This window comes from Gymnoscopelus microlampas (assembly GCF_963454915.1).
Source record: "Gymnoscopelus microlampas genome assembly, chromosome: 8".
NCBI lineage: Eukaryota > Metazoa > Chordata > Actinopteri > Myctophiformes > Myctophidae > Gymnoscopelus > Gymnoscopelus microlampas.
The window spans coordinates 56,327,952-56,400,040 of record NC_139945.1 but is presented as its reverse complement, the minus strand read 5'-3'; the positions used below and the strand labels follow the sequence as shown (position 1 = coordinate 56,400,040).

At 42.2% G+C, this 72,089-nt stretch overlaps 1 protein-coding gene across 1 annotated transcript; it reads right to left on the bottom strand.

The window, feature by feature from the left end:
* Positions 1-14,098: 14,098 nt before the first annotated feature.
* On the bottom strand, positions 14,099-28,987 carry LOC311050052 (uncharacterized protein; the record flags this gene model as incomplete). Its single annotated transcript, XM_084064018.1, has 10 exons — positions 14,099-14,425; positions 15,160-15,216; positions 15,642-15,755; positions 16,608-16,675; positions 17,132-17,348; positions 20,366-20,592; positions 24,515-26,123; positions 26,606-26,755; positions 27,127-27,198; positions 28,690-28,987. 9 exons carry the CDS (start codon positions 28,985-28,987, stop codon positions 15,179-15,181), a joined length of 2,793 nt encoding a protein of 930 aa, XP_083920144.1. The 3' UTR covers positions 14,099-14,425; positions 15,160-15,178.
* Positions 28,988-72,089: the final 43,102 nt, after the last annotated feature.

Here is a 72,089-nt window from a genome sequence, read left to right as displayed (position 1 = left end):
GTACAGATTGTGTTTTTGAGAACCCAGGGAGAGTGAATAGTACGATGGTGGAAGGGGTGTGGCCAGCCGTAGGACCCGCCCACAGAGGATATCTGACCTGCTTGATTCATCTATACAGGTAAGACCCTGAGTAGCAGTTCTCCACCTCCACCTCTGTCCTAGTAGTAGGACGTTTGTCTCTGTCAAAATGGCCGCTAGTCCAACTTACATTTGGAACCAAACACTGTAGAAGAAACATTGAACTTATTATTTCCAACTAAATTGGGGGATGCCCTTTCATTTGGTGATACTTTTGAGATCACCAGAATTCATGAACATGCGTTTAGATCAAGGTCAAAGTACACATTCACCCACAAATGAGCAATCAGTTGAACTTTGCAATTGAACGCTTGGGTGGGTTGTGTCCCTGAGGTGAATTGACTTATTTAATTTGAGCTTGTCAGTGTGTTTGTCCTTGTGACAGATGTAGTGCCAGTTATGTGTTGTTTGTGATGGTCAGACTACTGGGAAGGTCAGCCTGGAGCTGTTTGATTGGACTGTAGAGAAACAGATCCACACCACCAGACTGATAAACCAACTTGTGACGGTGGCCAGGTTGTCACATGTAACTTGCCACTTCTTTTTAGAATGCTGACACTCTTTACTTTGTCTCAATAATAAATAAATAACAATACACATTAAACTCACAACAATAAAATATCAGTTGCACGGTAAAGTGCGGGGTGCGTAATTACTGTGAGAATAATACTGTTTGTTAGGTACTGCAAGACTACGCCACCTTTTTATTTAAGAGGTAGGGTCCTCTGTAACACTCTTTCTTAGGCTATTCACAGGTTCGAGTTTACCCAGGTAAGTACAATACTTTTAAATGAGAACAACACTTCAACACATATCCCTTGGAGAAAGCTGGACGGAAACAGGTTTGTATAAAAAGGTAATCTATTTTATTAAGCTAATACAGTGGCGTCTATAAGCCATAAAATATTGAAGCATAAACAAAATATAACACTAATTCTAAAACCTCAACCTCCTAATGCGCCCACTAACTAACTAAAATACAGGAATACAGACAATCACCAAACACTAAAAACAGACAGGGCTTGTGCAAACTATAGCAAATAAATAATGAATTTAGCGTTAAAGTGCCAACTATTTACTGAAGCAGTAAAGTGCCAAGTGCCAATTCAATTGCTATATGTCATATACTCATCACGGTTCAATGCAAAAGGTGGGAATGTCCTTATATGGGGTTTAACTGGAGCGGGGGTTTAGGCCAGGAATCACTGTCTCTTCTTGTCTTCGTGCGTATTGCCTGCAATCATAGAAACTAGAACCAGTTCATCTGTTCAGGTATATTTCACATATGAGGTTTAGGACCGTGGGTTTATAAAGGTAACGTTGCATAGAAGGACACTTACTCGCCCGCCAGACTGTACGTCTGGCTTTGAGGGTGTGAAGCGCGCAACGTTATCGCCACTGGACCTCTCCTCCGTTCCTTGGTTCGTCTGTCTGTCCTCCCCGTCTCTGCTGCTACTGCGCCGTCTGCTCACCGTCCGCTGCTGGTGGCTTGGTACGTGCCGCGATCACTGTATTCCCCACCTCTGCTCCGTGGTATGTCTGCTCCTCCTGTGCACAACCGTCCCTTCTGGCTGTCACTTCCACACTGCCCTGTATGCCTGTCTCTCTGCTGTCCAAGTGGCTCGCGCTCACTTTTGAATAAGGTGGGCCACACCCTCCTCCGCCCTCATTCGCTCTGCCACCAGCGTGACCTGGGGACATTGGCCGTCCGCTGTCACAAGGCCAATGTCACACAGCCTATAGGGGAGTCCAATGTCAAGTGGCTCGGGGACCGGGGGGAAATACATTGTCAACCATAAAACATGCAGTGCAGAAATATAGTTAAGAGAATGATGTTTTTAAGTGCGTAATACAGGTTTTTCATCATCAATAAAAAATGTTACAATTTGGTTTCACCCCCCTGCTTTGACCCTGTCACATCCCCCCCCACTTTTCCGTTGCCAGTCCCTGCAACTGTCCCTAATCATGTCCATACCTCTGGGGTGGCTGGCCTATATTTGCTCTTCCCGAGCGCCGTGGCTCATCTGGTGCTCTCGGGACGGAGAGAAACCCATAATACTGCGGCGTTGTTGCTTCTACGTGCTCGGGCTGCACTACAGCTGGGGGGTCCTCGTGGGGCGACCTGGGGGCTACACACACTTTCAACGCATTTCTATGTATGGTCTTTTCTCGCCCCCCCTTCTCGGGTCTGACTCGGTACACCAACCCCGTAGCTCCCACCTGTTCCATCACTGCGTAAGGCCCGGGGTCCCACCACGTACTCAATTTCCCCTGGCCATCTCTCTTCCTATTTCGAATCCACACTCTCTCTCCTGGTAATAGGGGTGTAATACCGGCCCTACGGTCATAAACCTGCTTTCTCCTCTTGGCCGTTTCTCCCATCCTCTCCCCTGCGGTCCTATAAGCTGTCGCCATTCTCTGTTGGTGGTCCTGTACCCAGCCACCCACTCCCATGCGCTCTTGCGCTGACTGCACTCCTAACTGGACATCTATAGGGCGCCTCAAATGTCGGCCAAACATTAAGTAGGCGGGGGCATAACCCGTAGCACTATGGATCGTGTTGTTATAAGCATGAACTAACTCGGGTAAGTGCTCATTCCATCTTCCTTGTTTATCAGTGTCTAGTGATCGCAACATGTTCAGTAATGTCTGATTAAATCGTTCCACTCCACCGTTCCCAGCCGGGTGGTACGGAGTGGTGCGACTTTTTGCAATACCATAAGTCTGACATAAATGGTGCATTAACTCGGACTCGAAGTTGGGGCCTCGATCTGAGTGGAACCGGGCCGGACAGCCGAACGGCTGGATAATATGCGTCCATAACGCACGGACAGTGGTGTGCGCAGTCTGGTCTCGGGTGGCAATAGCCCAACTATAACGGGTGAATAAGTCAGTAGCTACCAGAATGTTTTGCCACGCATCAGCAGGCCTACCTAATGTGAGGAAATCAATGGCTATTACTTCTAGTGGATATGAGACTTCAAAGGGTTGTAAGGGGGCCCGAGGCTCTGACCTGTTCCTCTGCAGGCTGCAGGCGACACAACCCTGTTGTAACTGACGCACCGCTCCCTCCATGCCTGGCCAATAGAACCGACGTCGCAGCTGGGCCAAGGTCCTCTCCAACCCAGCATGCGCCGCGGCCGTGTGGATTCCTCTCCATACCTCCTCTCTGCGTGAACCTGGACAAATGATCTGTGAGTATTGTTCTTTGGTATAAGGATCGGTCACCTTCCTATATAACACATGATTTCGTATAATCAGTTTGTTCCACTGGCGTAACAGTTGCCGCGCTCCCCGAGTCCAATTCTTCCTCTCCACCATATTAGGGGCTCTCCCCCGTTCCACGCACCTCTTCACCACCTGCACATCTGGATCCCGATCCTGCGTCTCTCTCCACTCATCCTCCCGGGCTGCTGGCGTCGATTGTACAGCCGCCACATCTACAGGCTGCACTGGGAACCGCGATAGGGCATCAGCGTTGGCGTTGTTTTTGCCCGGTCGATACTTGATGTCGAAAGTAAACGACGCAAGTTGAGCAGCCCACCGTTGTTCCACAGCTCCCAATCTAGCCGTTTGGAGATGCGCAACAGGGTTATTGTCCGTGAATATTGTGAATCGAGCGCCAGTGAGATAATCTTTAAACTTCTCGGTCACGGCCCATTTAAGGGCCAAAAGCTCCAATTTGAACGAGCTATAATTTGCGTCATTCTGCTCGGTCGGGTGGAGACTGCGGCTTGCATAAGCTATTACACGTTCGTGACCGTCTTGGACCTGGGCTAGAACCGCTCCCAACCCACGGCCACTCGCATCAGTGTAAACCACAAAAGGCTGTGTATAATCCGCATACGCTAACACCGGGGCTTGTGTGAGGGCACTCTTTAACGCATCAAACGCCCGCTGGCACTCCGAAGTCCACTCGACTTTACACTGGTGGGATTTTACGTCATTTGGGATTCCTATCAATAAGTTGTTTAAGGGTCGTGCTATAGCAGCAAAAGAGGACACGAAACGCCTATAGTAACCCGCTAGACCTAGAAACGCGCGGACCTCGCGGACCGTTGAGGGTGGTGTCCAGTCCCGCACTGCCACCACTTTCTCCGGATCGGGCCGCACTCCCTCTTTGTCCACGACATGGCCCAGAAATTGCACTTCCCTCCGCAGAAGTTTGCATTTGTCTAACCGCAGCTTCAGTCCATGTCTCCACAGGCGTTGGAAGACGAGCTCGAGGTGCTGTAGATGAGAGGAGAAGTCAGGTGAATATACTATAATGTCATCAAGATATACCAGCAAGGATTCTGTCACCTGACCACTCAGACACTGCTGCATCAGCCTCTGGAACGTCGCGGGCGCATTACAAAGCCCGAACGGCATGCGTTGAAACTCGAACAGGCCCAGCGGGGTCGTAAAGGCGGTCTTCTCCCGGTCCCGGGGATCCATTCCTACTTGCCAATACCCGCTGGCCAGGTCTAACGTGGAGAACCATTGCGCCTTCGTCAGGCTGGTGAGCGTCTCTTCTATCCTGGGTAGGGGGAAGGCGTCCTTGTGCGTCACGGCGTTAAGTTTCCTGTAGTCGACGCAGAACCTCCAGCTGCCATCTTTCTTCTTGACCAGTACGATAGGTGCCGCCCACGGACTGCAACTCTCCTTGATGACTCCCTTCTCCAGCATCTCATTCAGGAGGGTCTTCATCTCCCGGTACATGGAGGGCGGCAACGGCCGGTGTCGCTCTCGTATGGGTGCCGCGTCTCCGGTCGGTATCTGGTGTTGCACGACGTCCGTCCGTCCGAAATCCTCGTCATGGATGGCGAACACCTTCTTCCACCGACACAACATCTCGTGTAACTCTCTCTTCTGCGCCTCCGGCAGGTCATCACGCTCCGTCAACACTTCCATCTCTTCGGGCAGGGTCTTCAGTGGTCCATCATCTTCCACACTGATTACGGCCACTTCCACCTCTCCGTCGGTCCCCAGGGACAGGCTCAGGTCCCTGCCGCCTCGGACATCCGCTTCTTCCACCGGGTACAGCCTCCCCAGCTTCTGGTGGCGGTCCAGGACCAGACTATATGCGTGTGGGTTGCACACTCGTATGGGAACACGTCCGTGGCGCACCGTGACGAGGGCACGGGCCACTCCCAAATCTTTTCCATCCGGCAAGGCTTCCATCAAGGCCTCGTAGTCCGCTCCATTTGGTCCTCTCCAAGCGCGGCCCCAGATCATCACTTCACTCTGCGCGGGGATTCGAATCTTCCGCCGGCCGACCGGCCACACATAACCGATGGACCCATCTTCGTTCGTCACTGCCTCCACCCTCCTACAGGTGGCGAATGCGTCCTTCCACAGCGTCCTTCCCTGCTGACATGGAAACACAGGCCTCCCAGGCCATTTAAAGAGGGCATGCCATACAGCGTTCACGACATTCATCCCAATAATCAGCGGTTGAGTACAATGTTCATCTTTCACGATTACAACTCCTCTCCCTGGGATCTTCATTCCCTCCAGCTCTAGGTCCAATATGGCATAGCCAGTGTACGGTAAGTCAAGACCATTAGCGGCGCGTAATTTAAAAACAAGGGGCCCATTTCCCAACGTTAGGTGTGAGAATTTTTCCTCAAATAAGCTTTGCTGCATTAATGTGACTTGTGACCCAGTATCCAGTAACCCCCTTAAGTGGACTCCTCCCATAGTGATCCCAATAGTCGGACAGTCCCCAATAAACACTTCATTAGCCCTTGATCTGGCGAGTGCGCGCTGCACCCCTGTCTCCCGGACCTCGGCGACAGGGCGTACTAGTTTAAATGATTGGGGTCAGATTTACAAAAGCGAGCAATGTGCCCAGACTGCCTACAGCTCCTACAGATCGGCCTACCTCCCTCATCCCACTCGTTGCGTTGGTACGGCTCCCGGCGTCGTTCAGATGGAGGCGAACCGCGAGGTCGTGTATCGGTGGTGTTGGGTCGAAGGAGCGGTCTGATCTCTTTCATGAGCTCCTGCGTAAACCCCTGCATTTGCGATTTGACGTCTTCCATAATCTCCTGTTTCAGTTTCTCTCTCCATTCAGATTCCTGTGAGGGTGTTGGGATAGAGACAGGTTTAACAGCATGGCACAAGATTTCAGCAGTCCCTTCTCTTCTATGTTCAGTGTCTAGTAGGAAGGCCTCATTTTTTAGGGCGGCGAAGTCTTCTGTGGGGTTTCGACGGGCATATATTCTTAAGGCTTGACCCAGAGGGCCTTCAGACAGTCCTACAAGTAACTGCTCTCGCAGAATGGCATCGGAGGGAGCGGTGTCTGGGTCGAGCCGCCGCAGCCCGCAGAACAACTCTCTAAGCCTCAAAATATAAGCCTGCACACTTTCGCCTGCGCGTTGCGCACAGCCATAGAACAAGGCACGAGCTTGGGAAGCAGAAACAGATGTTTTATACAACGTGTCTAAACATTTAAAGACTTTGGCCACTGTATTGCGATCTTCCTTGTCAATTACACTAATTTGTCGCTTAGCTTCCTCAGTAAGGGTCTGTACTACAAAAGCAACTTTTTTCTCCTCTGTTAAATCCTGAGTGCCCAATAATCCTTTAATCTGTTCTCTCCATTCCCTGTATTTCTCCTCACCTTCTATGCCCGAAAACTTAGGTAGCCACGGTGCCCCTGGATACACTGGCATCATCATCATTACTTTCTTGATTCAACCAAACAAAACAAAACAAAAAGCAGCAAAACAGCAAAATTTCAATACAGTTTCTCTTAGGGATTTTGTGTTGTTCTCTACCCAGTCCTGCCGCGCTACGCCAAATATGTGACGGTGGCCAGGTTGTCACATGTAACTTGCCACTTCTTTTTAGAATGCTGACACTCTTTACTTTGTCTCAATAATAAATAAATAACAATACACATTAAACTCACAACAATAAAATATCAGTTGCACGGTAAAGTGCGGGGTGCGTAATTACTGTGAGAATAATACTGTTTGTTAGGTACTGCAAGACTACGCCACCTTTTTATTTAAGAGGTAGGGTCCTCTGTAACACTCTTTCTTAGGCTATTCACAGGTTCGAGTTTACCCAGGTAAGTACAATACTTTTAAATGAGAACAACACTTCAACACATATCCCTTGGAGAAAGCTGGACGGAAACAGGTTTGTATAAAAAGGTAATCTATTTTATTAAGCTAATACAGTGGCGTCTATAAGCCATAAAATATTGAAGCATAAACAAAATATAACACTAATTCTAAAACCTCAACCTCCTAATGCGCCCACTAACTAACTAAAATACAGGAATACAGACAATCACCAAACACTAAAAACAGACAGGGCTTGTGCAAACTATAGCAAATAAATAATGAATTTAGCGTTAAAGTGCCAACTATTTACTGAAGCAGTAAAGTGCCAAGTGCCAATTCAATTGCTATATGTCATATACTCATCACGGTTCAATGCAAAAGGTGGGAATGTCCTTATATGGGGTTTAACTGGAGCGGGGGTTTAGGCCAGGAATCACTGTCTCTTCTTGTCTTCGTGCGTATTGCCTGCAATCATAGAAACTAGAACCAGTTCATCTGTTCAGGTATATTTCACATATGAGGTTTAGGACCGTGGGTTTATAAAGGTAACGTTGCATAGAAGGACACTTACTCGCCCGCCAGACTGTACGTCTGGCTTTGAGGGTGTGAAGCGCGCAACGTTATCGCCACTGGACCTCTCCTCCGTTCCTTGGTTCGTCTGTCTGTCCTCCCCGTCTCTGCTGCTACTGCGCCGTCTGCTCACCGTCCGCTGCTGGTGGCTTGGTACGTGCCGCGATCACTGTATTCCCCACCTCTGCTCCGTGGTATGTCTGCTCCTCCTGTGCACAACCGTCCCTTCTGGCTGTCACTTCCACACTGCCCTGTATGCCTGTCTCTCTGCTGTCCAAGTGGCTCGCGCTCACTTTTGAATAAGGTGGGCCACACCCTCCTCCGCCCTCATTCGCTCTGCCACCAGCGTGACCTGGGGACATTGGCCGTCCGCTGTCACAAGGCCAATGTCACACAGCCTATAGGGGAGTCCAATGTCAAGTGGCTCGGGGACCGGGGGGAAATACATTGTCAACCATAAAACATGCAGTGCAGAAATATAGTTAAGAGAATGATGTTTTTAAGTGCGTAATACAGGTTTTTCATCATCAATAAAAAATGTTACAATTTGGTTTCACCCCCCTGCTTTGACCCTGTCACAAACTGCTTTCCAGTGGTGGAAAAAGTACTCCATTTGTTTTACTTAAGTAAAAGTATCAATACTGCAATGGAGAAATACTCGGTTACAAGTACAAGTCCGTAATTCAAAACTGAGTTAAGTAAAAGTACAAAAGCATAGGCTTCAAAATATACTTAAAGTACCAAAAGTAAAAGTATTTTTTTTTGTGTGGAAAATAGCAGATCTACAAGCTCAAAACGTTATAAAATAGCCTAGGTATAACATAGGGCTAAAGTGGTTAATGTGTTCTACTTTGGGTCATTCCGGGTAAAGTGACAGCAGAAGGCTTCCCATACCCAGCTATGTGTTGTGTCCTCTGTTGGCAGCACTCAGCTGGGTGAAGCTGGAAAACACATGGATGAAATAGGTCTAAATCATTGGTTCTCAAAGTGGGGCCCGGGGACCCCCAGGGGTCCTTGGGGGGGTACCAGGGGGTCCCCAGCAAAATGAATTAATATATACTAGACCATACCCGGTGAAGGGCGCCCTTCACCATACCCGGTGAAGGGCGCGCGTCCCCTCGTATATATATAAAAAATTGCTATATAAAAGAGCAAAATAGGCTTGCTATTTTCTGTTGCCCTGCAGCAGGCTTGAGTATATTTTTGATGGCATTTTACACCACTAACAACATTAATCAGAGAATCACACGTCTTTGTCACAACTCGTGTTTTGTCTTTTTTAACCAACACAGTACAAAGTACTGGACACACAGATGACACACAGGTCATAGATGACTCAGGTCATAAACCTGGAAATACAGGAAAATAAACATTGTATTACCATATATTCATAGCATATATGATTCACAATTAAACAGCAGGTAATGTAGCACAGTCTATCACAGTAGAACCGACATAGCAGAAAATGACTACAATACCCATGAGGCATTCTGAACCATGAGCCAACAACGCGTCGCCCCAGCTACCATTAAGTTACAGTGTCCAAGTTACAATACACAAAATACACCAAAATAATACTTTTCAATGGACTACTTGGGTAGCACTGATAATATTAACCACAGTAAGGTTCATAAAGTGTGTTGATGAAACGTTTACATTGTTGATTAAGTCACGATGACGACGTTAGCATTAGCGTTAGCCGCATGCTAGCGCCAAACGTCCGTTAGCTTAGCATCACGCTAACGGCTCATAGTAACTTGGTTTGGCTAATAAACATTAATCCCAACTAACGCCAACACAGTAATGGATGTAAACATACACAGACATGCTTTGGACATTATTATCAGGTTGCATGTTGGTGGTATGGGGTTCGTTTGGTTTGGCCTCGTTTTCATAGACCTCGTTGCTTGTTTCTCTCGCGAAACCTGTGGCCATGTTTCCCATTGAACCCGGAAAAAAAACCTACGTCCGCTGCCACTACTGCTCCCGGTTTGGCTACAATGGGAAACATGGCCACAGGCTGACTAAATAAGCGATTTAAACGGGTAGTTTCGCTGGCGACCTAAAATATTATGCAGCCGACCAAACCTTAAACATCCGTGCGGTTTAGAATCTACCATTAGTTTTGGGATACGATGTATACAAAAGGGTAAACAGCGGAGCCTTGGCGGACGTTTGCCCGATCCTGGAAGAGAACGACATAGAACCGTTCTTTATGGAGCTAATGTGCATCGTGTGTGGGGAAACAAATCTGGAGTGTTTACTTTCCACAGCAGAGAGTGGGCGGGGTCTATGGTGTAGCGTCGGCGTCGGTGTTGCCATGTCCGCCGATTGTAAGCGCTTTAGGGCCAATGTTGGTGTTATAGGGTTCGTTTGATTTGGCCTCGTTTTCATAGACCTCGTTGCTTGTTTCTCTCGCGAAACCTGGCAACGACGCATGCGCAGTTTGATCGGAGACCCAAGACCCCATCCACCCACCCACCCACTGTCAGCTTACTAGAATTATAGTAGGATAGCGTCACAATATTTTTAACCTCTTTAACCTTTTATACTTTAGCTATTCAAAAAATAGCCCATAGGGTGCATCCACACATAAGATACAAGTTGAAAAATGGCTGGCAGTGGGTGATTTATGTATTTACTCTGGCAGTGAATGAGTGTACGGAGGAAAAAAAAACATAAAATGTGTAAATGATGGAGATATCAGGGTTTCTTCTGGACAGTGACGATATGCAGTGAAGACTTTGAAGGAATCTAATGAACGTGTTTTATGAGGTCACAGTGAAATTGACCTTTGCTTTGACCACGTGCTTTAACTTCAGTTCATCATTTTAGTCCAAGAAGTGGATATTTGTGCCCAAAGTCATCATGGAATTCCTTTAACCCATTAAGACCGGGAACGCATCTGTGTCATTTTAAGATTTCTTTGGCTATACAAAAACAGCAGATCTACAAGCTCGTATCGTGGCACCGAGTGCCGCGCTACGAGCTTGTACATCTGCTATGTTTTTGTTGTTGAAAAATCGTGAAAATCTTTAGTTTGAATATATATATATACTTTTTTAAATCTAATGTTTTTTATTAAAATCTTTGCTTCTGGGGAATGTCTTCTAAATCCTAACAGTTTTTCATTCCCAAAGTTTGTTTTAATTTTATTTTTGACTTATGTTGCTATATTATCAATGGTTTTCAAACTTTTTTCATGTCAAGGACCCCCAAAATAATATGTATTTGTCCGCGGACCCCCTCCCATCTAAAACCTTTTTTTTCCCAGGGACCCCCAGAAGCAAAGATTTGAGCAAAAAATGTATATAAAAGATTTGCACAAATGTTCAAGATTGTTCTAAAAAATAGCAGATCTACAAGCTCATAGCGCGGCACTCGGTGCCGCGCTATGAGCTTGTATATCTGCTATTTTTGGTCTATCACTCTAGAGAGAGTAAAGGATGTGATTACTATCTGCTCTGTCTGGATTACACATGTCTCCTGAGAGCTGATGAGTGGAGGAGGCTGCCTGTTGCCAGGCTGTATATTCACTGATAAGTGGTGGGAAAAGTACTCACATTTTTTACTTAAGTAAAAGTACCAATACTGCAATGTAGAAACACTCTGTTACAAGTAACAGTCTGGTCATCAAAATTGCTTTCATATACAAAAGTAAATGTAGTCATTATGCAGAATGTCCCATTTCACAAGCTTTCAAATGTATACATTGTATACAAATCTTTTGAAAATAGCAGATCTACAAGCTCACAATGCGTCGCACCATGACACGTGAGCTTGTAGATCGGCTATTTTCAAATAGTCTACGTATATGGCTGAAGAGGTTAATGTATGTTTATGTTAATAATTATTTTTGTGGAGTAAAAGTACAAGTATTTAAAACCGGAAATACTCCAGTAAAGTAAAAAATACCTCGAAAGGGTGCTTAAGTACAGTAATTGAGTACAGGTAATTGGTTACTTTCCACCTCATGTCACTGATTACTGGTTCAGCAGAGCATGACTCTGATGCCCTCTGCTGGCAGTCCCAGGTAAGGTCAACATGGAGGCTCATAATCACACTAGACATATCAGTGACTTTTCTGTCAGAATAATAATTATTCCACAGACTCAGACCCATAAACTATATTATTTAAATCTCTGTTAAAAACAATCATGATCTTCATCTTTGTAAATTCATGAGTTCCAAGCTGTGTCTAACACCGGCCTCATGTAGGGGTCAAAGGTTAATGGAATGAATCGGCTGAATGGATAAAAAAGAAGAGGAAATAAAATCTATAATTTAATGAAACAATCACTTAATAATCAATCCATGAGTGAAAAGTCTCAAAAAATGATGACTGGTTCCCAAACAGTGGGTCAGGACCCGTGTTTGGGTCGCAGACACATTTTTAAGGGTCGCAAGTAAATATCGCCTTTTTTCTGTTTCCTACATTAAACAATATATGTTATTATTTCAAAAGATCTAAAAAGAATTCACTGAAAAAGTCACAACTTTTCATCAAACAATTCAAATATATAATAATAAAATCAAAAAATCTAATAATATCCATAAATGATTAAAAAAAACGTATATGAAGTAATGAAAAAAGCAGATCCACATGCTCTCAATGCGGCGCGAAGCAACGCGTTGGTGAGCTTGTAGATCTGCTATTTTCACTATGTTTGGGTCCCGGACTCCTGGGAAAACGTCTACATTTCTCTCCTTTGGGTCTTGAGCTAAAAAGGTTTGGTAACCGCTGTGTTAGATCATTGATGGTCATTTAAACTCTTTTTATACACTTTATATCAGTTGAAGGTCTTTGTGCTCCAGAGGTCAACAGCTCTTCAGTTTAAAGATTTACGTATGAACACTATGGAGCTTCTGCTTCAAAGAGAAATGACCCTCAAACTCTTCCTTTGATGTTCTGAAGCAAAGGACCAGCCTGTGTGTGTGTGTGTGTGTGTGTGTGTGTGTGTGTGTGTGTGTGTGTGTGTGTGTGTGTGTGTGTGTGTGTGTGTGTGTGTGTGTGTGTGTGTGTGTGTGTGCCTGTGCCTGCGTGCGTTAGTGCATGTGTGTGTGTGATGGAGGGTGAGGAGGTCAAACCATCAATAGTTAAAGCCATGTTTGAGGAAGTAATCATTCGGTGAAGAAGAACTTTCTGGATTTTCCAAAGTCATACTGTAGCTGTTTTCAACTTGGTGTCCCTATTTATGGCATGTTACTATAGGCTAAAATGTCCCAAAAAATGTCCAAAAACGTTTAACAAATTATCGGAAAAGAAACACTACTTCACAATTAAAAAATAAATAGCTATACAGTACATGCTCACAATCGTATCACATCGCAACAGCCAAACTGAGGGACTTTATGTAAAAAAGCTAGCCATGGTTCACATGACGCTTGTCTGTCACGAGCCTCATGGCGGAATTTCTGGTTTTGGCACTTTCTCCATTTACAACCCGTACATGTATAGAGTGTTTGTTCAGTAACAGTGTTAAATAGCTCTATATTGTGATAGTAATCATTACTATAGAGTGTTTGTTCACTAACAGTGTTAAATAGCTCTATATTGTGATAGTAATCATTACTATAGAGTGTTTATTCAGTAACAGTGTTAAATAGCTCTATATTGTGATAGTAATCATTACTATAGAGTGTTGTTCAGTAACAGTGTTAAATAGCTCTATATTGTGAATGGGCACTCTCTCTTGATTGGCTGAAATTGGCAACCCACCTGCAGTGAAATGTAAGAGAACATGAGGCACAATTATGTTTTCTCATTCCTTTATTGATATTAAGACATTCCATTCAAACCAAGCAAATTAAAGCCAAAATCTAACATCTGAACTTCAAACCATTCATGATCAGGGGCCCAGATCCCAGGGGAGAAGGAACGGATAGATACACAACAGTGGAGCTGAAAAACGGAAAGATAAATAATCACCTCAAGACCACCCTAGAGGACCAGGTCCACCCATCACCTCAGACCACCCTAGAGGGTTTAGGTCCACCCATCACCTCAGACCACCCTAGAGGGTTTAGGTCCACCCATCACCTCAGACCACCCTAGAGGATCAGGTCCACCCATCACAAGGAAACAGTGATATCATGATGATCGTAACACATTAATTATCACACATTATAAATGATTACATAATAATGAATGACTTATGGTCAATTATAAAATAATAAAACCTCTTTCACAAACATGGTTGACTGACTTCCATTCAGATGGATATTAATATTAATGTTTCAATATAGTGTAGAACTGAAATATTATGTTTGTGTTTTCTGACGACAGAAACTATACAAAGTAATTTGATGAACCGCCCACACTAATTGGGACTCCCTCTTCCTTTGGTGTGTCGCCCAGGTGGCGCCTAAATCCTGACCTTTAACCTCACAAACACTATGTCTATACACTTAACCTTAACTCTAAACCCTGACCTTTAACCTCACATAAACTATGTCTATAAACCTAACCATAAAATCACCTCAAAACCACGTCAACCTTTGCGTAACACTGGGAAAAGACAGTAATTATCGTTAGCCTTCGCTAGCCATTTAGCATTTTGAATTGTTTAAAGGACACATTAGTGAAAAAGGTTGATGATGTCATCATTGTGCGGCTGCTATGAGTATTTAAAAGCTGAATGGACACACAGATATTTCCTCCTTTCTCCACTAGGGAGCAGCAATGACTCTCTGCTTCTCTGAAAACACACCCAGGTGTTCTGTGAAAAGACAAAAAAACAATAAGAATCAGAATGTATTAAGTGTGTGAACATGTTAACAGAATAACCTTCCCTTATAATAGTACATAATCATTCCCAAATGATTATTAATGTGTCATTAATAACTTGTTAAATGTTTGTTAATGGTTAATGATTTAATTATTTAAAACTATGAAAGGATAATAGATCATGAACAAGTTATTAATAAACTACTTGAAAACCTAACCTCCCAGCACCCTCCCTGCAACTACAGTAACAATCAAAGTAGAAACAACTCAGTCAATTCAACATTTGACTAATACTTTGTCAATAGTGTATCTTAGTAGGAAAGGCAGCTCAGTTGGTAGAACACTCTCCTTTGGACCACAAGGTTCTGTCTTTGATCCTGCTAGTGATGGAATGATTAGTGTTTTAAATGAACTGAATCATTGGGTACAGATCATTGAAATGTTTATTTCAACCAAGAGGACCCCCCCCCCCCCCCATCTGATCACATTGTCATCAGTGATACAACAAATCATTTGATTATTAAATGTGATTATTAGATTCATTATTATAATAGATTAAGCAGAAGACACATGATAATGTGAATTCACACGACCGGCATGGTTCACCAGGCTAGTTGTTTCACTTCTACACAAGCATGTTGTTTTGTGTATTTTTTTGTAGTTTTATACACTTTTATACATAAACAAAAATAATAAAAGTTCAGTAAAAAGAAAGAGGAAGTGAACCTGGGTGTGTGGGAGGAGTCTAAAGATCATCATTGGTTGTCGGCACCAGAATACGACCTGATAGAAGAAGAAGAGAGACAGTTAAAACACACAAACAAATGCATTTGATGTACTGTATTGTGTGTATTTCTCCATAAAATGCATAAATGTACACACAACATTCAGTCATCAGAACTAATGTGAACATTTGACTCATATTTAGGACTAAATGTAACACTGATGTATTAAAGCTAAATGTGACAACATAGAACACACTTTGACCTCTAACTAGGTCGTCTAAACTGGTCTAAACCGGTTAAGGTTCAATACCAATATAAACCAGTGTAGGTTGTGGCTTTACATGTTTGTTTGTTTGTTTGCATTTCTCTGAGGGTTCCACATGTCATGTGATCCTCTGTTGATCTGACCTCATTTCTTCCACTGATAGTAGATTAATTAATGAAACATGTTAATTAAACATGTTAATTAAACATGCTAATCACCTCGTTTCTTCCACTGGAAGTAGATGAATCCAGACAGGAACAAGACCAGACCCAGAACCAGACCTGATGCTCCCATGGCCACCTTGTTCTTCACTGACTCTGGCATGGAGAAATCTGACAATACAAATATTATATCTCATATCATATCATATCATATTATTACAGTAGATTAAAACAACTTGTTCTTCACTGACTCAGACATGGAGTCATCTGACAATAAGCTACAACAACCAAACACAATAAACAATAAACAGACGACACAGTCATTGTGAGTCTGTTCGGTAATAATGAGTCCAACCCTATTGGTCCAGTCCTTGAGGAGTTTGTCACCTGATGTGACATGTCCTTCTTAGAGCTAAATACATCCAAAACAAAGGATATGATGATAGATTTTAGAAGACATGAATCAACCTTTTACTATGATGATTATAAACCAGGCTGTGTAATGTGCAGAAAGTATCTTGGGACAGAGTCATAGACTCAGAACTGTGAGGCAGTTTGTAAAAAAGAACATCAGCGCTTGTTCTGTCTTATAAAACGGTCTTGTTTTCACATTGATGAAACCATGATGACTCTTTGATCTGCTTTTATCAAATCTAGCTGGTCTTTAATCTGCTTTTATCAAATCAATAAGCTCATAGCGACACTTGAATATTTGTGCAAATATTTGAATATATTTTATATATATTTTTTTTTTTTGGGGGGGTCCTTGACAAGAAAAAGTTTGAACACGACTGATATAGCAACAAATAGGTTTTTTTTCAGATAAATTAAGACATATGTTGAGACATTTGACAGTTAAAAAAATTCGCTTTAAAAATATATATATTCAAAGATTTGCACAAATGTACACGATTTAAAAAAAATAGCAGATCTACAAGCTCATAGTGCGGCACTCGGTGCCACGCTATGAGCTTGTTTATCTGCTATTTAGACAGTAGATTACACTAGTTTAGAGTAACTGACCCCAGTCCATCTTGATAGGCGCGGTCAGGCTGGGATGTTCCACCATGCATGTGATCTTCTCTCCTGATCTGTAACACACACACACACGCACAGACACGCACAGACACACACACACACACACACACACACACACACACACACACACACACACACACACACACACACACACACACAGTAGTAGTAGTAGTCGATCTACACGCTGAAACTTGCCGGGATTCGACACATTGATCCGTTGACCTTTGTTACCCTTGTTATTCTGTGTGTGTGTGTGTGTGTGTGTGTGTGTGTGTGTGTGTGTGTGTGTGTGTGTGTGCGTGCGTGCGTGCGTGCGTGCGTGCGTGCGTGCGTGCGTGCGTGCGTGCGTGCGTGCGTGCGTGCGTGCGTGCGTGCGTGCGTGCGTGCGTGCGACTTAATATTAGCCTACCAATTAATGGGCCATTTTTTTTATTCTTAAAGAATGTATGTACTGTATACGTGTCTATTAGGTGTGTATTTCTATGTATAGGTGTCTGTTAGGTGTGTACCTGGGTGTGTACTCCAGGTAGGAGTGGTACTGGTAGTACCAGTCTCCATCAGACAGCGCAGCGGTAGAGGAGAGACCAGAGGTCAAAGGTTCTTGACCTATCCACCAGGTCACCAGGATCACTTTAGGATAGAAGTCGTAGCTGCTGCAACTCAGCATGTGAGTGTGTTCACCACGACGAGGGGGAGTCTCTGACTTCAGTCTCACTTTGGGCTCCACTGGATAAATAAGATTATTATTATTATTATTATTATTATTATTATTATTATTATTATTATTGTCTCCGCCAGGCCGAAAGGCATGGCGAGAGAGTATGTTTTACCCCCTGTCCGTCCGTCCGTGTGTCCGTGTGTCCGTCCGTGTGTCCGTCCGTCATTCGATCTGTCTGTGTACAGCTAATCTCCGGCACCGTTGGCTTGCTCGCAGCCAAACTGTGCACACACAGTCCCTGGATACCAGAGCACAACCTCTGCCCCAAATTTTTCACAGGGGCCTGTTATAGCGCCACCAGGAGGCCGATTTGTGCAAAACACATTTTTTGACAGTACTCCTACAGATTTTGTCCAAAAATCCCACAAATCGGTACACAGTATCTCTACAGTCATTAAACGAAACGGGTCTTTCAGATTTCTCATATTCCATCCTGATTGGCTAAAAATGTCTTCCAAAGTTTGCAGGAGTGCTCCGTTTTGAACAAAATGCCTCAAATCATGAACACAGCATGCACTTTCCGAGAAATTTTGCAAGCACATTCCCATTAGGCCGAGGAAGAACTACCATTTGAACATTTTTAAATCAGCCTCATGGTGGCGCTATAACAGGCCGATTCGTGTTTTTACCTATAATTGCACCGATCTGTGTAAAACTTTGTATGCACACTCCCTATAGGTCAAGGAAAAACCTTTGCCCTGCATTTTTCACATCTGCCTTTTATAGCGCCACCAGGAGGCCGACTTGTGTAAAACACATTTTTTTATACTACTCCTTCCAATTGTATCCAAATTTCACGCAAATCGGTACACATGATCTCTATAGTCATGTGATCACGACGGATGTGTTTGATTTTTCATACTCCATACTGATTGGCTAAGATTGACATCTAAAGTTTGCATTATTGGCTTGTTTTGAACAAAATTCTGCAAATCATGAACGCACCGTCCAATTGCGCTCAAACTTTGCACGCACATTCACACTATGCTGAGGAACAAATGCCACCCTTTTAACATTGGCCTGTTATAGCGCCACCAACAGGTCTAATTCAGCAAAACACATGTTTTTGACAAAATGCCTCAAATCATGAATGCAGTCAGTGTCCGATTGTCGTGCAAGGCCTAAGAAGAAATGGCACCCTTTTCACGTTGGCCTATTATAGCGCCACCAGGAGGCCACAGTAGCCTACCTGACCTGGCGGAGACCTGTGCTCCGAGGAGCACTTTTTCTAGTTATTATTACTATTACTAGTCATGGGAACATGTCATTATCATTAATAATTGTATATCATCCAAATGAGATCCAAATTATCCAGAAAGTCGCAAAACGTTTGGTCTTCAACCAGCCAAAATGTTCACGTTTCCCGGCTCTCCCCCGTTCTCCTCTCCCTCCATTGGCTCCCAGTTGCTGCCTCACAGAGTACAAAACACTGATGTTGGCCTACAAAGCAACCAAAAGTATGGTACCCCACATCTTCAAGCCTGATCCAACCCTACAACACCTCCCGCTCACTCAGATGAGCTAACACAGGGAAGCTGTCTGAATCTTCTCTAAAACACCCTGGACAATGCTCCACACATCCTAGACTCTTCTCCCTTCTCTAAATCACCCTGGACAACGCTTAACACGTCCTAGACTCTTCTCCCTTCTCTAAAACACCCTGGACAACGCTCCACACATCCTTGACCTACTCTTCTCCTTTATCTAAAACACCCTGGACAACGCTCCACACGTCCTAGACTCTTCTCCTTTCTCTAAAATACCCTGGACAATGCTCCACACGTCCTAGACTCTTCTCCTTTCTCTAAAACACCCTGGCCAACGCTCCACACGTCCTAGACTCTTCTCCCTTCTCTAAAACACCCTGGAGAACACTCCAAACCACGTCCTAGACTCCTTCTGGCTGTGGAATAACAACCCCCATTGCAGTCAGAACTGCAGACTCACTCCCAATATTCCGCTGTAATCTGAAGAATCACCTCTTCAGACTCCACCTCAGCCTGTAGCACTAGCCTTGATGACCTTGCAGGCTTACGCAAAGGTTAAAATGTAATTTAGATATCATGTTATGCAGACAGATGCCAGGTCATGTGTAGACCTGGCATCCTATAGTGTGAATAGTTGCAATGTACAGATTATTTATTTGTTTGATATTATACTGTTTAGATTCTTGGTTTACCTATGACCTTAGATTACTATTTCTATGCATTTGATGTATTACCTTGTGTTTTCCTTGCTTACTGTAAATAGCTCTGGATTAAGAGTGTCTGATAAATGCCTACATTGTAAATTGTAACTGTAAGTGTCAGTGGTTGGCCACCAGATGGCACCAGAGAACAACGTTTCATAGAATACTGTAGATTCTACAATAGTCTACAGTTTTCTACAACATAGAATGCCATATAATATAATTTAAACATATTAAATAATTCAGTTACACAGTGCTTTACATAAACAAAAATAAAACAAGCAATATCATGTAATCAAAATAGTTTGAATTAACAAGAGTAGAAACAAACAAAACAATACAATACACACAATCCTGTAAAATATTGTGATTAAAAACATACAAAACAAACTCGTTAAGACAATAATCAAAATATAAAATCAGGTGGTGAAATGAAGTGTATAGAGGTGTGTTTTAGCCTGCATGGTTCTTTTTAAAGTTAATTTAAAAACATTAATCCTGGCGTCTCTATCTTAGGCAGGTATGTAGGTGAACACACTCAGAAATAGATCTATATGTTTCATTTATACTCAGTGTACGATGGTGACACCACATGTTGTGAGCTTGTAGATCTGCTATTTCCACTGTGTGACAGCGTGTTAGGAGGATACAGTATAAATCAGGCTTTAATGTTTAGGAGGATCTGAAATGTTTCTCAGCAGATTAAGGCATGTTTTATAATCATTATCAGATCAATATCAACACCATTAATCATCTCTGAATGGAATGCTTTATTATGATGTCGTGTTATAGTTTATGAGGTGATGAGTGTTGAGTGCTGCTCTGAGATCAGCTCACCTCTCTTGTTCAGAAGATTGCGGTAGTAGATCTCAATGTTGTGTTTGCAGAATGCCTCTCGCTGGGCTCTCGCCGTAGCCAGTACTCCAGGATTTGTATTGAGGCGCTCTGCGTTCTCCACACCAAACTCAGTGTATCCAACAAACTGATCTACTCTGCTGTCCCACCTGATGAACTCATCACCATCGAAATTCAATGAGTATATGAGCTGTATGTCCTTCAGCTCACTGGAGTTAAACACACAGCGTTGAGCCACATAGAATACATATCCATCTGGAAATAGACAAAAGGTCATCAATGTTCAGTTTCATTAACATCTGTATAATATCAACTGTAGGCTTACTGCCCCCCCCCCCCCCCCCATATCACTACATAAAGTCAAAAATAGATTCAAGCATGTGAAATCTGGCATTCAAATGTTTTGAATGTATGTTGAATATCTTAAATACAATGAGATTGAGCTACCAGTTAAGTTTTGTTTCTCTATGTGTCCAGTTGTCTAGCGTGGCTGAGTAAACCAGGACTCTGTCTGTCTGTCTGTCTGTCTGTCTGTCTGTCTGTCTGTCTGTCTGTCTGTCTGTCTCAGTCACAGAGTAATAGGAGGCAGGTGGGGCAACTAGCAGCCAGTGGTGGAAAAAGTACTCAAATGTTTTACTTAAGTAAAATTATCAATACTGCAATATAGAAATACTCTGTTACAAGTAAAAGTCCAGAATTCAAAATGTTCTTGAGTAAAATAACAAAAGTATTGGTATGAAAATACACTACTACTAAAAGTAAAAGTACTCATTGTGCAGAAATGTCCCATTTCAAGTTTTCAAATGTATGAAAATCTTTTGAAAATAAGCTCACAATGTGTCACATCACGACACATTGTGACATTGTAGATCAGCTATTTTCAAATGGCCGAAATGTATATCGGGCTGAAGTGGTTAATGTATGTTTTGTAATAATAATCAAAATCTACAAAGTAACTAGTATAAAGTTTTAAAATACATGTAGTGGAGTAAAAGTACAATATTTGGATCAGAGATGTAGTGGAGTAGAAGTGAAAGTATTGAAAACTGGAAATACTCAAGTAAAGTACAAATACCTCAAAATGTACTTCAGTACAGTACTTAAGTACATCTGCTCAGTTACTTTCCACCACTGCTAGCAGCCCACACACTGAGTCACTGTGAGAGACGAGGGAGTGTCTTCAGGTGAATGGGACAAGTGATTAAGAACCATTGGAAACTAATTAAATAACATTATTACACGGCTTGGTTGAATGCTTGATTCTGATTGGTCAGTCATCGGTCATTATTTCTGGATAATGACCGATGATAATGACCGGTGAGACCGACGAGGAAACTGTGTAATCAGAGACTCAGAACACCTGCTCATATCAACCTGCTTGGTTTTATGCTTTATCCAACATGACAGCCATGTAAACAAACAAACAATGTCATTCACAACTAAACGTTGCTCTCAAGAATGTTTTTGAAAACATTTGAAGTGAGAAATAGACGATGCAATAACCGAAAAGTCATTCTATTTGATCCTCTACACTTCCTTGTTTATCGTGGCGCAACAACGGGGGAATACCAAAACGCTCGCCCCAAAACATAGTCGCCCCGGGGCAAATCCGGCGGTATTACAGGCAAATCGGCAGTAAATAGAATGGGGGGCGAGTGTGTTTTGGGGCGAGTTTTTTTCCATTTCGTAATTTGTTTTTGCGAGGCGAACTTGTCCGCCCAGCCCAATACTTATGGAATACTTTCATTGCCGTAAGCAAGGAAATACTTCGTTTTGTTGTTACTTTTGGGTAAATGTATTTATGTATTTATTAATAGTGGTTAATCGCCCCTTCAGGGCGATTAACCACCTCGGCTGCGCCTCGGTGGTTAATCGCCCTGTCGGGCTTTAAATTTCAATAATGACTACCTCCCCATGCATTATCCCTTGCATAGAAGCCACATGGGAGCTTCACAGAACTAATTCAGTTGTGTGTGCTCATATATGAAAAACATACTATATAGCCTATGTTAGTGTGTGTGTCTCATTTCCCCCCCGCCTAGCGTTAATAATGCGAAACTCAGAGGTCACTCATTATCACATGAAAAAGGCTATGGAAGTCCACATTCTTGCTGGTATTACTAATGCATATGTGTAAATTAAAAAATAAAGCACCTTGAGCACATATTCATGTTTACCTAAAATTAAATATTATTTAAAAAATATTTCACCATAAAAAACATAAATGCTTAACACATTGGGTGCCAGAGGTTTTCTAAAGGAGTCTATAGCTGGTGCCAGCATTTTTAAGCTTTCTGACTAATCTTTCATGGACCACAGAATATGCTGTGCTATCACTATGTAAACACCAAATATCTCAAAAGAAAGATCAGAATCTCTACTTTAACCAGGGGAAAAAGTGAGTTGATAGCATGTTCCGTTTCTGAGATATTGGCCGTTGAATAAAACTTGATTTCACCAAAAAACAGCACTATTTATTTAGAATTAGAGTTATGGCCATTTTAGTAAAACTTTTTCTTTTTTTTCAAACATTATTTGAAAAATGATTTGACATTTATGTTTGCCTTCAGTGACAGTAGTCATCTCAATAGTAGTTACTTTAGAGAAAAGGAAAAAAAAAACGCTTTTCGTTTTCACTCCTATGGGTAATAACAATAGCATAATGATAGAAAGCATAAAGGCTTACTGTCACTCCAATCTCTTTGAAGTGCTTCTTAGTTCAGCTTATTTCAAAGTTATCAAAATAATAAATCAAAGTTAGTTCACAGTGTGTGTGTGTGTGTGTGTGTGTGTGTGTGTGTGTGTGTGTGTGTGTGTGTGTGTGTGTGTGTGTGTGTGTGTGTGTGTGTGTGTGTGTGTGTGTCTCAATACATTAGTTCACAGTCTCTCTCTCTCTCTCCCCCCATTACACATTAGTATTACTCGAATGTAGTTGGAGGTTCAAAGTTGTACTTCACAGTATATTCTATACAAGAGGAAAACTTTGGTTTCCTACAGACACAGGCAGCATAGGTAATGATAGAAAACATAAAGGCCACTTTTCAATCTCTTTGAAATGCATCTTAGTTCAGCTTATTTCAAAGTTAGTTCACAGTGTGTGTCTCTCTCCCTCCCTCTCTCTCTCTCTCTCTCAACACATTAGTTCACAGTGTGTGTGTGTGTGTGTGTGTGTGTGTGTGTGTGTGTGTGTGTGTGTGTGTCTCTCTCTCTCTCTCTCTCTCAACACATTAGTTCACAGTGTGTGTGTGTGTGTCTCTCTCTCTCTCTCAATACATTACTCCAATGTAGTTGGAGGTTCAAAGTTGTACTTCACAGTATATTCTATACAAGAGGAAAACTTTGGTTTCCTACAGACACAGGCAGCATAGGTAATAATAGTAGAATAATGATAGAAAACAATAAAGGCTCGTTGTAACTCCAATCTCTTTGAAGTGCATCTTAGTTCAGCTTATATCAAAGTTAGTTCACTGTGTGTGTGTGTGTGTGTGTGTGTGTGTGTGTGTGTGTGTGTGTGTGTGTGTGTGTGTGTGTGTGTGTGTCTCTCTCTCTCTCTCTCTCTCTCTCTCTCTCAATACATTAGTTCACAGTGTGTGTCTCTCTCGCTCTCTCTCTCTCAATACATTACTCCAATGTAGTTGGAGGTTCAAAGTATATATTCTATACAAGAGGAAAACTTTGGTTTCCTACAGACACAGGCAGCATAGGTAAACAGTAGAATAATGATAGAAAACATTTCAAAGGTTCAAGGTTGTACTTTATTGTGTACAGGTTGGATTCCAACCACACACAACAGCAGCATATGTAACAACAATAGGCTTGTTTTCACTCCAAGTGCAAAAGTAAAAAATAGAAAAATAGAGGTTCACGGTTGTAATTCACAGTATAAAATAAATACAAACAATAACAGGGTCTGTAACCACATGAACGCTAGGCATCCCTATTCTGGGGGCGAACAGGTACAATACAACAATTACAATCACAAAACAATAAGGAGGGGGGGACCAAACAGGAGTTTCACTCCAATGTCTTTCAAATAATTATTACCTTTTAGTTATGTAGTCCTTCTTTGAGTGGTACAGTGTTGTGCATCTGATTTTACACAAGGGGACCAAACAGGACTTGCACATGTACCTTGTGTCTACTCTCTTGCCATCTCTTCTTCTGCAAACCCGGCATGCCCTACCTGGGCTCTTTTTTGTGGTTCGGGGGACTGGGATCAGTTCATGTTCAGCCACCTTCTGATTCAGCCTGCTCTTAGGGTCCTTGCGTGGTGCTCTTGTCCGCGGGTTGTGTACAGGTGGGTTAGCAGGTGGGGCAATGTGTGGTGCGCTGCGTCTTGCCCTCCCCCGCGGGTTGTGAACAGGTGGTTCAACAGGTGGGACAATGTGTTCCTCCCCAACCCCCACTTCCTCAACCCTCCCATCAGGGTGTCCGAAGGTGGCCCACGATTTCACCACGCTGAGGATGAAGGACTTCAGGGTTGGACAGCTGGGCAGAGGATTGTTGGCCTTGTACAGGACAAAGGCGTTGAACAGGCCAATTTGGAATAGATAGGCGACAAACTTTTTTGGCCACTTGGTGGTCTTCCTCACAAACAGGTAGTATGCTAGGTTTTGGTCCATTTTGTCAACACCATTCATGTGCTTGTTGTAGTCAATAATGCATGATGGCTTCTGTACTGGAACCTGCTGGGCGGGGCGTTTATCTGTGGCCTTCTGCCACACAGGAACTGTTATCATCTCATCAGGGTGGTGTGTGGAGATCATCTTGACGATTCTCTTGTCTCTCCATGCCAACACCATCACATCGCCTGTGTGACGCACTACTGTTGACCCAATTCCCAGCTTAGAATTGGTCACGTCCCTGATGACTGGTGGCTCCCCTCTGTTCGTTCGCAGGGTCCCGCACACATGGGTCTGGAGACTAAGGAGGTGGTAAGACAGCTTCACTGAGTTGTAGTAGTTGTCCATCCACAATCTAAAACCGTAACCTTTTAGGTCACCTAGCAGAAAGGTCACGGTTTCCTGCAGGGGGACCTTCTCGCCACAGAATGGCTTCATGGCATACAGGTACCCTGTGGCCGAATCACACAATATGTATGATTTAATGCCATATTTTATGGGCTTTGCTGGGTTGTATGTCTTCCAAGAGAGACGCCCACGCCAACACAACATTCCCTCATCTAGGCTAATGTTCTTGCCTGGCTGGAACATTTCCTTGAAATTGGAGAGTATGGTGTCCAGGACTATGCGGACTTTGCACAGCGGGTCAACATTGTTGTGAAGGGTCTCATTGTCCACGAAATGGAGACTACTCAGGATCAGTTGGAACCGGTTCCTGGACATGCACTTGTGGAAGTAGGGTGTTGTTAGTGCCTCATCCGTTGACCAATAGTCTTCAAGCTTTGGCTTCTGGATAATTCCGGTGAGGAAGAACAGCCCCAGAAAGTTTTTCAGTTCCCCAACTGTCAGCTTCTTCCATGCACGATCTCTGGCATACTTCAGCTCGCTCTGTACGCGGCGTTTTGCATACAGGTTGGTTTGCTCAACAATGTGAGCAAGCAGCTCATCTGTGATGAGCAGCTCCAGGAAGTCAACTGGTTGGTCAGTAAGTAGTTCAGCAGCCCTGCCCCTAGGACCCGGATTCCCAGCAGTGAATGGGATGTCCTTCGGGTGCCACTCTGGCCAGTCTGCTGACTCAGACCACTCATACTCTGGAGCTGTACGAGGCCTCCCACCACCTGGAAATTAGAAATGCATAAGTTACCATAAAATCAGGAGTCATCGCCATGCTGGCTTGTGGTGGACATTTGACAAAATTCTATTTTTGCCATGGACATACAATATAGACAAACACATAAAGAGCTAGCCCTAAATTACTATTACAGGTCTGTAACTCTGAGTGTGTACAAATGGAACCAAATGGACCCGTAGGGTCCATTTGGTTCCATTTGTACACACTCAAGTTATGGGGGTCCTTGAAAATAAAATGTTCAATACATAGTGTCATAGCAAATCAGTGTCATACATATTCTGAAGAAAACCTGGAGACTGACATTCAGTAATTAGGTGTTATGATCAAAATAAGAACATTATAATGGTGTGTAAAAACAAAAAAACAAACACTTGTGTACGGACATATTGATGACCCCTGCATAAATTACATATTTTGTCATTTGTGTGGTAAAAGAGAGCTCAGTGTGACAACAGACAAAGTTCTTACCTCGTTTACGGCTGACAGGTGGTACTCCAGGTGTGTCCTCCTCCTCCTCCTCCTCCTCGTCGTCCTCCTCCTCCTCCTCCTCCTCCTCCTGCTCCCCCTGCTCCCCCTGCTCCCCCTGCTCCTCCTGCTGCTCCCCCCTCGACTGCGTGTCTGTGATCACAGTAAAATATGAAATAGTTTGGTAAATATGATTTACACAAAATGAAATAAATTATTTTCACCCCTGTGGACGATTGTACAATCCTTCTGCCAGGAGCACAGGTAATCAGAACATAGCTATACTGTCATGTTACAAGGACAAGCTGTACTATAAACAATAGCCATCAGACCTAGGAGAGACATATTGGCTCTACGTCATGTAAACTAAAATGTATCATAGTACACAAAGATGACTAGAATAAGATAAACAACATAATGTACTGATAACAAGGTTACATATAAGCAATCATGATAACATAATATGATTTCGTCCACACCTTAGAATGAATAATTTGTATTCCTGTTGTAATGTCTTTACTTACCACGCTGATGATACACAGACGCCCCAACAGACGCCCCAACAGCATCTTCCAGCTCCTCCTCCGTGTCGGAGCCTAAGATAAAATATACTTGGTCAATATAAGTACATCATATCTATTTAGGCATAAACAATCTTACTATGACATGCCACACTGTCTGCTACACTGTCTCTCTGTATGCTATGATCCTATAGTTTACCGAGTGTCTCGGTAAACTATAGGATCATAGAATACAGAGACAGTGTAGTTTCTCAGTAAACTATAGGATCATAGAATACAGAGACAGTGTAGTGTCTCAGTATGCTATAGGATCATAGAATGTGTAGTGTAGTACATCAAATCTATTTAGCCATAAACACTCTTATCCAGAGGGATGACAGATGCATATGTTCTTAGGTCAAGGCACCCCATAGTAAGATTACATCAAAGGAAGAAGAGCATCAAAGCTGTATTGTTTTTTTTTGTTTAGACAATTTGACCTTCTAGCTCTTTGAAGCTAGTTAGAAGGGGGGCTCGCTCACCCCCCCAAAAAAAGCAGAATAGGCCATTTTGTTTACATGAACTTGTGACCGGGGAACAGGATCAAAGGTGTTGTTGTGTTTTGTTTACATGACCTGACATTATCTCTTTGAGGGAGCTTTGCACCTGCTAAAACAAAAAAAAAAGCAGATCTACAAGCTCACAACTAGATTCTGGTAGTCACTAGTAGATCTGCTATTTTTTATGATTGCCACACACAATACATAGTTTAGCCTACTGCATCTGTCATTCTGTCATTGTACATAGGCTAAATTGTCAAAATTGTCAAAATCACAGATCAGAAGCATATGTATACTACAGTATACAGAATACATCATTTTCATCTCATCAGTAGCAGGCTATAGTAAAGTAAATGAACCTATAACTTAGAGTTAGAATGGGAGGGTCTAGTACACAGTGAGTGTAACGGTAAGAATAGACACACTTTGCTTGCCAGGCAGACACCTCTTTTCGTATAACAGTGGCCTCTTATTCGGACCATGGCTGCTGATTCGGGTTGCCAGGTCTTGGGATAGGAATAAGCAACCAGGTCTATGAAAACAAGCTCAAAAGCAGCGACTACATGCCAAAAGCAGTGACTATATAATATTGTCACGGCTATTTTCAACTAGGTTTCAAGTTCCATCTGGCCTATAGTTATTTGGCCACAAGAAGGCTTCAAAACTGGACAATAGCCGTGAAAATCACATTCACAATAATACAATTCAAGCTGCAGATCGTCGGATTTCCCGACGTTCTCTTTCTAAACTCCAACCATGGATTGCCTTTCAATAAAACTATATTTGATAGACATACGATTCACCTACATTGTAGCCTAACAACAAGCTCACAATCGCAAGTTCGCAACCATTTTACAAGCAGCTTTTACAGAAAAAACAAGCCTATAGTGGCTTACAATAAGCAGACCTGGCAACTATTACCGTAGTCCACGATTCCATGGAAACTTTATGATAAGTTTTCTCCGTAATATCAACTAGATAACCCATCAAATACGACACAAACACGATAAAATGTATGTATTCTTACCACTGGCTGGTGGTTCCCACTCATCAGAGGCATAGCAGTCTAATGAGTGAATACGTTTCCTTAAACCCTTACGACGAAGAGGGGGGTCGCCGTGTTGATCACCGGCGTCCTTCGGGGCCACAGACCCACCAGGGCCCACCGTTGGCTCTGGTGGTGGTGGTGGTGGTGGTGGTGGTGGTGCTGTTCCTCTCGTACTGGGAGCGAAGTATGAATGAATTGTTCTCTGCTGTAGCAGCGAGCCTCCGGAGAGCTGACCGCCTCCGCGATGTTTAGAGCCTCTCCCTCGCTGACCTGACATACCAACTCTACTCTATAGTCTATATCTCTCACAAATAGACTATATACTCCTACTAAATATCCTCCTTCACCTGTCTAAATCTAAACCTTACCTACTCCACACTAAATCTTCCTCCACGCCCTTTCTAACACAATATAGCTCACTTGGCACAATACAATATAACAAACTAATAATCTATCTATCTATCTAACTATAATAATCTAATCTATCTCTATATAATCACTCTCTCACTCACTCAAATTTAAATCTAACACAACTATATCTAACTATATAAATGGCGAGCAACTTCCGCACCCTCGGTGGCGACACCCCACAGCTCTGTTATCGAATAAACAACGCACCGCCAGACCACATGTCGCCTACTGACTCGCCACGGCGGCCGCGCTGAATTTACGCCTCGCGTAGGGGACATCTCACTGTTCACTACACCTTTTCCACCGCGCAACATAATTAATTCTACTCACCAAATGTCGGACAAAACGGAAGGGGAGCCAGCTTCGTACCGTTTACCGTGCGCACGACCTCATCACCACAACAGCAGCCAGCCGCTGCGGGGTTTTTTTCCTTTTTTTCCAAACTTTTTTTTTGGTCACCATTTTCTCCAGGCACCATTTCTGGTGTAACGTCGGGTGTTTCTTTTCACCAGCCAATCACCTTTCACGTTGCCACGTCCGTTGCCACGTCGCGCTGACGTACGCTAAACAAGCGCTGCCGTGCGCACAATGCAAACGAGCCCAAAGGCGCGCAAAAATAAGCCGCCCATTGCTTACACACAAAGTCAGACCTGGCAACGCAGCCTACGCCAATCATGTGTGAGAGATCTACAAGCTATGGGGCAGAGACGCCACCGTATCTTAGCAACAACTACAGCGCTCACTCTCATTGGTCGTGTCACGCTAACAGCAGTCTCCAGACAATGGCATCGCAGACAGCTTGCTGTTACTGCTGTAGCCATCACAGGCAGTTGCAGCACGACGGACAGGGCGCTGTGATAGCTGCCATGTCGCTAACGCTAACCTGGTTGTCATGCCTGCAGCGGCTGTGCAATCACTTTGTCAACAATGCACGTTCGTGTGGTGAATGTCTATATTGCTGCTCAGTTCGTCCATTGTACATGGTGTATGTTTGTGTGTGTCTTCTGGAGAACTATGTAGCTCCACAGCAACTACAGTAACTAACGTAATGGCAGGACCGCCCCGTGCAACGCATGTTACGCTGCATTATGCTCATGTAGTAATTTCAGATAATTTCGCTCCGATTACAGCAGTGTTTATCAACCCTTTCACGCCGCCCCCCCCCCCCCCCCCCCCCCCAAATACACGTACTTGATCTGGGACCCCCCCATTCTGTTTGACTCCGTTCCACAAGTAAATATTGTGAAAATAGCCGATCTACAAGCTCGAAACGCCTCACGTTCAGAGGCTTTGTACGCTTGGAGATCGGCTATTTTCTACATGATTGCCTCTTTCTTACATTCTTTGCCAATGTGGCCCATGTTTTCATAGCATAGTTTATTGACTACTTCTGTTGCAGAAATGGCCATTTCCCTTACTTTCGGTTTTTTATTGTCTCCGCCAGGCCGAAAGGCATGGCGCAAGACTATGTTTCACCCCCTGTCCGTCCGTCTGTGATAGCTAATCTCTCACATCGTTGACTTGATCGCAGCAAAATAACAGCCCGATGTGGAGAGTCAGTGAGAGCTGGATAAACGACGTAAAATGTGTCAAAAGGAGTCTGTACGGCTGTCGATAAATGAACACATGACGTCGGTGGGAGAGGAGATATTGTGTCTTTTGGACAAACAGCAGCGTGGTGCTGATGTTTGTTGTGTGAAGCAGCTTAATGTCAGAGTGTTTGTGTTGGAGCGCCTCAGTGCGGCTGCAGAGTTCATGTGCAACCTCTTCCAGAGAGACACAGAGACACTAGAAACTCTGCTGGGGAAAAAAAACACTGCTTGGCATTGACTTTCCTATGGACATTGATCTACACACTGCAGGTATATCTGCTACACACACAACATCAAACTACACACTGCAGGTATGATGCAGCGTTTGCATTACAGCCAGCATGCCAGCGTAGTTCCCATATGGTTTCAAGGTGGGCTAAACCATATGGACCCCATGTCAGCAATGTCAGCGCCATCCACTTCAGTCCCAACTGCGATGCCCATGCAGGCTATAAGTAGCTTCTACCTGGCCCTTAGGTGGGCCCCAACTAGCCATGTTTATGTGGGACCAAGGCGGGTCCTAACTGGGTTTGCCCATGCAGGCTTTAACTGGCTTCTACCTGGGCCCTAGGTGTACCCTAACCAACCACAGTGCAGTGCCCATCGCTCCAATTGTTGTGACGTCAGGGCTCTCAATACTGCACATTGGTGGAGGAGGAGGGGCCGCAGGGCGACCGCACACATCGCTGAACCAATGGTAGCCCACGGATGTTTCCTCTGTGGATTTACAATCTGCCCCTCTATGCCACATATCATCCGCACTACAGGGTCTTCACTGACCGAGCCACGGCCCCACTGACCCTCATGACGCTACGCCACTTAAACGTGCGGCAGCATGCGCTGGGTTGCCAGGTTTGCACAGCCTGCGCCAGAAACAAGCAACCACCTTCATGAAAAAAAAAAAAACACCGAAATGGTCCGCAATGTTCCAGGGGTGTCCCTGCGCGTCCCAACACTCCACAGGGGGTCAGTGGACCATCAGGGGGTCCGCGGACCCCCTGTGGACCCCCTGAAACATAACAAATATTATTTCTTCAAATTTTTTCCTTTTTCAAAAAAACTTTTCCACAGTTTCACTCCGGCGATTTGGGTCCCCCAATATACACACGGCCACGCTGGGCCCCGTGCGCGGCTGGGGTTGAGGGGGGCGTAGCCCCCCGAAACTCTAGTAACACTATAACTAAACTAACTCAAACTCACACTCACACACTCGCTCAGTCTCTCCCTATTATCGATCCGATCACAGCAGCTCTCTCTCAGTCTCTCTGGCTTGTAAACAGCAATTGTTTGGACGCACAGGGAGAAAGCGTTGTGCAGGTCCCCTTTTTGAAGGTTTTTTTGGTCATATGACTTCGATCACGTGTTTTTTTGGGATCCCTTTCATGTAGTCGCACCAAATTCAGTGAGGATCTGCATACGGGGTTATTGTACAGTAAACCAATAAAAAGACCATTTCACGGTCTGAACCGTGTTTGGCACCGGACCGCTACTCTGCGCAAACACGGTTCAGACCGTGTTTGGCACCCAATGTGTTAATATACATGTTTAAACATTTTCATTAATGCTACGTATATTCAACCGTTTTAGATAAAAACTATTGTGTTCATAGTATTCATGTACCTTTCACTGGTGGTTTCTTCAAGGCAGTGCGAATGGTGTTCAGCTGGGCTTTGCAGTATGCCTGACCATTCAAAGCATTTTCATAAGCTCCTGCATTGGTGATTGGATCTACAAACGGAGGCAGAGCCACCACTGCCTTCCCTTTGTTGTAGTCTGCGTACCACACCACTTCACCATCCAGTGCATACATCCACTCTTTATATGAGTCTTTAACTGCGTCTGAACAGCCAGTGACTTTAATGTCCTCATGGAACACTTAATAAAGATGACATTAAATTCAACAATGAACTTCTTCAGAGTGTTTCATCATCATCATCATCATCATCATCATCATCATCATCGTCATCATGTTAAACGTGTGTGTGTGTGTGTGTGTGTGTGTGTGTGTGTGTGTGTGTGTGTGTGTGTGTGTGTGTGTGTGTGTGTGTGTGTGTGTGTGTCATTTGTTTGTATTGTGCATTGTTCATATTTGGTTATATATAATAACAGTAGATATAAATGTATATTATATAACAACATACAGTAAGTATAATGTACTTACTTCCTGGGATCGCTTTGACATGAAGTACAGAGGAGAGGATGAGGAGGGTGGCTGTAATCTTCATCATCACTGATCAAAACTGAACTGAATTCAACAAATGAGAATAAACAGATCAGAATAAACAGATCAGTAAACAGATCAGAATAAACAGATGTTCACAGAAAGAGAAGTTCTGGAGTCTGAAAGAGAATGAAGGAGAACTCTTCTGTAGTTTAGACAAATCAGCCAATCAGATTAAAGATATGATGTTACATCATCTGTTTCCGGGAAGACGATGGTCGGTCTGTTGAAGAAAAACATAGTTACTGTAGAATGAAAGAAAGACAGAAAGACAGAAAGACAGAAATAAATATGTTTATAGAAGTAAAATGTTCAAATAATTAAAAGCTTTCAGATGAGACATGATGGAAGATTAAAGGTTAAAGTTCATCACTTCATATTGAAGTGATTAAATATTGTTTTAATATTAATAGAATAAATAATGTAGTTAGATGGAGTATTTGTCTGTGTACATTTACACATGATGTGAAATGTGTCCTCATTTAACTCTCTGTACATTTACACATGATGTGAAATGTGTCCTCATTTAACTCTGTACATTTACACATGATGTGAAATGTGTCCTCATTTAACTCTCTGTACATTTACACATGATGTGAAATGTGTCCTCATTTAACTCTCTGTACATTTACACATGATGTGAAATGTGTCCTCATTTAACTCTCTGTACATTTACACATGATGTGAAATGTGTCCTCATTCAACTCTCTGCACAACATGATGACACCAAACGAACTGAGCAACTACAGTAGTAGTACAGTGCTTAACACTTCATATGGTCATAACTCAGAGACCATTGCTCTGATCTGTGCAATATAGGACTGGATAGGAAGGCAGTGTAGTAAAAGTCTATTAAGGATTAATTTACTTTAAATATTTTGAAACTAAGGTGTTCCACATTCTCACATTCATCAGAAGCAGTTAGGGGTTCAGTGCCTTGCTCAAGGACACTTCAACATGAAGTCAGGAGGAGTCAGGGATCAAACCGGGAACCTCTGTAAACTGAACTCACAGACGCTCCTCCAATCCAAGCCTCATTACATCTCACTGATGATACCATCACATCATGTGATCAAAGTGTTACTTCAGAAGTGTGTGCTTGTGTGTGTGTGTGTGTGTGTGTGTGTGTGTGTGTGTGTGTGTGTGTGTGTGTGTGTGTGTGTGTGTGTGTGTGTGTGTGTGTGTGTGTGTGTGTGTGTGTGTGTGTGTGTGTGTGTGTGTGTGTGTGTGTGTGTGTGAGTGATTGCATTTGGTACCTGATCTGCCCATACTCGTTCCCCACAGAAGTCTTTACAGAGAACTGTGTCCAAACAAACATCCTCATTCCCTGAAACAAAATGCTCCCCCCTGTATCGATGTGTGTGTGTGTGTGTGTGTGTGTGTGTGTGTGTGTGTGTGTGTGTGTGTGTGTGTGTGTGTGTGTGTGTGTGTGTGTGTGTGTGTGTGTGTGTGTGTGTGTGTGAGTGATTGCATTTGGTACCTGATCTGCCCATACTCGTTCCCCACAGAAGTCTTTACAGAGAACTGTGTCCAAACAAACATCCTCATTCCCTGAAACAAAATGCTCCCCCCTGTATCGATGTGTGTGTGTGTCTGTCTGTCTGTCTGTCTGTCTGTCTGTCTGTCTGTCTGTCTGTCTGTCTGCCTGCCTGCCTGCCTGCCTGCCTGCCTGCCTGCCTGCCTGCCTGCGTGCGTGTGCCTGCATGCGTCCATGTGACACCTAGTGCCGTTCGTAGCATGCTTGACTCCATAAAGGGCCCTTTCCTGTTGTGCTGGGAGAGTCCATGTCTCAGCTCCATACAGCAGTATTGACTCCACTGTGAGGGTCCATGTCTCAGCTCCATACAGCAGTATTGACTCCACTGTGAGGGTCCATGTCTCAGCCCCATACAGCAGTACTGACTCCACTGTGAGGGTCCATGTCTCAGCCCCATACAGCAGTACTGACTCCACTGTGAGGGTCCATGTCTCAGCCCCATACAGCAGTACTGACTCCACTGTGAGGGTCCATGTCTCAGCTCCATACAGCAGTACTGACTCCACTGTGAGGGTCCATGTCTCAGCTCCATACAGAAGTACTGACTCCACTGTGAGGGTCCATGTCTCAGCTCCATACAGCAGTACTGACTCCACTGTGAGGGTCCATGTCTCAGCCCCATACAGCAGTACTGACTCCACTGTGAGGGTCCATGTCTCAGCCCCATACAGCAGTACTGACTCCACTGTGAGGGTCCATGTCTCAGCTCCATACAGCAGTATTGACTCCACTGTGAGGGTCCATGTCTCAGCCCCCATACAGCAGTACTGACTCCACTGTGAGGGTCCATGTCTCAGCCCCATACAGCAGTACTGACTCCACTGTGAGGGTCCATGTCTCAGCTCCATACAGCAGTACTGACTCCACTGTGAGGGTCCATGTCTCAGCTCCATACAGCAGTACTGACTCCACTGTGAGGGTCCATGTCATAGATAAATACTTTATTTGTCCTTGTGGAAATACATTTTGTGCCAAGCAGCCATTAGGATACAAAAAAATCACAAACACATAACATAAATACAAAATACATAGACAGATCACACAATATATTGACAGTGCTACACAGCTCCTCTCTTACAGAGTGAAAACTAGAAAAGGCTACCAGTCATGATTCAAGAGGCATCACATTACATTTTATGCACATAACTGAGATGGGGCCAGTTTGTTCAGGAGTCCTATCCTTGTAGGGACAAATGATCTTGAAGCCCTAGCCTCCTGCAACATTGACACTGTGTACCGTCGTCCTGATGGTAAAAGGTGGCATTGACTGTATAACAGGTGTGTTCTATCCCTAGCAGAGTACAGAAGTCCTGACGTCACTCGTTCATCCCCCGGTTCGTAAAGTAATTTCTCTATGGAGAATAACGTTGGGTCATCATAGAATCGTCTCATATAAGAATTGTGGTCCAAAAATGAACAAACTGTCTCGGCGATATTGTCAGGGAGGAGGCTCTGTATCGTTTATGATAGTCAGTCACTTATATTTGAAACTGTCTGTTTCTGGCGAAAATGTAACTAATTCGGTGGAAGTAACATTAGCGTTTTCTCACCGTCAGTTGATGCTTCATATCCATAAGAGTCAAACCGCCGGGGTCATTTGTTTATTTTTGCAACACAGTTCTTATTTGACGCAATATTAAAGACATCTATGGGAATTCAGAACGGGGGGTGGAAAACCGCGAACCAGGTAGGATGTGTAAATTACGTCAGACTTCGGTGCTCTATAGCTTTCCCCTTCCTAAGCACCCGGGTCTCATACATTGCTGCCATACTCTCATGTCGTACCCCAGCTATCCTACTGGATACATTGATGATTTTATGGAGTTTGTTCTTATTAACCAATGATAATGAGCCATACCAGGAAACAAAACAGAAAGTCAGTGCACTCTCCACAAAGGATCGATGGAAGAGTACCATTACACTTTTTTCCATGTCACACTGTCTCAGTCTGCGCATTAAATGCAGCCTCTGCTGATCCCCCTCTCTCTTCCCCTTATCCTTACCCGACCCCCTGTTCTTCCATTTCTCTTTCATGCAAATAACAAAAATGGTGGAGCTTGTAAAACACTAATTTCACCCACAGTTTACACATGTAAGCCTGTGATGTGACAGTTGATTCTGATACTGATTGTAAAAAAAAGGTTACGGTCATTTATGAGCTCATAAAATAGGCTATAACCTGAATGTTCTACAGGGACAATGAATAAATGATATTTCACACTTTCATACATCATTGTGTTTATTATTTGTAAAAAAAGAAAGAAAAAAGAATAGTTAATAAGAATCACCCGATCTACTATGAATCACCCCATTCAATGGAAAGGAATTGCTCCAAATGTTCCCATTCAGTGAGGTGGAATTGTACAATCTCTGCAACCCCGCTCACCCAGGTTACCGAAATTACTCCTAAAACCCCATTTAATGGAAAGTCTTCTCCATTGGCTGTTCTCTCGGACACCCCGCCCACCTCTTTCAGACTCGGGTTACAAAAATTACTGCAGAAGTCCCATTTAATGGTATTGAGAGGTTGCCATGGCAACATGGGCTAATATTGCGGTGGTTTTAAATGCATTTTGATTATATAACATTTATATTGTCACATTTATAATTTCTTTTTTATTTTCCCGTCCTTCAGTGAATTTATATGATTTTTTTTTATAATGTATTTATTTATTCATTCTTTAATTTATTTTTTGCTGACCGAAATTGCGTTGCCATTGTGTTTAATTATTAATTATTTAATGATATTGATAATGTAATTTGGGCCATCGTGTTTATTCATTATTAAATGATAAAAATCAGTTTATTTGTTAAGTTTGGTAAGGGAGGGGTGTGGTGGATTGCTCCATTTACAACGCTAACATAAACGATCAGATTTCAAATATGAAGTGCTTAACTAAAGGCCACGGATGTTACAATTGTGTACGTTCCAGCTTGAGTACCCATATCTTCCGTATTGTTCAATAAAAAGCCTTTTAATCCGATCGACGGCCATTTTCTCCGTCTTTTCATCAGCTTTCAACTATGCGATCCTATCGGTTGGGAGGTGTATTGCACATTATAACTCTATGCGAAAATGGCCGACGATCGGATTAAAATGCTTTTTATCCAACAATACGGAAGATATGGGTACTCATGCTGAAACGTCGGCATGTATAACATCCTGGGCATTTAGGTAAGCACTTCATATTTGAAGTGCTTACCTTTTAGTTTGTGTAGACGTTACAGTTGTAAATTGAGCAATTCATCACACCAGGTTGAAGAATGTCCATGACCGTCATCTTTCAGGCCTACCGCTGATAACCATTAGCACATTGTCTCAAAGTGGGGTCCGGGGACCCCCAGGGGTACTTGAGGGGGTTCCAGGGGGTCCCCAGCTAAATGATGGACAGGGACCAAATGGACCCTTATGGGTCTGTAACTCTGAGAGTGTACAAATGTAACCAAATGGACCCTAACAGGTCCATTTGGTTCCATTTGTACACTCTCAGAGTTAAATGAACATTGATTTTACAATATGAAAGTGGGTCCCAGAGACCTACATGCCATTAAATGGGGGTCCGTAGCCTAATGCATGTCAAACTGGGGGTCCTTGAAATTAAAATGGTTGAAATCACTGCTAGAGAGCCGTAAAAATCTTCTCTTATGGGGGTCCCTGGCTTATCATTTCAAATGGGGGTCCGCGGTCTAATAAGTGTCTATTTGGGGGTCCTTGGCACGAAAAAGTTTGAGAACCATTGCATTAGCACATGAAGTCAATTCATTGTTTAATTTCAAATAAGTTTAATTTCACTTATACCACTTCATTCTGTTGATGTTTCTATTTTACTGCTACAGCAATTCATCACAAGGCTTTTTCTTTACTATTTAGCATAAATATAGTCCTGGTTATTTCTCCCTAACGCCCTAAAAAGTCCAAACGGGACTATGTGGTTTGCGCATGTGCAAAGGAACGTTCAACATGGTGTGGTGGGTGTGGTGGGGATTGCTCCATTTACAACGCTAACGTCCAGGTCATAAACGATCAGATTTCAAATATGAAGTGCTTAACTAAAGGCCATGGATGTTAAAATGGTGTACGTTCCAGCTTGAGTACCCATATCTTCAGTATTGTTCAATAAAAAGCCTTTTAATCCGATCGACGGCCATTTTCTCCGTCTTTTCATCAGCTTTCAACTATGCGATCCTATCGGTTGGGAGGTGTATTGCACATTATAACTCTATACGAAAATGGCAGCCAATCGGATTAAAATGCTTTTTATTGAACAACACGGAATATACGGGTATTTTTGAGGGATCGTACATAATTGTAACGTCCGTGGCCATGGGGTAAGCACTTTATAGTTGAAATCTAGACGTTTATGTAGATGTACGGGCCGTAAATGGAAAAAGTGCAAACATCAGGTTGAAGTGTCATGATATGAAACCTATCTATCTATCTATCTACATTGGACTGACACAACGTGAGCTAAGAGACGTGGTTTAAATGCAACATAACACACATCACCACCCAAACAAACCTGGAAATATTCTGTGCATTTTCATATTTTGTTGATCATTTTTCGATAAGTGTTTGTTGAGAACGAGAGATTTGTTTAACTTTTCCAACCCCGTGACGTCACGTCAGATTACTTCCGCATTCCGCGTGTTCGTACTCATGTCTCTGTCAGTGTCAATAAAGATCTGACAAAACAAATCTTTTATGATCTATCTAAACGTTCAAATGTTTTAAAAAGGTGCTGACCCTATGGCCACGGATGTTACAATTATGTGCGGGCCCTTAAAAGTACCCGTATCTTCCGTATTGTTTAATAAAAAGCATTTTAATCTGATTGGTGGCCATTTTATCAGAGAGTTGTAATGTTGCGTGAGTGCAGTACACCTTTCAACCCATAGGGTCAGGTGAAAACATATGGAAAAAATGGCCAGCAATTGGATTAAAAGGCTTTTTATTGAACATTACAAAAGATAGAGGTACTTTTGAGAACCCATACATGATTTTAACATCTGTGGCCATGAGTTAATAATTTTATATTTAAAGTGTTAAGATTTATGTTGATGTACAGGCTGTAAATGCAGAAGTGCAAACACCAGGTTAAAGTTTCGCCATGACTGCCATAATGTATTATGGTTTCCAAGTGCTATACTGCCACCGGACATAAACATTAAAACATTAAAACAGATCAAATAATTGCTGTTTGTGGTTCTATAGGGCGTTGGTGTAAAGTAACTAAGTACATTTACTCAAGTACTGTACTTAAGTACAATTTTGAGGTATTTTTACTTTACTGGAGTATTTCCCAATTCTCAGTACTTTAAACGAAATGATGCAACGCTGATATCGCTTTTGTAATGCATTTTATAATATTTAAGGCACCCCGTGTGTATTGTATTCCAATAATAATAATAATAATAATAAGGGTAATAATAATCATAATAATAATAATGTAATTATAGAGCAGTAACACACTGAAATAATAAGGGTAATAATAATAATAATAAGGGTAATAATTGAATGTAGAGCAGTAACACACTGGAATAATAATGTAATGTATAGAGCAGTAACACACTGGAATAATAATAATAATAATAATAATAATAATAATAATAAGGGTAATAATAATAATAAGGGTAATAATAACAATAGTTAAGCCGTACACGATAGGGAGTTCCAATAGAAAAATATAAGCCTCGTGTACAATATAGACGGGTTTCATGTTTGTAAACATTGAGAGGATATGACCGCGCAGAGGAGGGGGTAAGCCTATGGGTGCGTTTGGAAATTACGCACCGGAGCACACTCGCCTATTAGTTTGTATTGGCCAGTGCGCTCACTGCCGCTCAGGGCTGTATTTTCGAACGCGCCTTTCCCCCAGGCATGCGCAGATTGCGCATTCTGCTCTGTGATGACGTCGCTCGGAAACCCGTCTATAGGCTCGAAGTACTTGCGAGCGTACACGCCCCCATAGTTATAATGGGGCGTGTACGCTTGCATATGGGTGTCGTGTACGGCACCTGTGCTGACTACAATTTCCCAATGGAGGGCAGCAGTGAGCCATTTGTTGAGATCTAATAGGCCCATCCACATGTTTTACAGATCTAATTAGCCCATCTACATGTTTTACAGTTCTAATTGCTCCATCCACATGTTTTACAGATCTAATTGCTCCATCCACATGTTTTACAGATCTAATTGCTCCATCCACATGTTTTACAGATTTAATTGGCCCATCCACATGTTTTACATATCTAATTATCCCATCCACATGTTCTACAGATCTAATAGGCCCATCCACATGTTTTACAGATCTAATTGCTCCATCCACATGTTTTACAGATTTAATTGGCCCATCCACATGTTGTACATGTCTAATTAGCCCATCCACATATTTTACATATCTATTTAGCCCATCCACATGTTCTACAGATCTAATAGGCCCATCCACATGTTTTACATATCTAATTAGCCCATCCACATGTTTTACAGATCTAATTTCTCCATCCACATGTTCTACAGATCTAATTTCTCCATCCACATGTTCTACAGATCTAATAGGCCCATCCGCATGTTTTACAGATCTAATTGCTCCATCTACATGTTTTACAGATTTAATTGGCCCATCCATGTTATACACATCTAATTAGCCCATCCACATGTTTTACATATCCAACTAGCCCATCCACATGTTTTACAGATCTAATAGGCCTATCCACATGTTTTACAGATCTAATTGCTCCATCCACATGTTTTACAGATCTAATAGGCCCATCCACATGTTTTACAGATCTAATTAGCCCATCCACGTGTTTTACAGATCTACTGTGATTAGTTCATGTGTACACAGACATCTATAGGTGCGACTGCAGTAAGCCACTTACTGTAGTTAGTTCATGTGTACACAGTGGTTACTCCCTATGGTCTGAGTATCTACAGGGCTGACAAGTAAAGTCTAATAGAGAGTATTAGAGTCTGCTAAAGCCTAGTACACTCTAGTCTAGCCTAGTCCAGCCTGTTCCATGCTAGTATGGCCTATACCACCTTCCCCTAGTCTGTTCTCCCAACAGGCTGGACTATACTAGTTTTGGTGCACTAGGCTGTACTGTACTGTACTGTACTGTACTGTACTGTACTGTACTAGACTCTACTGGTCTCTAATAGGCTGTTTTAAGCTCTAGTAGGCTTTGCTAGGCTTTGCTGGGCTCTATAAGGCTATAAAAGACAGTACTTTACTGTGGCTCATGCAAAACTATGGCTCGTGAACACAAGCTATGGCCCGTGTACACAGTGGTTACTCCCTATGGTCTGAGTATCTACAGGGCTGATGTAACCCAGGTTTCAAAAGGTTTTCAAAAGGTTTGTGTCACTGCTGTCTGTGTGTCACTGACAGAGTGACACACACAGTCACACACACACTCAGTCTCACTCAATCAATCAGTCACACCAGTGCTTGCAATTGTCAATCATTGCAATCACAGCCACGCCCTAAAGCAGAGACAGTCTGCAATAGCAGAGTGAGGTGCACACCACTCTGAGGCTACTGCAGACTTCCACCCAAACTAATACTCTCTATTATACTTTACTAGTCCCTTGTCAGCCCTGTAGATACTCAGACCATAGGGAGTAACCACTGTGTACACATAGTGGCCAAATTATTCAAGAAGCCCAATAACCCTAATTTTCAGAACCACATGTTTGTGTGTGAGGAAAGTTATATGGACGCGTCCGGGGTGAAGAGCTGATCAATAATACGTTGTCCGATTGTTTCAGCGCCCCCTAGGGGCCGAGATAATAGTGAAAACCTGTTTGAAAGGAGTAAAAACAAAATTGGACACCTGTTTCTGGGTCAGCGCGTCGCCCCGAACGTGCCCATATAACTCTCCTCGCACACGGCCTTACCATACTCCTTAATTGGCTAGGGTCAAATGTCAAGTTATTTCGCGCAATAAAGCGATATATCTCAAAATCGATGCATTTTTAGAATCCACCTTTCGGATATGTTGTACAGCTCGCCAAGGCGCACGCATGGATGTCTTGTTTGTCCCGGTACGACACTCCTAAGTTGACCTCCTACACTTTCAGAAGGCACATAGAGTCTTATATCTTAAGACCATATCAAAGGACAAAGTCAGAAATAGAAGTGTGTCGTAACGGGACAAACAAGACATCCACATGTGCGTCTCAGCCAGCTCTACAACATATCCAAAAAGTGGACCCTAAGTCCTTATCGTATTCGAGATATTGAGCGAGATAGCGAAGCCGTAACCATAGCCAATTAAGGGATAATTAAATCATGATTTGATATTAGGGTTTGATTATTTCAAATTTTAGCATTATTTTACGTGTAGATTTGGAAAAAAAATGTATCGGAGAAATCACAGGCTTGGAACACCCTAAAACCAACCAGGAAGTGGCCTTTTGAGGCACTTCCTGTTGTCCGAGAAAAAAGAAACTTGCATATTTGGAATCAGCGCCATCACATTAGTCTAAAGCCAGAGTCTCGAAGAAAAATACAATTTCTAAAAATGTAACGAGGGTTGACCTTTGCAGTCTTTTCGCTGACCTTTGAGCTTTATCAGTGTCAGAAAAAATCAGGGCCGGTGCCAAAAAATCTGGCTTACTCTCAATATGGATTGAGAGAAGTTTCGGATTTTAAAAAAATATCTGGAGCGATTAGTTACAGATTTTGTGCTCAACAAAATCAGTTTTTTATACAAAAGTCAACGTCCAATCTTTTTGGTGACCGTTTGTATTTCTCAAGGTCCTAGAAAATCGAGACCTATCCCATTCAATTCAGCGTCTTTTTTTGAGTCTGAAAAGGTGTTTTTTAATTTAAAAATAAAATATTTTTTAAAAATGTGAGAAAAGCTAAACTTTGAACTATTTCAAAAATCTATAACTTCTTATTAAACAATTCTAGACTATTGATGTAACCTACCATTCGACTCAATATCATATAAATAAGAGGGTGGAAGGGTCAAAATAAAATAATAATATGTTTGTGAAAAAAGCTTCAAGTTTACTAAACTTTAACGCTTGTTTAAACCACTTTTTAAGGGTCATACAAAATCGAGACCTAGCCCATTCGATTCAGCGTCCTCTTCTGAGTCTGAAAACGTGTTTTTTAATTTAAAAAAAATATTTTTGAAAATTGTGAGAAAAGCTTAACTTTTTTTTTTTCAAAAATCTATAACTTCTTATTGAAGTTATAGATTTTATGATATTGAGTCGAATGGTAGGTTACATCAATAGTCTAGAATTGTTTAATAAGAAGTTATAGATTTTTGAAATAGTTCAAAGTTTAGCTTTTCTCACATTTTTAAAAAATATTTTATTTTTAAATTAAAAAACACCTTTTCAGACTCAAAAAAAGACGCTGAATTGAATGGGATAGGTCTCGATTTTCTAGGACCTTGGGAAATACAAACGGTCACCAAAAAGATTGGACGTTGACTTTTGTATAAAAAACTGATTTTGTTGAGCACAAAATCTGTAACTAATCGCTCCAGATATTTTTTTTAAATCCGAAACTTCTCTCAATCCATATTGAGAGTAAGCCAGATTTTTTGGCACCGGCCCTGATTTTTTCTGACACTGATAAAGCTCAAAGGTCAGCGAAAAGACTGCAAAGGTCAACCCTCGTTACATTTTTATAGCCTCATTAAGCTAATCATATGGAGACCCACTGGACATAATTTGGGAATCCCCAGTATGGAAACAACTCTCTCAGGAGAGCAGTGCAAAGACTAGCCATGGTTTGTGTAGAACAAGGTGTCTCTGGGGAGGGGATGGGAGGCTGCCAAGTGGGATGAGACATCTGTGACAAGGCTCAAGCCCCATGCAGGGACTGCTGATGTTCTCTGTAAATCTTTGTGAAATGTGCTGTTTATGGCATTCCAGAGATTTCACCTTATGTGTACCTAATGGCCCAGTAAGAGTATGCAGGGACGAGATGAAAGTTGGATGGACTGAAATGTCACATCCTGTTCAGCTAATACCTTCATTCACAATTTTGGAGAATAAGTGACTATTTCTTTGGTTTTTTGTTAGATCTTTATTTGCTCAGCATACACCAGGGTTTCCCAAAGTGGGTGCCGTGGCACCCTAGGGTGCCTTGATGCCTGTCCAGGGGTGATGAAGAATAATTTGATAATGTTTGGAATTCACCAACATCACTTCAGTAAGTTTAACCACTTAGATCCACTATATATATCAGCGTTGCATCATTTCGTTTAAAGTACTGAGAATTGGGAAATACTCCAGTAAAGTAAAAATACCTCAAAATTGTACTTAAGTACAGTACTTGAGTAAATGTACTTAGTTACTTTACACCAACGCCCTATAGAACCACAAACAGCAATTATTTGATCTGTTTTAATGTTTTAATGTTTATGTCCGGTGGCAGTATAGCACTTGGAAACCATAATACATTATGGCAGTCATGGCGAAACTTTAACCTGGTGTTTGCACTTCTGCATTTACAGCCTGTACATCAACATAAATCTTAACACTTTAAATATAAAATGATTAACTCATGGCCACAGATGTTAAAATCATGTATGGGTTCTCAAAAGTACCTCTATCTTTTGTAATGTTCAATAAAAAGCCTTTTAATCCAATTGCTGGCCATTTTTTCCATATGTTTTCACCTGACCCTATGGGTTGAAAGGTGTACTGCACTCACGCAACATTACAACTCTCTGATAAAATGGCCACCAATCAGATTAAAATGCTTTTTATTAAACAATACGGAAGATACGGGTACTTTTAAGGGCCCGCACATAATTGTAACATCCGTGGCCATAGGGTCAGCACCTTTTTAAAACATTTGAACGTTTAGATAGATCATAAAACATTTGTTTTGTCAGATCTTTATTGACACTGACAGAGACATGAGTACGAACACGCGGAATGCGGAAGTAATCTGACGTGACGTCACGGGGTTGGAAAAGTTAAACAAATCTCTCGTTCTCAACAAACACTTATCAAAAAATGATCAACAAAATATGAAAATGCACAGAATATTTCCAGGTTTGTTTGGGTGGTGATGTGTGTTATGTTGCATTTAAACCACGTCTCTTAGCTCACGTTGTGTCAGTCCAATGTAGATAGATAGATAGATAGGTTTCATATCATGACACTTCAACCTGATGTTTGCACTTTTTCCATTTACGGCCCGTACATCTACATAAACGTCTAGATTTCAACTATAAAGTGCTTACCCCATGGCCACGGACGTTACAATTATGTACGATCCCTCAAAAATACCCGTATATTCCGTGTTGTTCAATAAAAAGCATTTTAATCCGATTGGCTGCCATTTTCGTATAGAGTTATAATGTGCAATACACCTCCCAACCGATAGGATCGCATAGTTGAAAGCTGATGAAAAGACGGAGAAAATGGCCGTCGATCGGATTAAAAGGCTTTTTATTGAACAATACTGAAGATATGGGTACTCAAGCTGGAACGTACACCATTTTAACATCCATGGCCTTTAGTTAAGCACTTCATATTTGAAATCTGATCGTTTATGACCTGGACGTTAGCGTTGTAAATGGAGCAATCCCCACCACACCCACCACACCATGTTGAACGTTCCTTTGCACATGCGCAAACCACATAGTCCCGTTTGGACTTTTTAGGGCGTTAGGGAGAAATAACCAGGACTATATTTATGCTAAATAGTAAAGAAAAAGCCTTGTGATGAATTGCTGTAGCAGTAAAATAGAAACATCAACAGAATGAAGTGGTATAAGTGAAATTAAACTTATTTGAAATTAAACAATGAATTGACTTCATGTGCTAATGCAATGGTTCTCAAACTTTTTCGTGCCAAGGACCCCCAAATAGACACTTATTAGACCGCGGACCCCCATTTGAAATGATAAGCCAGGGACCCCCATAAGAGAAGATTTTTACGGCTCTCTAGCAGTGATTTCAACCATTTTAATTTCAAGGACCCCCAGTTTGACATGCATTAGGCTACGGACCCCCATTTAATGGCATGTAGGTCTCTGGGACCCACTTTCATATTGTAAAATCAATGTTCATTTAACTCTGAGAGTGTACAAATGGAACCAAATGGACCTGTTAGGGTCCATTTGGTTACATTTGTACACTCTCAGAGTTACAGACCCATAAGGGTCCATTTGGTCCCTGTCCATCATTTAGCTGGGGACCCCCTGGAACCCCCTCAAGTACCCCTGGGGGTCCCCGGACCCCACTTTGAGACAATGTGCTAATGGTTATCAGCGGTAGGCCTGAAAGATGACGGTCATGGACATTCTTCAACCTGGTGTGATGAATTGCTCAATTTACAACTGTAACGTCTACACAAACGTACAGATTTCAAATATGAAGTGCTTACCTAAATGCCCAGGATGTTATACATGCCGACGTTTCAGCATGAGTACCCATATCTTCCGTATTGTTGGATAAAAAGCATTTTAATCCGATCGTCGGCCATTTTCGCATAGAGTTATAATGTGCAATACACCTCCCAACCGATAGGATCGCATAGTTGAAAGCTGATGAAAAGACGGAGAAAATGGCCGTCGATCGGATTAAAAGGCTTTTTATTGAACAATACGGAAGATATGGGTACTCAAGCTGGAACGTACACAATTGTAACATCCGTGGCCTTTAGTTAAGCACTTCATATTTGAAATCTGATCGTTTATGTTAGCGTTGTAAATGGAGCAATCCACCACACCCCTCCCTTACCAAACTTAACAAATAAACTGATTTTTATCATTTAATAATGAATAAACACGATGGCCCAAATTACATTATCAATATCATTAAATAATTAATAATTAAACACAATGGCAACGCAATTTCGGTCAGCAAAAAATAAATTAAAGAATGAATAAATAAATACATTATAAAAAAAAAATCATATAAATTCACTGAAGGACGGGAAAATAAAAAAGAAATTATAAATGTGACAATATAAATGTTATATAATCAAAATGCATTTAAAACCACCGCAATATTAGCCCATGTTGCCATGGCAACCTCTCAATACCATTAAATGGGACTTCTGCAGTAATTTTTGTAACCCGAGTCTGAAAGAGGTGGGCGGGGTGTCCGAGAGAACAGCCAATGGAGAAGACTTTCCATTAAATGGGGTTTTAGGAGTAATTTCGGTAACCTGGGTGAGCGGGGTTGCAGAGATTGTACAATTCCACCTCATTGAATGGGAACATTTGGAGCAATTCCTTTCCATTGAATGGGGTGATTCATAGTAGATCGGGTGTAAGAATTGTGATTCTTACATGAATCGATTTTTCCAACACCCCTAGTGGGTAGGTCATTATCTCAGCTTCTTAAACCAATCAACAGTCTGATTAAAGGTGATAATGTCCCGTTCAGTGCGTTGACAGCATCTGAAATGGGAGGTTTAATCAATCAGCTTCATTGCAGTACAATCATAACATTCACTCAGATCCTGCTTGTAGCTGCAACATAAATGTGATTGTTTGTCAACATGAGTCTAGCCTGAACTCATTACATAATACTATGATCGTTTTGCTATAAAACATTCATATGAATTGCCAAGTAAGACATTTATGACACATGGAACCAACTTTGTTAAAACGTGTTTAAGAAAAATAGATCATGGTAATAATTTGTCTTTAATTCTTTTTCCACAGAGTTGACAGATGAAGACATACAAGAAGTGAGAAGAGTGTCACCTAAAGCAGCTGTGGACAACACTGACACCAAAGATTATTAATATAGGAAGATACACAATCTCAATTGGAGCCACTAGAGGCGAAATAGTACACAAATCCTACAAATGGTCTCCTAAGTAGGCGTGGTTTTCTTCTCCCTCGACATCCCACCACCCTCCCCTCTCCCTGACAACGTAATGTATGTGTATTTGATGTGTATTTCATGTGTATTTGTGTATTTTCTTCATTAAAGAAAAATCAATGCTTTATATGTTTGAAAGTGCACTGTTATTGGCAAAGATGCTTTTTAAGAAACCTATAAAATTCCCCCCACAGACACACACGTATTATTCAGTCTTATGCTAGATGTGCTCCTGTTTCTGCTCAACATTGTAACAGGGCCTTTTATTTATAAGCAGCGGCGTCGTGGTGATTTTTTTACTGGCAGGACGGTATTTTAATGACGTTGCGCGCACGGCACGCATTTTATTTTACCTTAAAATAGAAAACATGTTTGTATAGGAAACACAGAAAACGTTTTTAGCTCAGTTTTTGTCTTTTTAAACTAATACAAATTCAAGGAATGCCATGAGTTACAGCTGAATATATATATATATATATATATATATATATATATATATATATATATATATATATATATATATGGTGTAACCTATAGATGCAAGGAGTGAGGAATCTGAGGAAACATTTTCACACTCACTTCTTAAACCTGTTATGCAAAGTAGCCATTTGGGTTCTTGGCTCGTGAATCTACGGGGGGAGCACGTTCTAGCGTGCACGTGTGTGCACTGTACCGTGCCGTACCTTCCGCATGAAAAAATGACTGGCCACACGCAGTCCTACCCTGTGTGGCCTCCACGACACCACTATAAGGTATATATTTTACCACTATAGACTATAGTGTGTTTAGCATCAATGTTTAGCAAAATGTCATGATTCCCAAATCATATCCCATCAACCAAGACAGTTAATAATGGAAAACTATATGATTGAGCATTGGAACACACATTTTATTACATTTGTAATATGTCTATAATGATTTCACGTACGATTTCACAACGCGTCGCGATGCATCGTGTTGTGAGCTTGTAGATCTGCTATTTTAAAATAGCCTATGTATAAAATAGAGCTAAAGTGGTTAATGTATGTTTTATAATGTAATAATTGTCTCCGCCAGGCCGAAGGCATGGCGAGAGAGTATGTTTTACCCTCCGTCCGTCCGTCCGTCCGTGTGTCCTTCTGTCTGTGAGCAGCTAATCTCCGGCACCGTTGGCCCGGTCGCTCTGAAACTGTGCACACACACTCCCTGGATGCCAATTCAGAACCTCTGCCCCAATTCTTTCACATGGGCCTGTTATAGCGCCACCAGGAGGCCGATTTGTGCAAAACCTATTTTTTTTACATTACTCCTACAGATTTTATCCAAACGTCATGCAAATCGGTACACAGTATCTCTATAGTCATGTGATCAACACAGATCTGTCCGATTTCCCATATTCCATCCTCATTGCCTATGGTTGACTTCCAAAGTTTGCAGGATTGGTCCGTTTTGAACAAAAAGCCTCAAACCATGCACGCAGCTTGCGATTTCCGTGAAATTTCACACGCACATTCCCACTAGGCCGAGGAAGAAATGGCACCCTTTTCACATTGGCCTGTTATAGCGCCACCAGCAGGTCTAATTTAGCAAAACACATTTTTGGAACAAAATGCCTCAAATCATGAATGCAGTGTCTGATTGCCATGAAAGACATAAGAATAACTGCCACCCTTTTCACATTGGCCTATTATAGCGCCACCAGGAGGCCAGAATAACCTTCCTGACCTGGCGGAGACCTGTGCTCCGAGGAGCACTTTTTCTAGTTTATATCTGCAAAGTAACTAAAGTTTTCAAATAATTGTAGTGGAGTAAAAGTACAATATTTGCCTCTGAGAGTTGAGTAAAAGTAAAAGTACTGAAAATTGGAAATACTCCAGTAAAGTAAAAAATACCTCAAAATTCTACTTAAGTACAGCACTTGAGTAAATGTACTTAGTTACTTTCCACCACTGTAAACTAGTGACTTTGATCACAACACAGAGTCATTACAAACACTCTAAAGCCTAATTTACCTCACAGAGTCGTGGTGACACAGTGACTGTCCTGACATGCCTCTGTCGCACAAGGCGTTCATGATTTGAGGCATTTTGTCAGCGGACCACTCCTGCAAACTCAGGAAGTTCACAAACGCTTGAGACGCGTTGTGAACTTGTAGATCTGCTATTTTCAATAGGTTTGATACATTTTGAAAACATGAAATGGAAGATTTCTGCATAATGAGTACTTTTAAGTACATTTTGATACCAATGCTTTAGTACTTTTACCGAAGTAAATTTTGAATTCCGGACTCTTACTTGTAAGCTTATAAATAAAAGGCCCTGTTACAATGTTGAGCAGAAATATAAGACTGAATAATATGTGTGTGTTTGTGGGGGGAATTGTATAGGTTTCTTAAAAAATCATCTAGTATTTCTACATTGCAGTATTGATACTTTTACTTAAAACAAATGTGTGAGTACTTGTTCCACCACTGGTAAGAACAGTAGATACAATAGAACAAAGAGAATCAGGGGCCTAGCTTGTTTTTAACAGGTGTTAAAAAACCCTGTTTTTAATCAGGGGCCAAACAAAGGATTTAACAGGTTAGAATCAGGGGCCTAACAAAGGATTTAACAGGTTAGAATCAGGGGCCTAACACAAGATTTAACAGGTTAGAATCAGGGGCCTAACAAAGGATTTAACAGGTTAGAATCAGGGGCCTAACAAAGGATTTAACAGGTTAGAATCAGGGGCCTAACAAAGGATTTAACAGGTTAGAATCAGGGGCCTAACACAATATTTAACAGGTTAGAATCAGGGGCCTAACAAAGGATTTAACAGGTTAGAATCAGGGGCCTAACAAAGGATTTAACAGGTTAGAATCAGGGGCCTAACAAAAGGATTTAACAGGTTAGAATCAGGGGCCTAATAGCCGATTCTTTGATAGCCGATCTACAACGTGAGCTTGTAGATTGGCTATTTTTCAAATATCCAATGTATTTGTATATAGGTTCAAAGTGCTTATAGTCGGTTTTGTTGGGCTTGTTTTCACAAACATGGTTGCCAGTGTTGGGACGTAACGCGTTACTGTAACGCCGTTATTTTTTTCAGTAACAAGTAATCTAACGCATTCTTTTTTAAATTCAGTAACTCAGTTACCGTTACTCCATGGTGCGTTACTCCGTTACTACTCCGTTATTTTTATATAATATTTATATATTATTTATATAAACCGCGAGGCAAACAGAGACTGAGAATTGTACTTAAGTACAGTACTTGAGTAAATGTACTTATTTACTTTACACCACATGCGGAGATGCGCTGTGCCTGTGGGCGTGTTTGTGTTTACTAACAAGACTGTCATGGCAGCGGCGGGGTCCAAGTCGAGTTTCCCCGGCTGGAGATATTCTCACTACTTTACTTTTGTTGAGCACCAAAAAAAGAACGTTTTAGTTAAATGTAATTTGTGTCCTGGCGGGTCAAAGATCTTATCTACTGCCCACAACAGCAATTCAAATCTGTTTATACACTTGGAGAAAAAACATGCTGCGACGACGCTAGTAGCTAAGACTACTACTACAGACCCAGACTCATCCGACGCCACTCCACCTCCACCTAAGCAACAGCGGCTGGATTTTAACCGAGGGAGTGGGACTGTAAAGCCAGGGAAAAGTTGATGAAGCCATTGCACGGTATGTTGTGGAAAACATGCAGGCTATTTCTACAGTGGAGTCACCCGCTTTCAGGCAGCTAGTAAGCATGATACCATGTCCGGGCGCCACACGACAAATGGCACGGAAAACTTTTTCCAACTACCTGGAGAAAGAATACACAAAAATGGAAGGCGAGCTAAAGAAAACATTTGAGGGGCTGGACTACATATCGACCACCGCAGACATTTGGTCTGTCCATAACAGAAGCTTCCTCGGCATAACATCTCACTGGATAAACCCCACCACTTTACAACGCCAGAAAGCAGCACTAGCTGTGTGCTCCCTGTGCACATCACCATAGATATAGAAACCTAGACAGCTCATTGGCCTCTGCAGTTCATTGGAGCAACCTGTATCGCAATACCCTTGTATTGCTTCCGCCCTCAGTCGCCTGCGTCACAGAAGGGGGCGTTCAGTAGGCCTCTGATTGTCCTACCAAACGTCCCCTTCTGTGACGCATCCGACTGAGGGCGGAAGCTGGTGCGTGCCCGAGATACAGAGCCGGAGGAGGCGTCTAAATTTATATGTCTATGCACATCACATGGTTCACTCCAGGCTGCTTTCGTAGTTTGTTTTCCAGTTCAGGTTAAAAACTACAGAAGATTAAAAACATGGCCGACTAGGAAGCAACACAGCTGCACCAAACACATGAATAATGATAGACAGTATTGACACCTCAAATCCAATCTGGGAACCCAGGTAAAAAGGAACCACTACAATCTACGTGGTTCCTTTTTACTAACACCAGTGTTAGATACACTGCTGTTTTTGTCTCCGCCAGAGTATGTTTTCATTCTTGTCCTTCCGTGTGTCCGTCCGTCTCAGCCAAGCTAACATTGGTCAAGCTTCACGTGACACGTGACAATATGTTGTCACCAATGCTTTTGATTGGCTAGCGAGACGCATGAGGAAATAAAAACCTATAAATAGGTGTATCACTTCAAAAAATAATTTATATTTTTTGAAGTGAGCTTCCATCAGCCAAGCTAACATTGGTCAAGTGACACGTGACAATATAGTTGGGTCATTTATGGCACTTCCGTGACCGTGGAGAGCGAAGGTCCGTTTCTCAATGGATTTGTCATCTAGGAGGGTTATTAAACAAATTTAGCCGGGGTGTATTTTTTTAAACGGCGGGGAAAATTTGTGGGAGACCAAAATCCAAAATGGCTGCCGTGAAAATGAACTTTTTAATGGTTTGACCTACAATGATGCACAATACATGGTTTCAGAGCTTATTTTGGTCAAGGAATACATATATGGTGTTTATATAATGATTTGACCTATTGTCGACCTTCAAATGCAAGATGGCTGCCAATTATGAGCTCCAAAAGGGAGTTTTTTCGAAATCGTCACAGAGCCTTCATATTAGGCTCAAATGAAAGCTCTGCTCATGATGAGTTGAATAATATAAAGTATAAGTACACAGAAGTAATCTCTGAGGTCAATAAAGTCAATGTTTGTGTGTAAACAGCAGTTGCTGATTTGCGGTTTCCCATTAAATAGGGTAGGCTACTGAGAATATGGTGTCCAGTTCATCCCATCACATTTTCATAATGAACCAAAAATAAATGAGCTCTATAGCCTAACATAAAATAGTATTCTGTATGCAAAGCTAGAAAGGTTAGTTGCTTGAGGTGAATTTAAAGGTCAACTCATTTGTCACCCTTATTTTGTAGTATTGCTCCCAGTGTTTCCTGTCTGCCTAGTTACTTTTACCTGCCTTGTCTAACCAGTCTTGTGATTTTGTCAGTGTTTCCACCTGTGTCCTCCTAGTCCCCCAGCCTATCCCTGTGTTGATTGTCAGTTGAGTTCACCTGTGTCCTGTTAATCCCTGTATATTTAAGCCCTGTGTTTGCACTGTGGTCTTGTTGGTCTGTAGTCATGTGAGGTGAGGTTTTTAGTTGTTGTTCTTTGTGCTCAAGAATCTTGGACATTAGAGCGTCTGCTATTCCAGATCCCTTGAATCGCTTGTAGATGGCATAGATGTAGGACATCAACTGGTGGAAAGTTACGAGGATTGGGAGGATGTCCTTGAACATTTCTGGATTCTCCGCCTTGAGCTGAGTGAACGTCTTGTAGGTGGGCAGGTGACCAACAAGAAAGGAGAATGGAATATTCTTCTGCCGCATGGCCTCCACATGTTTCACCATTATGTCATTCACCACTGACTTGCTTGGAGGTTCATTGTATGTTGTGTGGTAATTAGGCATGCTCTTGTTGGGTGGTGGATGACAGCAGGACTGGGCACCACTGTATCCTGGAACTCGCTGCTCTTCAGGTGGTGGTCGTCTGCCATGATTGTCTACACGAGACAGTGCATGTATTACAGAGCGAGCACACTGCGGAGCTGACCCATCCACTGGTGGATCTACCCTGGGACAAGCAGGTGACTCACTCTTGCTACCAGGGGGGGCATCTGTACTGGCAAACCTTTGTCAGTTCCGCAAACTTCTGCTTTAGCTGTGCAGAGATTTCCTTCTTCTTGGTGAGCGTTTCAGCAGTCTCTTCGCCTGGTTTCTTTTCATAGCTCTCTGGCTGCATGTACATGACATTTGTTCGATGGACTGGTGTAGAGTCACCTGTCATAGTGTCAATCTTGAAGTCGTCATTGTCGATGATCACGATAGCTGGCTTGCTGTCTGCGATCTCGTGTGGGCAGGTTGCTGATGCTTCCACATCCATCAGAGCCCAATGGTCTTAGAGGAGCAGTGTGTCTGCAAAGCTGATGCAGACACCGCTCTTGTGCAGAGTGTCTACCAGATCTTTACTCCTTGTCATGCCATGGACATTTACTCCCAGGTTGATAGCAGAGCTCCGCAGTGTGCTCGCTCTGTGATACATGGACTGTCTCGTGTAGACAATCATGGTACAAGACCACCACCTGAAGAGCAGCGAGTTCCAGGATACAGTGGTGCCCAGTCCTGCTGTCATCCACCACCCAACAAGAGCAAGCCTTATTACCACACAACATACAATGAACCTTCAAGTAAGTCAGTGGTGAATGACATCATGGTGAAACATGTGGAGGCCATGTGGCAGAAGAATATTCCATTCTCCTTTCTTGTTGGTGACCTGCCCACCTACAAGACGCTCACTGAGTTCAAGGCAGAGAATCCAGAAATGTTCAAGGACATCCTCCCAATCCTCGTACCTTTCCACCAGCTGATGTCCTACAGTACATCTATGCCATCTACAAGCGATTCAAGGGCTCTGGAATGGCAGACACTCTGGTTACAGCAGGGGTAGTAGTGGAGGGGTTGGTAGACCAAGCACTACGAGGAAAGCACTACAGACAGGGCGTGCTGTGCATCCTGCTCTGGCGAGAGGTTCTTATCCAAAATCACTTGTCCAAGATTCTTGAGCACAAAGAACAACGACTAAAAACCTCACATGACAAAGGTCTACAGACCAACAAGAACACAATGCAAACACAGGGCTTAAATATACAGGGATTAACAGGACACAGGTGAACTCAACTGACAATCAACACTGGGATAGGCTGGGGGACTAGGAGGACACAGGTGGAAACACTGACAAAATCACAAGACTGGTTAGACAAGGCAGGTAAAAGTAACTAGGCAGACAGGAAACACTGGGAGCAATACTACAAAATAAGGGTGACAAATGAGTTGACCTTTAAATTCACCTAAAGCAACTAACCTTTCTAGCTTTGCATACAGAATACTATTTTATGTTGGCTATAGAGCTCATTTATTTTTGGTTCATTATGAAAATGTGATGGGATGAACTGGACACCATATTCTCAGTAGCCTACCCTATTTAATGGGAAACCGCAAATCAGCAACTGCTGTTTACACACAAACATTGACTTTATTGACCTCAGAGATTACTTCTGTGTACTTATACTGTATATTATTCAACTCATCATGAGCAGAGCTTTCATTTGAGCCTAATATGAAGGCTCTGTGACGATCTTGAAAAAACTCCCTTTTGGAGCTCATAATTGGCAGCCATCTTGCATTTGAAGGTCGACAATAGGTCAAATCATTATATAAACACCATATTTGTATTCCTTGACCAAAATAAGCTCTGAAACCATGTATTGTGCATCATTGTAGGTCAAACCATTAAAAAGTTCATTTTCACGGCAGCCATTTTGGATTTTGGTCTCCCACAAATTTTCCCCACCGTTTAAAAAAATACACCCCGGCTAAATTTGTTTAATAACCCTCCTAGATGACAAATCCATTGAGAAACGGACCTTCGCTCTCCACGGTCACGGAAGTGCCATAAATGACCCAACTAATATGTAATATAATTAGGTAAGACAGGATTAATCAGGAACAGTACTGGCGGAGACCTGTGCTCCGAGGAGCACATTTCCTAGTTTACCTTTGAATTTGACTCTGGGGGGAGCTCCCAATGTGTAATGAATAATGAGTGTGTTATATTGTCATAGGTATGTCCAGAGCCAAATACCAATGAGCATATGATAGACAGTATTGGTACGCCTCCAATCTAACACACCCAGTATTAATACAAGTAAGAAGCGCGAACGCTGGAAGCGAACGCAGTTCTATATTTCAGCCACACTGTAGTAGTGAACTCTGGCGCACTCTAGCGGCTGGACACAGGTAGTGCAGCTGCTATATTTCAGTCACGGAGTTTTGAGTCACATGGGGGCACGAGCCAATGAGAGCGTGAGTCACATGGGGGCGGGGCTGCACACATACTGCACACAGACAGACACACAAGCCGAGCCGAGTTACATAGTAGTAGGCTCCACTTGGGCGGAGTCGCGGCTTCGCCGCGCCTCCTTCCGCGTTCGCAATAATATGCTTAGATAGATTTATGTTATGCCATCGGGTTTCCTGTGCATGCAGTTACTTAACATTGGCCATTGATGTGTTCGGCCGCTAGAGGTCAGTGTAAACCCAGATACTGGATCAAGTGTATTAGAGTTATTTAGCAGGGAGACTACTGTGCAGAATAGGCTTGTTGTTACAAATACATACAGTAGCTGTTTGATTCCCATTGTGGGATGGTTTGTGTGTTTGTTTATTTATCAGGGACAGTGCACATTAATCAACATGTCAGTTTTCACATCCATGTAAATGAGCCAGAGTTAGCCAAAAGCAAATTTTCATCTGTAGTTCCTGAGCAGGCTGTTAAAAAGACAAGACAAGACAAGTAAACATGGGTTCATGGATCTTCAACATGTGGGTCTTGGACCCTCAGTGGGCCCTCAGAGTTACTGACACATTTTCTTCCCCCCAAAATCTGAAGATTGTGTCTGAAAATACACATTGACTTTAACATAATTACTGGAGAAAATGTGGATCAAAAACAAAACATGTAATGTACCGATCAACACTGATCACTGTGCTGTTGAACAAATCTATCAAGTCATCAAAGCTGCATCATCATTTAGAGACAACTCATGGTCACTTAAATAAAAACCTTTGGAATACTTCTAAGCTGGTCTCAAATCTCTCAAAAGTCATGATGAAACAATCGGCTAAATGTGGTGAGCTACCTTTGAAAACCTTTTATCAAGTTGCACGGAAAAGGCTTTCTTTAAAATATAAATAAATAAATAAAAGCCATACAGTATAATTAATGGGTGCCTCTCTTCATCTCTCCCTGCTAAGAGGTCCTTGGCCTGAAAGAAAATAAATCTCTATTAGCAGTGCTTCTCAAACTTGTTTGTGTCAAGAACGCCCACATTAATGTGTCTGTATGTATTTGTCTGAAAATGTGTCTGAAAACCCATCTGAAAATGTTTCGTGCAACCCCCCCTGATTTTTTGTATCACGATTTGATGCAATGTTTTCAATAATGACACATTTTTCTAAATCTTTCACGATTCATTGAACATAGTTTGTAGATCGGTCATTTTTAAATCCAAAGCCAATGTAGCTGCATAGGTTTCAAGTGATTTAACAGATTTTCATGCTATAGTAACTACTTTTTCAAAAATAGCAGATCCACAAGCTCACAATGTGTTGAGCTTGTAGATCTATGTCCGATTAGGGCTCAAGTGGTTTAATGGAGAAGAAGGAACAGTATATGATCACATGTGAATGAAAGGTGCACCTTTGTACACCTGTGTGTTTTTTTGTTTTGTTTGTTTTGTATTCTCAAAATCCAATATCCAGGCAGTTTGACATACTGGCTGCTATTTGGCTCTTGGCCCCTTGGGGGCAGAAGAGATCCTTGTGCAGAGGGAATTCACAACATATTGGGCCTCAGTGATTCACCAATATGTGGTTGGAAATGATCTTACTTTGTGTGCAGATAGTACAAACGTAAGGATAGTCCAGTCGCAGTCGGAGTATCAGTGGCTAACACACATGCCAAGTCTGTAACTCAAATAACAATGAAAACCATTGAGTGAAGACTTGAACATGAACCTTATGGGTTCCAGGTTGGTTAAACTGAACCTGACAGGTTTTTCATGTCAAGAAAATATTTTGTGGAAGGGACCCCACATACACGATTTGCGTTAAATGTTTCAAAAAAGATTCTGTAAATAAATAAATGCATCACATCAGATGGTTCATATCAACACAGACTGTTAACAGTCTAGTCTAGCAGAGTGAGAATTGCACTGTTTAAACCAAACTATTAAAGTGACACGTTACAGTCTACTAGCAGAGTAACAACTGTACTGTTTAAACTAAACTATTATAGTAACACATTACACACATTGTGTCATGAGACTGAATGGATGTCTGACTGTTCACTCTTTTTTTCTCATTTCTACACTCCATGCTTTTGTAGTCAGCGGGACTGGGAACCGGTGCGTTTAGTGGCACCGCCCCTTTAAAAGCAGTATATGAGGCAGCTAGCCAGGCAGAGTGACAGACTGAGTTTGCCCAGGTTCCCCGCCCACTTCCTTGTTTCACGGCGGGTCGTTTGTTTGTGCTCATAGCGTCGAGGTAAGCCTTTGTTTTAATGATGTAGCGTGATCTTTTTTTAGTTTCATATGTCAACATGCTACAGGTTATTTATGTACATCTTTATCTCTTCCTAAACCCGTTCGGTTCCATGGAGGAATTCGGACATCCTTCCTGCCATAAAAGTCAGAAACAAAAAATGTTGTGAGTTTCATTAAGGTAGGATCAAACTCGCCAAATGCTTTAACAAAGGTCTCGAATCCCACGTAGCTAAACTCGAAAAAGAGAAAAACATGCTAAGAAACAAGGTTAATGGCATGCTCCTGTTAGCAGAAAAAAACTGTTACATGTCGCCTTTCCGATATGTCGCCTTTCCGACGTTAACCAACCCTATACCTAACCCTAACCCTAACCCTAACCGCACGCGGAAGCCACTAGTCGGAGTGGCGAGATGTCGGAATGGAAGGCGGTTACCGAAAAAAAGCTACCTCGATGACAAAATTGAGGAAAATCAAAGCAAACCACGAGAGCTTTGGAAGCTACTGAACAACCAACTAGGCTGCAGAAAGAAATTGAAAACCAGGTTTGCAAACATAAGCCTCAAGGTGAATGACACTCTCACTACAACCAAACGGGAAGTGAGTAAAATCCTCAACATATTCTTTACGACCGTGGCCTCAGAACTGGTTGAAAAACTACCCCCTCACTCTGGGAGACATGGTAAAGAGTATGTTGACTCATTTTACGAAAAACAAGGTGTACGCAAAGATGATTAAAAAAAAAAAAAAAAAGACTCAGCCGCCTCCATTGCTCCAATCATTACTCACATAATAAACCTCTCCATCATACAGGGACGGGTCCGTAACGACTTCAAAAAAGCAAGGGTGACCCCGCTGTACAAAAAAGGAAACCAATTAGACCCTGGCAACTACCGCCCTATTTCTATTCTTAGCTCCATCTCGAAAGTCATGGAAAAAATAGTCTATGAACAGGTCGATAAGTACCTTGCCGAGAACAATCTAATTTACAAATTCCAATCTGGTTTCAGAACAAACCACTCCACTGACACATGCCTTCTCTATTTGAACGACTCTATCAAACAAGATGTCGACAAGGGCAAATATTGTGGCATGGTCATGCTGGACCTCGAGAAGGCCTTTGACACCCAATTATGATCAGTAAGCTCAAAGCAATAGGTTTTGATGATACGTCGGTGAACTGGATGAGATCCTACCTGGAAGGGAGGGAGCAAGTGGTGAAAGTAAACAGCACCCAGTCCCCTCCCCTCCCAGTGACTTGTGGTGTTCCTCAAGGAAGTATACTAGGACCTTTACTGTTCCTGATATATGTGAATGATATGTCTTCAGCTTGCGACTGCAAACTGTTCCTGTTCGCAGATGACTCGGCTCTGCTGGTCTCGGACAGGGACAGGCTGCAGGTTGAGAAAACTCTCAGCACTGAACTCAACAAGATCTGCACCTGGCTCTCAACAACAAACTTTCGTTACACCTGGGTAAAACTGAATCCATCCTCTTTGGGTCCAGTCCTAACCTTAGCAAGGCTGAGAGTTTCACGATCAAAGTGGGTGATAATGTTATCACAAGAAAGGAGGAAATCACCTACCTATGTTCCATCTTGGAGGCAAACCTCTCCGGTAACAAAAACGCTGAAAGAGCGATCAAAAAGGTCAACCAAACAACACACTTTTTGTGGAGGATTGATCGTCTAGTCTGTAAGAATACTCTGAAGATTCTTGCAGGGGCCCTCATACAAGGCCATTATGATTATGCATGCACTTCATGGTATCACAACACCTCCAAGGCCTTAAAAACAAGGCTCCAAACATCCCAAAACAAACTTGTAAGGCTACTTCTTGGCCTCAATCACAAAACCCATCTAACCCCTGCTCATTTTGCTAGGATTGGATGGCTTAGGGTTGAGGACAGAGTACAGCAACTTGCTATGGGCCTGGTCTTCAAGATACACCACAACATTGGGATCCCCCTGTAAACTTGTCAAAATACTTCCAAAATGTTAATGAGGTCCATGATCATAACACCAGAGGCAGCTCTACAAATCATGTTCAACCCAGATTTGGCTCAACAAAGGGAATGAACTTGTTCTCATGCTATTCATCAAAAATGTGGAATGCCCTACCAAAAGGAGTAAAGGAGTGTAAAACCCTACTCACTTTCAAAACTGCCCTAAAGATACACCTTCAGGAGGCTGCAATTGAAAAATGGCCCCTGTCCAAGTCCTAACCTGCCCCATGTCCTAACCTAACCTACCCCCCTACCCCCCCCCCCCCCCCTCTTTCTTATTTTGTACATATTTTTCACTCTTCATACCAGTAACCTGTAAACTGATTGTATGACATTCTGTATATTAGTGTGTACTGTATATCTGTCTGTCTCTTATATGTCATCATGATTTGTGTGCATGGGGATCTCATCTTACAAGGGTCTTGAGGTCTACTGACCAGTCACTCCTTAAGGTCCCAGCAACAAATTTGAAAACACGGGGAGATAGATCATTTTCCTCCATAGCGCCCACACTGTGGAACAAACTGCCACCCCATGTTAGAGTGTCTCAAACCCTGCCTGTGTTTAAATCACGTTTGAAAACTCACTTGTTCTCCTTGGCGTTTGAAAATTCAGATTGAGAATCTGCTGCTTCCCTCAGGCATTGTGTCAATCGTTGTCTTGTTCACTGTGTGTGTTCTTGTTTATTTTAGTTTTTTACTGAGTGTACAGCACTTTGGTTTCAACACTGTTGTTTTTAAAATATGCTCTATAAATAAAGTGGATTGGATTGGATTGGATCTTAAACAAGCTTAGTGCTTAATGAGTTTTCCAGTTTAGTAGACCTTGTATTGTGAATTTGTACTTCCATGTACTGTTATGTACTGTCATGTACTATTCTCATGTCTTACTAAATAAAGTACATCAATCAATCAATCAATCAATCAATACATTTTTCAGAAAATTATATAATTGTATATGCAACGCGTTGTAAGCCTGTAGGTGTGCGAGACCGCTGTGCGACAAAGTATGAATTGGGCCGCCCGTGCTCTCCTGGGTCCATGGAGCTCCTGTGAAACGACTCTTCTAGGGTAACAGCTTTCTATCGGTCACAAATGTTTCAGTAACATAGGCCCCACCGTCCACCGTCGGCTCGCTGGAATTTGTTTTGTTTTTACAGCTATGTATGTATAGCACATAAACCACGCAGACCCACAAACAGGAAAATGAACTGGAACAGGAGAGAGTGCGCGTCACTCCCTATTGTATATTAGGATTATTATACCATCATAAATATTATAAGCATAAAACAGCACTTTGCACCCCTTTCTTTCTTCATATGGGGCGGCCATAGCTGAGTGGTTAGTGAGTCCGCCTAAGGAGCCAGAGGCCCTGGTTGCCGCAGGTTCGATTCCCGGCCAGGCCAGCATATGTGTCGATGAAATGAAATTTGTCCCTGAGCAAGACTCTTAACCCCAAATTGCTCACAGGTTCTCATTGGAAACAAGACCGCAAGGACTTTTATGAACGACCTGTTAAAAGGAATTATCCTTATCCTTCTCAGCTATTCCTGCGTTGCCGGGTTACTGCGCTGACAACTCATAAAATTACCTGTCGATAACATGTTCAGGTTTCGGTAAGCATCTGGCTTATATGCTCTGTGCATGTAGTCCTGGGTTTCCAGAAGGTGAAATACCTGTTTCCTGTTCTGATCCAGTTTCCCATCGTTTGATTGGATTGGTTTGATTGGCTCAGCAGCAGCACTACACCTTGACATGTGTTTTCCATTTAAAATCTGCTGCTGATTGAATCAAACAACGCTATGGGAAAATGAACTGGAACAGGAAACGGGTATGCCACCTTCTGAAAACTGAGACTACAGTTATGAAGCCCTGTGCTTAACTGTGTACACTGTAGTTCCCTTTTCCAGAAGGTGGCATATATGATAGCTTCATTTGATTGGCTGACCTTGGAACAGGACATGGGTATGCCACCTACCAACTGTAAAGGGGAACTACAGTTATGCGCATATTGTGTGGGTGTAATAGGCGGGTGCAGTACGTTAGTCCGACAGCGCATTCCTCCGACAGCGCAGCGCTCCGACGTTTCAATACTAAACCCGAACCAAACCCGCACCCTAACCCTAACCGCACGCGGATGCCACATAGTCGGAGAAAAGGTCTGTCGGATTAACGCTTGCCTCCCGATATAGGCTCTCCCCCCTCACTGCAAGCTCTGTCTGTCATCACACACACAACCTCCCTTCCTCTCTCTCTCCCTCGCTCTCCCTCCCTATCCTTCAAATCCTCCCCATAACTTGTCTCCCTCTCCTTCCCCTACCCCCATTCCTTGCTCCCATTGTCCTCAACCCTTCCTCTCTCTCTCCTCTCTCACTGATCAAACTCGTCTGATCTCACACACAACAGAAACCATTGTCTAACAGCTGCGATTTGCGCTGGCTTCAACCATTGCCTAACAATGCCGATTTCCATACTGATACATCAGTCATGTCTTAATGGCTGTATGGCACAAAATGAATTTACTGTTTATCTACAGTATGGGCATAATCTGTCCAGACAGACAGACAGACAACTTTATAACATTCAGATCATTTATACATTCAGTACACGGGATGATGTGAAATCAAAGGTGTTGGTCTTCAAGTAGTTAACACGTTGCAGTACTCAAATTCATGCTTTAAGATGCAACAAATTAGAGGTAGCAAAATACAAGAGCCTCAATATAGCTCTGCAGCAAAGCCTGACATCCCTGTTTCAGCACCTGGAGGAAGCATATGGTATTTTTTCCACTACTAATCTCCTCACATCAGAACAATGGGATTTAGGTTGAACATCTTAAGTTTCTCTTTAAAGATTCTATGCACTGCCATTGCTGTCACTGAACTAGGTTGCCTCATGGACATGGGCATACTTCTGTTATTATTTGATTGTATTTTTATTTTATGTTGTTTTTTGCAAAAACCTGTATAGCCGGTAACAGCCCAACTCACTCCAAAACCAACTCACTCCAAATCGAGCCCAACTCACTCCAGACATCTCCCTCCACAGCAGAGCCCAACTCACTCCACAAATTTGGCCAACTCCCTCCACAGCAGAGGACAACTCACTCCACAAATTTGGACAACTCACTCCACAAATTTGTACAACTCACTCCACAAATGATTATTGAGGAAGACATTTGTGCTTAAGTACAATATTGAGGAATTAAGTACAATAATATAGCTGCAAGCAGCAATGAGCGGTTTTGAGAATAATGGCAGACTGGCAGACTGGCAGACTGTGACAGAGTGGCAGACTGGCAGACTGGCAGACTGTGACAGAGTGGCAGACTGGCAGACTGGCAGACTGTGACAGACTGTGGCAGACTGGCAGACTGGCAGACAGACAGACTGTGGCAGACTGGCAGACAGACAGACAGTGACAGAGTGGCAGACTGGCAGACTGTGACAGACTGGCAGACTGGCAGACTGTGACAGAGTGGCAGACTGTGACAGAGTGGCAGACTGGCAGACTGGCAGACTGTGACAGAGTGGCAGACTGGCAGACTGTGACAGAGTGGCAGACTGGCCGACTGGCAGACTGTGACAGAGTGGCAGACTGGCAGACTGTGACAGAGTGGCAGACTGGCAGGCAGACAGACAGACAGACACTGGCAGACAGTGACAGAGTGGCAGACTGGCAGACAGACAGACAGTGACAGAGTGGCAGATTGGCAGACAGACAGTGACAGCGTGAGAGAGATGCAGACAGACAGACAGACAGGCTACCAGGAGTATGTTTGTAACAAAGTAAGAATTCCAAATAATGATCACCTCAATGCATTGTTGGGGACAGGGATCAAACCAGCGACCTATGGATTCACAGGCTGCCTCTCTTCTCATTGAGCTAGAGATATTACCTCCTTGATGGTGTCTGTTGATATCTATAGGTTTTTCCGTCTGTTATGGACCAAGCCTCTGTTTCGCTAACTACTGTAGATCACTGATTCACAAAACATTTACCAATAAAGTTTTTTTTTGTGTGAAAATAGTCGATCTACAAGCTCACAACGCGTTGCTATCTAAAAAGGTGTGAGATTGTAGATCAGCTATTTTCACAAGAAAGTATGTCATACATAAAAAACAACTTCTCTCAAAAGCAATTCATGGTATTGTTTAAAAAGTGCACATGTCTGAATTAACAGGGTCATGTTTTGTATAATGCAATTTAAATGTAAACTGTGACGAGTGGGGTTTGAACCGTGGACCTTTGGCACATGAGACTAACACTGTATTGATCAAGCTATTCAATCCACAGCCTTGGTCAGTGAGAAGGGAGAATCCAACAAAACAAAACAAAACAAAAGAGGGAATGAAGTACATCATACATTGAAAACAACTACTCTCAATAAGCGTTTCATTTAACAATTGCATGTTTATTCATTGATACAGTCATGTTGTGTGCAATGCAATTGAGTTGAGGTCTGCATGAGGTGAGATTTGAACCGGCGACCCTCTGGTATCAAGGCAGATGATTAAGCCATTGGGCCAACAGACCCGAACTGATGAAAAGGGAGTTCACACACATGACACACTTTCACGCAAATTGCTCAGAAATACTGGATTTAAATGTTTTTCAAACTGCTCAAAATTGCAGACAATCTAAGGGCGGAGCTTACTGGTTAACAATTGCACATGCATTCATTGATACAGTCATGTTGTGTGCAATGCAATTATAATGAATTCTACATCAGGTGGGATTCGAACCAGGAACCCTGCGGTTTCAAGGCAGATGATTAAGCGATCAAGCTATTGGGCCAACAGACCTGAACTAGTGAAAAGGGAGTTCACACACATGACACACTTTCATGCAAATTGCTCAGAAATCCTGGATTTAAATGTTTTTCAAACTGCTCAAAATTGCAGACAATCTAAAGGCAGAGCTTACTGGTCAAAGTGATACATGTGTTCCTTATGAGTCAAGGCACATGTGTAAGCAGGTTTAACGGCTGTCGGCCAAACGAGGCATGACTTTTGCCTGTTTAAAGTTTGCATTTAAAAAAAATTGCTATAGCGCCCCCCTTTGACCAATTGGAGTAAGATTGGTTTTAGTTGTGAGATTCGTTTCTTAGCCGTTTGGCATAGCCCTCTACCATATTGCCGAATTTCATAAAAAGTGACCACGCGGTTAGGCCAGAACTGCCAAAACCGGCAGAAGAGGAAAGCCTAGTATCCCAAGAAAGGCTTTGAGCCTGATGGCCTCAAAACCTTAATTGAGGAATTTGTTACTTCTGTACTCACTCTAACTCTATTCTGTTTTAGGCTTCACTCTAACTCTATTCTGTTTTAGGCTTGGTTAAAGTTTTAAATACTGTCTCTACAAAACAACTTAATGGTTCTGGGGGGGGGGGGGGGCTCGCTGGCCCCCGTCTTGTTAAGCTATTATTGAACCTTAACAGTATCTATGGCCCTGGACTGTTAACACTTTGGCACTTGGAGTCCAGTGTTTGTTAGATGTATTCTATTGTTGGTCAAATCAAGAGGTGTTGTTATATTCCTCGTTAAGGTTTTGTTTTTTGACCTAAACCACCATGTTTAGTCCCAGTGGATCCAAAGTTTCTCTTTATATTGCATGTAACCAAATGAACCCAAAGGTTTAAGAAACACTGCTCTAAATACCAAGTTTATATAAAAGCTACAAGCTGCTGTTCATAACACAACACAAGAGGTCAAATGTAGGAATGGAACAGTTTATTTGACAAAAGGGGCAGTGTAAAACAACAGGTAAAACAACAAAGTTACTATAACATAACCGCATAGGAAAAAACATTATTACCAAAAGTAGCTTTCAGAGCTGTTATAATAATAGAAGAAAAAAGGTTAAAAAATACAAAAGGTTGCAAAATGGTAATAAAAAAAGTTGGGGGAAAAAAAAGCTAGTCAAAAAAAGGCTGGTCAAAAGTAGTAAAAAAAAATAAAGCAGTGTGCTACTGTCCCTCAGGTGTTGTGTTGTTCCGGGGCGGGATAGGAGCCACAGAGGAAAGTTTAGACACCCTCCTCAGCAACTGGGTGACGGACAACTTCTTTTTTTCAAAGTCCTTCCATGACTGGGCGAGATTGCCCTGTGTCTCCTTAGTCTTCTTTCGCTGATAGCGTCGTAGCTGGTTCTCTGAGACCAAACGCTGCTGGATGGGGATAAATTCAGCTTCAGCGTGCAGCAAAGACACAAACAACGGCAGGTTTGCTCGGACTGCTGTCTTATTCAGGCGGTTATGCCACCCTTCGACATCATTGTTGGTTCTGATGGCACGTTTGAACACACACCAGCTAGCTGGCTTTGAGAATTGCTGACGGCCATTTATCCAGGTGTCTCTGATGTAGTCAAGAAGGGGTTTTAGTTCTTTTTTGAACTCTTCTGTGCCAGATGATGCCAGCCCGTTGAAAGCTCCTTCGATCTCATCAGCGGGGAGATATGGAAGAGCAAACAGTTTCCTTATGTAGCTTCTGACATCTGCTCTGGTTTTATAGGCCACTATCAAGCCTTTCTCCCCGACTGCACGCATCACAGCCTGAGCCCAATGAAAACTACAACCGTGCATTATGGCATCAGGAAAGACTTTGGCGACAGCGGCCCAAATGGCAGCTTCGAAATCTGTCACCATGTCCATGTCCACATCGTTCAGGTTGGGTGCAATGTCCTTGATGGCCTTGAAAACAGCAACGTAGTCACGCTTCCTCCTACGTGACATTAGCACAAATACCAGAGGCACTTGCTTGACATCCTTGCCGTCTTCATCCTCCAGAAACCCATGAAGGCTGAAAAGCTGCATGAACGGTTCTTTCACAACCTTAAATGTTCTGTCCATGAATATCTGCTTCACAGATCGGAGAAGCTCACGTTGTCGGGGTGTGGCAAAGATGAGATGGCGAGCTGTGTCCTTTGTGATGTCTTGCAGCAGGAATCCTTCAGCTATATGAGACATGTCCAACTCAAAGTCGCTCTCGGTTGGGTTCTCAGGCCTGTGATTCTTTCTGTTTCTATTCGCCATCTTGGCCACATTCGTTGGGTTGATAACACACAGTGAATCAGTAGGCATGTCCTCTCTCACCACAGTCTCCGCGACGACTGCAGCTGACTGGTGGACATTCTCCAGAGTAATTCTTTTCACCTTCTTATAGATCTGCACCTTAGTTTCAAAGCCAGGGTTTCCATGATGATTGTGATCATGAGGTCCTGGTGTGTAGTCATTGTCTATTTGCTTCAATGAAGCAAGACATCTCAGATCCTTTCTTTTTACCGAGCAGACCCAATGCGTGCAAGTGGGTCCTGATCTCTTCACAATGTAGCTGTAACCGTCGCTGTCAACTAACAGGGTGCCACCACGTTGTGTTCCTCCCTCTATTGCTGTGTAACTGACTTCAGTTGGCATCACAATGTCTGGGACAACTTGTTCAGGTAATTCAGGTCCAGTTTGAGATGTGCCTTCGACTGCGTCAGGTCCAACTTGTTCAGGTAGTTCAGGTCCAGTTTGAGGTAGGCCTCTGACTGCGTCAGGTCCAGATACTGGTAGAATGGATGATTCATCTGCAGTGGTCTGTCCAACATGGATGTCTGGAGGTGGAACCACAGCATCCTCGGTTGCATCCGTTCGTGATCTTTTCGAAGCTTGGACAACGATAGTCAGTCAAGTGTTGTGGTGGTACTTTAACTCTCTGCTGGCGACGTGGAAACATGACTTCACTGCAATGTACCGGAGCAGTACTGTACTAAACCTTCTCTGTGGTTGCACTTTTAAAGAAATGCTATGACCCGCCCACACCTAGGCCCATCACCCAGGTGAATGGGCCATTAGCGCGTGATTTGTATCCTAGTGATCAGAAGTGGTCACCTCAAAATATGTCTTAAGTACCCTCAGGTCAGTTTAAAAAAAGAAAATGTTGTGGATAAGCAAATTAAAGTGCTTTAAATACATTTTATCAGAAAATGGATCATTCCAATGTGTTTCTAGTGCTCAAAAAAGCAGAAAAGAAAAAAAAACACTAAGAAAAATACCAAGTATTCAGGTATAACACAGGTGTGTGTGTGTGTGTGTGTGTGTGTGTGTGTGTGTGTGTGTGTGTGTGTGTGTGTGTGTGTGTGTGTGTGTGTGTGTGTGTGTGTGTGGCTGGCTTACAACTCTCACCATTTAAATTAGTGTTAATTTTACCAGCCATTTACCAGCCATCACAAGTTTAGTCCAGTCTTAGTCCAGTTTCAATCATTGTTCATTGTATCTCATCCTGATTTTATTTAGTCAAGTTGTATGTATTTTATGTAGTCTTTATCTGGTATATGTTTCACAATAACCATTCAATTTAAAGGGGAAAACCACCCATTTTCAACTTTGGACTATGTCATTAATATACCTTACAGTTGTGTGGTATATTAATGAGATAGTTCAAAGTTGAAAATGGGTGGTTTTCCCTTTTAATGTGTTTTTTTGACAGCTTAAAACTGTTAAATACTGTTGACCACAAATGTATTTAGCACAAATAAATACAGTTTTTGACAACCCATCCAGTGTTAATCTTTAACCCCTTGTCATGTGTTCTAGCCTGGTTGGAATCTCACAAAAAATGTTTGGGTCAATTTATCTTCGCATACTTAAAACTGGTAAATCAGATTATTTAGCTATTTAAATTTAAATGTAAACATGAGACAGCTAAAATAAACTGTTGGTCCATCATCATGCAATGAATGCAACCTTGTGATGAATGCAATGAATGCACCAATGTGATTAATCCACTGTTGGATAAATAGTAGTTATATACATAACTTTGGGACTGTGAAATGCATAGGAAGGTGTTGTTAATTGTAAACTGTAGACATTGAACATTTTGATATAAAGTTATACCTAATTAATTAGATGTTATTTTACAAGGTGAGGCACATTGCTCTACACAACTTTTGTTTTTTTACTTTAACCTCCCGGTATGTTCAAAATGTCCCTCTTTTTTTTTTTTTTTTAATAAAATGAGACATACATTTTGAAAGTAGCCGATCTACAAGCTCACTTTATAGGAAGATGAGCACTTACTCCTATTCAATGAAACATCCATTACAATGAGGTGTTGATTAATGGGTCATGTGCCTGCATTATGCAATGACCAGGTGATAGGCTATAGATAAGGTGTTGATGTGAATGGGTCATTTGTATGAAGTCAATTAATTATTCCAAGAATAATGTAAATGGCATGAAATGGGGGAAAAACACACACACACACACACACACACACACACACACACACACACACACACACACACACACACACACACACACACACACACACACACACACCTGTGTTATACCTGAATACTTGGTGTTTTTATTAGTTTTTTTAAGAAGTACAATACCCAACATTGTACTTAAGTAACTGTACTTAGTTACTTTACACCACTGACACATTGAACCAATATTACACTGGTGACATTGCATGGAGTGAGTTGGCTTTGGTCCTGGAGTGAGTTGGCTTTGGTCCTGGAGGGAGTTGGTCTTTGGTCCTGGAGGGAGTTGTCCGAGCCCTGGAGTGAGTTGGCCGAGCCCTGGAGTGAGTTGGCCGAATATTTCTTAAGTCTTCATGGAGTGAGTTGGATTTGGAGTGAGTTGGGTGGTATTCGTATAGTCCACATAACCTACAATATGTTATCCAAAGTGGGAACTAGTAGCAATGATGACTGCTGCAGGGCAATAGTCCCCATCACTGACATCAAAGAGTTCCAGCCTAGTTCAACAAAATATTTTAATTCTGTCGCTGTGTACCAGGTTCGATGGGAGAAAAGCTTCTACAAGGCTCAAGTGCTTTTGTTACAGAAAATGTGACCAGATGTGGTCTATTGCCATAGCTGTGTTTCATCAATTGATTCTTGTCACTTCACTTGTCTAGTATGAATGGATTCTTATAGCACTTGAGTCCTAAGCCTGTGCACAAGATAATATAGTAGATAAATATTAAAAAATATTATAAACCATTACATGTTATTATTTGTAGATGAAACGACAAATTTTGTCTTTGTTTTGTTTTGAGTATTGATTGATGTTTTGTTATTGTTTGTTTTATAATATTATAATGGTAGGCATTATAAGCTACGGCTTCAGTCTACACCTTTTCGGGCCATGAATTTTATTATTTTCTTCCTTGGAAATGTCAAATGACAAACTCTGTACATGGCTTAATGACTTGCCATGATCTTGTAGGTTTTATCTAAGGAAAATGCTGGTGCCCCTGTAATGTAAATATATACCATTTACCTTACTGTCTAATAATATTTAACAGTTTGATTTTCGTTTGTTGTACTGCCACAGAAAAAAAAGGTGATACTTAACAGATTGTTGTACTTGTCGGGATGCTATTTTCACCAATACAAATTATTGTAAAAAGAAAAAAAAGAGGATGAAAGCTATTAAACTCAATTGAAGTTAATTGTGTGTGTTTTGATGCAGCTATATGACATGGCATTATACTTTCTCCAACAAGCTGATTTCTTCACCAGTAACAGTAAAAATACAATTGAAAATTCTATTCAGTTCATAGTTAATAGCAGGGTATACTTATAAGAAGCGACTATAGGCTACATTTGCACTATATAAACCTATATACATTGGCTATTTGAAAATAGCCGATCTACAAGCTCACTTTGTGACATGTTGTGAGCTTGCAGATCTGCTATTTTCAAAAAGAAAAAGTGAAATAGATGGGGGTATGCGGAAAAATACATTCATTTGGGCATCCTTGACATGCAAATGTTTGAGAACTGGTTTAAACTATAAATACAAAAATGGAAGCAAGCCCAAATAACTACACTTTAGAAACAAGCCCCCCAAAAAAGCAACCCGCAGCTACCAATATTTACGAGCAACTTCACAGGAAAACAAGCCGAAAGTCGCTTATAATAAGCAGATATGGCAACACTGCTCACAGCCCAGAATGCACAGCTTGTAAGAAAATAACAACCGATCTACAAGCACACAATGCGTCAAATTGTGACAAGATGTAGATCTGTTCATTTTGGTAACCATAGCACCGCAGTCTGTTTTGATTTCATTCAGGAAGTAAAGTGTTATTTAGAATCAATCTAGCTTATTATTTGCCAATTGCCATATTAAGTAAATAAGTTATTGGATGCATGTTGTCATAATAATAATAATAATATTTGTTATATTATTTATGTCACATCACAAGAAAAGGACAAAGATAATAATAATAAC